This window comes from Lepus europaeus, chromosome 15 (genome assembly GCF_033115175.1).
Source record: "Lepus europaeus isolate LE1 chromosome 15, mLepTim1.pri, whole genome shotgun sequence".
NCBI lineage: Eukaryota > Metazoa > Chordata > Mammalia > Lagomorpha > Leporidae > Lepus > Lepus europaeus.
The window spans coordinates 35,364,415-35,436,503 of NC_084841.1; the positions used below are offsets into that span (position 1 = coordinate 35,364,415).

A 72,089-nucleotide genomic window follows, 5' to 3' on the forward strand; every position below is an offset into this window, starting at 1 on the left:
AAATCTCAAAAAAAAAAAAAAAAAAAAAAAAAGTGGTTCTTCTTTCTTGAATTCATTCATCAAAATAGCTATTTAAAATTGCAGAGTTATTTTTTTTTAAGATTTATTTATTTACTAGAGAGGCAGAGCAACAGAAGAGAGGTCTTCCATCTGCTGGTTTACTCCCCAAATGCTGGTTCACTCCCCAGCTACAATGGCTGGAGCTGGGCCAATCTGAAGCCAGTAGCCAAGAGCTTCTTCCTGGTCTCCCACTTAGGTGCAGGGACCCAAGCACTTGGTCCATCTTCCACCGCTTTCCCAGGCTATCAGCAGGAAGCTGGATTGGAAGTAGAGCAGCCATATGGAATGCTGGTGCCATAGGCAGGTGCTAAACCCACTATACCACGGTGCCGGACCCCAAAATTGGAGTTTCTTACCTTAAAAATTGTTAGTTTAACAAATAGTATGAAGAAAAAAGAGGCCGGCGCCGTGGCTCAACAGGCTAATCCTCCACCTTGCAGCGCCAGCACACCGGGTTCTAGTTCCGGTTGGGGCGCTGGATTCTATCCCAGTTGCCCCTCTTCCAGGCCAGCTCTCTGCTATGGCCTGGGAAGGCTGTGGAGGATGGCCCAAGTGCTTGGGCCCTGCACCCGCATGGGAGACCAGGAGAAGCACCTGGCTCCTGGCTTCAGATCAGTGCGATGCGCCGGCCGCAGCGGCCATTGGAGGGTGAACCAATGGCAAAGGAAGACCTTTCTCTCTGTCTCTCTCTCTCTCTCACTATCCACTCTGCCTGTCAAAAAAAAGAAAGAAAGAAAGAAAGAAACTATCCCTCAATGGAAGAAACAAGGGCTGTAAACAATCATTGAATTTCAAAATGTCTGTATCACTTCAATACATTACATTTCAGGTACTCTATTAGTTATTTCAAATCAGGGAAAATATATGATATTTGTCTTTTTGGGACTGATTTATGTCACTAAGTACAGTGGTTTCCAGTTGCATCCATCTTGTTGCAAAGGACAGGATTTAATTTTTTTTACAGCTAAATAGTACTCCATTGTGTATATATACCACAATTACTTTATCCAATTAACAGTTGATGAACATCTGGGTTGATTCCATATCTTAGCTATTGTGAATTGTGCTCCAATAAACATGGGGGTACACATAACTCTTTCATATGCTGATTTCTTTGGGTTTGGGTAAATTCCCAGGACTAGGGTGGCTGGATCAAATGGTATGTCTGTACTCAGATTTCTGAGGTATCTCCATACTGTCTTCCACTGGCTGCACCAGTTTACATTCCCACCAACACTGGACTAGGGTACCTTTTTCCGTCCACATCCTCGCTAGCATTTGCCGTTTGTTGATTTCTGTATGAAAGCCATTGTCTTTTGTCAAAGATAAGTTGGCTATAGATGCATGGATTGACTTCTGGAGTAGAGTTAACCATATGATCATTAAGTAAATGAGAATAGATCTTTGTAAAAATTAAGAGTGGGAATGTGGAAGGGAGGAGGAAGGGTTGGAGGGAGCATAGGGTGGGAAGTATCACTATGTTCCTAAATCTGTGTATGTACATGAAATACATGAAACTTGTATAACTTAAATAAAATTAAAAAAGAAAAGAAAAGAAACAATACAAAAAAGGAAAATTGGAACAGATGCACAATGGAATATTACTCAGCAATATAAAAAGATGAAATCTTTTCATTTGCAACAATATGGATGAAGCTGGAGGTCATCATGTTAAGTGAAATAAGTCAAATACAGAAAGATGAATATCACATGATCTCACTCATATGTGAACCCTAAAAAAAATAGGTGATCTCATAGGAGTTAAAAATGTAACTGTTGTTACCAGGGGCTGGGGAGGGAAGTGGGGATGGAGGGATTGGGGAAGGTTGATTGACAGGTACTAGGCTACAGCTAGATATGAGTAAAAAGTTCTAGGATTCTATTGCACAGTAAAGTGAAGATAGATGATGTTAATTTGTTGTATATTTCTCTATTTAAAAAAGCAGAAAATAGAATTTTTTGATGTTTTCACTACAAGTGTTAAATTCTTGAAAGGATATTTACCTTAATTGGACATTATGCAATGTATACATGTAACAAAACATCATATAATACCCAATAAATATATACAATTTAAAAAATTGTTAGTTTACTATGGATTTGGGGAGTTCATCCTAAAAACAAGTCCTAAATTGGAAATACTATAACTAAAAAATTATCCATTGTAGTCTTAAGAACCAGTAAGAAGTTAGGATCCAGTGATACAGGAATTAAGTAAATTAAAGCATGTACGTTGAAAGATTATCCCGGCACTGGAAGTCATGTTCATGGTGTGGGCATTTGGTGCAGCAGTTCAGATGCCGCTTGGGATGGCCACATCCTGTTTTGGAGTGCCTGACTTGAGTCCTGGCTGCTCCACTTGTGATCCAGCTTCCTAGTGAAGCACCTGGGAAGCAGCAGAAGATCGTACAAATACTTGGGCCTCTGTCACCAATGTGGGGGACCAGGATGTAGCTCCTGGCTCCTGGCTTCAGCCTGGCCCAGACCTAACCTTTGCTGCCATTTTGAGAGTGAACAACCAGCTGGGAGATCCATGTGTATGTGTCTTTCTCTCTCTGCTGCTCTGCCTTTAAGATAAAAAAATAAAATAAATATTTTTTTAAAATATTTATTTTATTTATTTATAAGCAGAACTACAGAGAAAAGGGAAGAGAGAGAAAGAGAGGGAGAGAGAGAAGGAGATCTTCCAACTGCTGGTTCACTCCCCAAATGGTCACAACAGCGGGGGCAGGGCCAGATCAAAGCCACAAGTGAGGAACTTCCTCCAGGTCTCCCGGGTGGGTGCAGGGGCCCAAGTACTTGGGCCATCCTCTGCTGCTTTCCGTGGCACTTTAGCAGGGAGCTGGATGGGAAGTGGAGCTACCTGTACTTGAACCAGTGCCCATATAGGATGCCAGTGCTTTTTGCTGTAGATGGCAGCTTAACCCGCTGCCAGCCTCAAGCAAATATTAAAAAACAAGAATCCCCACTTTAAAATAAATAAATAAAAATAAAATACAAAGAAACACAAATTCTTTTTGAAAAAGAGAGGAACCATGGTTATGAAAGCTCTGTGGTAACAAGGAAGATCTGTGGGACCAAAGATAAGTGCAAAAGCAAAGTGAAAACTTGATTGCACCCTGTGATAATATTTACCGTGGGTTCTTGAGAGTATTGAGATCATCCATTCAGTAAATATTTGTTGAGCATCTGCTGTGTAGCCAAGAGTATTTTAGAGACTGGAGAGCCAGCAGTGAACAAAATATGCAGCAATCTCTGTCCTCATGGAGCTTGTATTCCAGTGGGGGATACAAACATAAGTTAGTGAAATGTATTTTTTTAAAGATTTATGTATTTATTTGAAAGTCAGAGTTACACAGAGATAAGGAGAGACAGAGAGAGAGAGAAAGAGAGATCTTCCCTCCGCTGGTTTACTCCCCAGTTGGCTGCAATGGCCGGAGCTGCACTGATCCAAAGCCAGGAGCCAGGAGCTTCTTCCGGGTCTCCCACGTGGGTGCAGGGGCCCAAGGACTTAGGCCATCTTCTACTGCTTTCCCAGGCCACAGCACAGAGCTGGATTGGAAGAGGAGCAGGCGGGACTAGAACCTGCGCCCATATGGGATGCCGGCACTGCAGGCCAGGGTGTTAACCCACTGAGCCACAGCGGCGGCCCCAAGTGAAATATTTATGTTAGGTAGCCATGAGTGATAAGAAGGAAAATGGAGCAGCATTGAGGGCTACAGTTTTTAAATGCGTTAGCAGGGACAGCCTGACTGAAGAGATGCTATTAGAACTGAGAGTGGTGAGGGAACTGGCTATACATGTGTGACAATACTTCAGAAAGTTTGTGCAAATGTATATTATGTAAAAATGTATGTGTAAACTTCAAAATTTTTGTACCCAAATGAACTTATCTTTTAATTTCAGTCTTGCCTGAAGTTTTTGAAGAGCCATCTTATATGGGGGGAGCACTGGGGCAGGGGGACAGCAGCAAGGTGTGGGGGTCCCTATAAGAGCCTAAGTCAGCCAAGGCAGGGGTGAGAGCAGAGAGGAGCAGGGGCCAGATGGTGTAAGGCTCTGTGTCTAGTAGTAAGATCTCATTCCTATCACAGCAGTTCTCGCTTCCCAGCACTCCCTGAGTTGCAGTATCTGCTCCCTCTCCTTGTCCTCTAGAAGTATTTTGCTTGGTCTAATCTAGGTTTAAAAATTGGAGTTAGGGAGGGGCTGGCATGTGACTTAGCAGGTTGCTATGGCTTGGTATGCCAGCATCCCATGTCCAAGTGCCAGTCTGATTCTTTGGTTGCTCTGCTTGGGACTTGGGCCATTTTCTACTGCTTTCCCAGGCCACAGCAGAGAGCTGGATTGGAAGAGGAGCAACCAGGACTCGAACTGGCACCCATATGGGATGCCTGATGGGTGGGACCTATATCAGACTTCTGGTCAGATTTGGAGAGAGAGGAGATTGATCTCTCATATCTTTACTTCTCTCTCCTTCCCCTGTCATCACTAAAAGAAACCTCTCCCTGGGATTGCAGGAATCACCTCTAACCCATCGCTTCGCTCTCAGGCTGCTGCTCTTCTATGCATTTCCCATATGGCAGCCAGACGGGCAGCAAATTATATATCCTGGGGCCAGCGCCATGGCTCACTTGGTTAATCCTCCGCCTGCAGTGCCGGCACTCATATGGGTGTCGGGTTCTAGTCCTGGTTGCTCCTCTTCCAGTCCAGCTCTCTGCTCTGGCCTGGGAGTGCAGTGGAGGATGGCCCAAGTGCTTGGGCCCCTGTACCCGCATGGGAGATCAAGAGGAAGCACCTGGCTCCTGGCTTTGGATCAGCGTAGCTCCGGCCATAGCGGCCATTTGGGGGGTGAACCAACGGAAGGAAGACCTCTCCTCTCTCTGTGTAGCTCTTTCAAATAAATAATAAATCTTTAATAAAAAATTATATTTTCCCTTAAATACTCCTTTGAAACCATGTTATAAAGTTTCATTTTCTCAAAGGCAAAGGCTGCATTTGCTTTTTTATTTTTATTTTTTTTAATTTTTTTTTTTTTTTTTTTTGACAGGCAGAGTGGACAGTGAGAGAGAGACAGAGAGAAAGGTCTTCCTTTTGCCGTTGGTTCACCCTCCAATGGCCGCCGCGGTAGCGCGCTGCGGCCGGCGCACCGCGCTGTTCCGATGGCAGGAGCCAGGTGCTTCTCCTGGTCTCCCATGGGGTGCAGAGCCCAAACACTTGGGCTATCCTCCACTGCACTCCCTGGCCACAGCAGAGAGCTGGCCTGGAAGAGGGGCAACCGGGGCAGGATCGGTGCCCCGACCGGGACTAGAACCCGGTGTGCCGGCGCCTCAAGGCGGAGGATTAGCCTGTTGAGCCACGGCGCCGGCCGCTTTTTTATTTTTTTTAAGATTTATTCATTTACTTATTTGAAAGGCAGAGTTACAGAGAGGCAGAGGCAGAAAGAGAGAGAGAGAGCGTTGGCCATCCTCCACAGCCTTCCCAGGCCACAGCAGAGAGCTGGCCTGGAAGAGGGGCAACTGGGACAGGAGCGGCGCCCCGACTGGGACTAGAACCCAGTGTGCCGGCACCACAGGCAGAGGATTAGCCTATTGAGCCACGGTGCCAGCCTGCATTCGCTTTTTAAGTTGTTATTCATTCATTTGTTTGAAAGGCAGAGTGACAGAAAGAGAGGGAGAAGGAGAGGGAAAGAGAGAGAGAGGTTTTTGTTCATTCATTCCCCCATATACCCACCACAGCCAGGGCTGAAATGGGCAAAGGAACTCAATCAACAGTTCTCAAAAGAAAAAATACAAATGGCCAACAAATATATGAAAAAATGCCCAACATCACTAGCCATCAGGGAAATGCAAATCAAAACCACAAGGAGATATCACCTCACCCCTGTCAGAATGGCTAAAATCAAAAACACACAGAATAACAAATGCTGGTGAGGATATAGACAGTTTGTACACTGTTGTGAGAATGCAAATTAGTGTAGCCACTATGGAGAATTCTTACAAAGCTAGAAATAGACTTGCCATATGATCTAGCAATCCCACTACTGGGTATATACCCAAAAGACTTGAACACAATGTATCAAAGAGATAGCTGCGCCATCTTTTTTATAGCAGCACTGTCCATAATAGCCAAATCTGGAAACAAGGTGTCCATTATCGGATGAATGGATCAGGAAAATGTGGTATACATGCACAATGGAATATTATTCAGCTAAAAAAAAAAAAGAATGAAATTCTACCATTTGTAGCAAAATGGATGAAACTGGAGGATATCATGTTGAGTGAAATAAGCTGGCCCCATAAAGACAAATACTGCATGTTCTGCCTTATATGTGGGAGCTAAAATTTAAAAAAAACAAAGAAAGAAAAAAGAAATATCTGTGTGTATCAGTATTGCTGCAAGTACAATTTTGTAAAACTTTGTTTTATACCTTTGTGAAACCAATAGTTAACAATGTTATACTACTATAGTTGTAATGATCTGTGATTATTTTTTAAAGAAATTTATGTATTTATTTGAAAGTCAGAGTTACACAGAGAGAGAAGGAGAAGCAGAGAGAGAGAGAGTGAGAGAGAGAGAGAGAGATCTTCCATCTGCTGGTTCACTCCCCAATTGGCCACAACAGCTGGAGCTGCACCGATCCAAAACCAGGAGCCAGGAGCTTCTTCCAGGTCTCCCACATGGGTGCAGAAGCCCAAGGACTTGGGCCATCTTCCACTGCTTTCCAGGCCATAGCAGAGAGCTGGATGGGAAGTAGAGCAGCCGGGACACAAACCGGCACCCATATGGAATGCCAACACTTCAGGCAGTGGCTTTACCTGCTGCGCCACAGCGCCAGCCCACATAATGTTCTTAGAATTATATTTACAAAGTTCATTGAATCTGTTAAAAACTAATTAACAATTAAAATTTAAAAAGGAAGAAAGGTGTGGTTCTATAAGTAGGTCAAACGAACACTCTGTGATCCTGTTCTCTCTGTTTATTTGCCTGGTAACTTCTACCTAATAAGAGATCTGCTGGCACAGTATGAAGAAAAAAAAAAAAAAGAAAGAAAGAAAGAAAGAAAAATGTTTTACTTTGGAGTCAAGATTCATTTATTTCCTAATGTTAATTAACCATTTTCATTATGCAGTCAATCTATATTATTGTAGAAAATACAAAATTTAAAGGAAAATCATTTATGAATCCCCAATGAGAAAATAATTGTCAGATTTTATTCTATACAAACGTATATTTATACTTTCTCCTTTTGTGGCATATTGAACATCTCTTCATATCAAAAAAGAACATTATTGTTCTTGATGGCTGCTTGATGTGCCATTATAAAGATAGAAGTACTGAATTTATTTTTTAAACTTTATTAGAGTTCATTAGATTTATAGAATAGCATTTATTTATTTCTTTTTCATTTCTGTTTTTTAAAGATTTATTTATTTGAAAGCCAGAGTTACACAGAAAGAGAGATCCTCTATCTGCTGGTTCATTTTTCCTAATGGCTGCAATGGCCAGAGCTAGGCTGATTTGAAGCTAGGAGCTGGAAGCTTCTTCCTGGTCTCCCACATGGGTGCAAGGACCCAAGTACCTGGGCCATCCTCTGCCGTTTTCCCAGGCATATTAGCAGAGAGCTAGATTGGAAACAGCTGAACTGATGACTCGAACTGGCGCCTGTATGGGATGCCAGTGTTGCAGGTGGCAGCCCTGCTACACCACAATGCTGGTCCCTAAACTTATTTTAACCATCTGTTTTATTAGGTAATGAAGCCGATCTCAATATCACTGAAATCTTCTTTTCTTTTTAAATCTTTCTAGCATTATTGCTACCTCATCATCTTTTTAAGTTTTAAAGTTTTTATTTGAGAGAGATAGAAGTTCTCATCCTCTGTTTCATTCTCTGAATGCTTCCAACAGCTGAGTCTGGGCTAGGGCTGATGTAGAGAGCCTGGAACCCAATTCAGGTCCTCCACTGGGTGGCAGGAACCCTTTTACTTGAGCCATCCCTGCTACCTCCCAGGCTTTGCGCTAGCAGAAAGCTGGAGTAAGGAGTTATAGCTGGGAATGGAACCCAGGTACTCCAGTGTAGGCACAGCCATCCCAGGGAACGTCTTTAATGCCAGACCAAATGTCTGCCCCACAGGAGACTTCTTACACACATGCCCTTGCACAAATGTCAGATCATTTCTTTAAGATTAATTGATAAATGGGATAGCTGAATTAGCACCTGTGGCCATTTTCAACAATATCCATATGTAACACCAGTTTACAATCCAGAACTGTTGGACCAGTTAATTCTGCCACCAGCTGCAGAGTGCTATGCAGGTTTCCCCCTGCCCTTACCACCACTCTATAAACACTGAGTGTTTACATAGTGGCATATCCTTTACATTAGATGCCAAAGAACTGACAAAGTCAAATAACACATAGTCCATGCAGGGAAGGGAACGGAAGGAGTAGACAGACAATGTAGCCAACATTTACAGGCCAGTGTGCTCAAATGACACAGATAGAGATCTCCCATCTGCTGGTTCATTCCCCAAATATCTGGCAATAGCAGAGGCTATGTGAGGCCACAGTCAGAAGTCTGGAAGTTCCATGTGGGTAGCAAGGACCCTGGCACCTGAGCCATCATCTGCTGCTTCCCAGGGTGTGTATTATCAGGAAGCTGGAACGGGGTGCAGAGCTGGGACTCAAACCCAGGCCCTCAAATACGGGATGCAGGAGTCACTAGCATCATCTGAACTGCTATGCCAAATGGCAGTCCCTGGAAGAGGTTAATTGAGGCTAGCCTTGAAGGATCATCGGGAGGTAACTCAGTAAAGATCAGGAAAGAGTGACAGAGAGAATGGTCTCGGTAGAGGAAAGATCACAGGCATGGATGTTCGTTGTTTTAGGGAAAACAAACAGTTCTGTAATGGCTGGGTTAGAAGGGGTATGGGGAGTTGAGTTGAGGACAGTGGACAGTGAGGAATTTTGAACGTCGAGGCTCAAAGAAGTGGGCCAGGTCTAATCAAGACAAGCTCTCAGGCTGAACAGAAGGAGTTATAATTGTGTTTGTAAATTCAGATAGAGATCATCAAACTGAAAACTATATTGGGAGGCAAGAGTTGGCATGGACTCGTGTGGATCTAAGGAGGAGCACTGATACTGAACTCAACAACGGCTTGGCCATTGCCACTGATGGGCTCTGTGAACTGTGGAACAGCCACTCAGCCTCTGTGTCTGGTAAAACCAGGGGCCAGTCCCGGTCCCCTCCACTTAAATATCTATTCTCTGATGAACTTCTCTGATACACCTTTTTTTTTTTTTTCCTTTTCTTTCTTTCCTAGAAAAGGTGGCCATTAAGATCCTGGACAAGACCAAGTTAGACCAGAAAACCCAAAGGCTACTCTCCCGGGAAATCTCCAGCATGGAGAAACTGCACCACCCCAACATCATCCGCCTTTACGAAGTCGTGGAGACTCTGTCCAAGCTCCATTTGGTGATGGAGTATGCAGGGGGTGGGGAGCTCTTTGGGAAAATCAGCACGGAAGGGAAGCTCTCTGAACCAGAAAGCAAGCTCATCTTCTCCCAGATCGTGTCGGCTGTGAAGCACATGGTGAGCACGGGCAAGCAGTCTCGCGAGAGCTACCCCTGCACCGGGGGCCTGGGGCCTTGGTTCTGCCTCACTAAAGCATCCCACAGGGCTTCAGTACTGCAAAGGCAGACAGCAGTCCCTCCTGTGAGAATCAGAAGCTGGGTTGGGACTGTGCTCTCTGAAGTAACATCCCGGGATCTCCATAGAAACTGAACACAGAGCAGGCAGGTGTGCCTCACAGCCTCCCTGGCCCTCACCACGTCTCCGACCTCCTCCACCAGCTGTGTGCTCAGCCCCTTTCTGCTTCTTGGCCTTGCCCTCCTTACTCCATCTGGGACTCCCTCTCCCATCTCATCACGCCTCCCATTCCAAGCCCTATCCACACTTCCTAGCCGGCTCAGTTCTCTTTGGAACTTTCTTCAGTTTCATGTCAGCTCACATTGATCTTTCTTGCCTCAAGTGAACTCCCCTAGCTCTTTTTTTTTCCAACCATAATAACAAAAAAGGATTTTATTTTGCGAAAATGACCTCTAATTGATGGCAAGTTTTATTTTCAGAAATAAAACCACAAAGCAACACAATCAAATTCAATCTTAAAGACTGGCATGTGGAGCAAGGAATGTTCTTATTCTTTGTAGGAACTCCTTCTTGACACTGTCAGGTACCAGGGCTCTACCTTTTGGAGTGATTTCAGGCACCAAGTCATCAACAGTCATGTGTTTTAGTCATTTTCCTTTTCTTTTTTTCTTTTTTTTTCTTTATTTGACAGATAGAGTTAGACAATGAGGGAGAGAGACAGAAAGGTCTTCCTTCCATTGGTTCACCCCCAAAATGGCCACTACAGCTGGAGCTATGCCGATCCAAAGCCAGGAGCCAGGTGCTTCCTCCTGGTCTCCCATGTGGGTGCAGGGCCCAAGCACTTGGGCCATCCTCGACTGCCCTCCCGGACCACAGCAGAGAGCTGGACTGGAAGAGGAGCAACTGGGACTGGTAGCCGGTGCCCATATGGGTGCCAGCACTGCAGGCGGAGGATTAACCAAGTGAGCCATGGCGCCAGCCCCAGTCCTTTTTCTTTAATTACCTCTTCCCAGTGTGCCTTCACTTGATCCTTCCAGCCACATTCAATTAATTTAGCTCTCAGCAGCTCTTTGAGGGGCCTTGGAAGTTCACCGTCCAAGACTGAATGACCCCGTTGGTTGGGTGTCTGACAGAGGCTGGCAGTGGCATAACCTGTGTAGAGGAGCAACCTCATGGCAGGCCACAGAGCAGAGCTCCCCTAGCTCTTACTGCCTCTGTACTCAGAAGCTTAGCCTGTTATTGTGTCACTATTTTAGTTCTCTGATTATTTCTCTAGATAAATCTAGACTCCTAAGGCATACTCCCCAGTTCCTCCACAAACTGGTTCTTCTGCACTTTGTCTTTTGTTGACTGCATTGTTAGATACACAGGAGGAATGTCCGTTTGCAGACCAGATCACCACTTTTAATACTCTTATAGTGCAAGAATCTTGGCCACTCACATTACTCGGGTTTCGGTTGAGTTGGTCTGTCCACCTGCTAGAAAAGGATACTTTTCTGGGGGGTCTATAATATTAGAGAGTCGGTTTCTAATTCACTCCTCTGCCTGGAGGATCAGGAACTCCTGGCTAAAGAATTGGCTGGGGAATCAGTGACCCGTGGAGGCCCTAAATAACAGCAGAGAGCTAAAACAGGAAGAAAAAGAAATAAGCCAGAGAGAACTTGACGGTAGTGGTGGTGGGTGTTTCAGACCTGTGGTATCATCAGTTGTCATTTAAGTGGCTGTCTGTTGGGGTGAAGGATCTCAGGGCCACGCCATCAGGCAGACCCCAGGCAAGCAGTAGAATAGACAGGTGAAGGAGTTTCACATTCTGCTTGGAGAAGAATGGCGGCGGGGCAGACGAGTGCAGACATGAGTCTTGGAAAGCTCTGTGCCCTGCCATTTCTCCCAACTCTCTGGTCTCTGAAAAGAGGAAGAATAAATTATAGGCATGGATCCAAACGTTACGGGGTCTGTTTATTTACCGGGCACATCGCTGAACACTGTCAATCCAGCATCGCATCCAGTTCTCACAACCACCTTGTGAGTAGTCATCTACATCCCATTTTGCAAGGAAGGAAACTGACACGCAGATTACACAACCAATAGAGTGGAATCTAGAACTCACCAGCCTGGGTTCTTACCTGAAGAGGCCCACTGGGGAAAGTAACAGTAAGCAATTTCCCAAGAGCACCTGGGGACTGAACAGGTCAAGGATCCTCATGAGATTGTCTGGATCCAGAGTGCAAGATTGGGAGTAGGGCATGTGCTCACAACCCCCCATGGTACCTGTTGTTAGAACCTTGCCAAATGCAGCCTCCTCCTTTGTTGGGCAGTTGTGGGAGGCCTCCAAGCCTCCTGTTTTGGCTCCAGTTAAAAAAATCCCTCAGTCAGAAAAGCCCACGTATGGCCCCCAAAACTAAGGAGTATGGTTTCATTGTATTTCAGAATGAGTGGTTTCATAAGATCTGGATCTTTTTTCTGGCACTAATTCCTGAGTCCATGTGTATGCAACAGACTCCAAGCCTAACGCCACGGAAGACTAGAACCTTTGTTTGAGGAGTGTGGGCATGACATGGCTGAAGGCCATGGCAGGGCTTTGCTAATATGATTTAAGTTGATCTCCACTGAATTTTTATTACTACGTCATTGTTATTACAACACTGTTTGAGAGCAACTGATTTATTTTTGCTTCACTATCTGATTTTGAAACTGACTTTTCTCTATGTCTTCATCCACAGCATGAAAACCAAATTATTCACAGAGATCTGAAAGCAGAGAATGTATTCTATACCAGTAATACGTGTGTGAAGGTGGGTGACTTTGGATTCAGCACAGTAAGTAAAAAAGGTGAAATGCTCAACACTTTCTGTGGATCTCCTCCCTACGCTGCACCTGAACTTTTCCGAGATGAACACTACGTTGGCGTTTATGTGGATATCTGGGCCCTGGGGGTGCTCTTGTACTTCATGGTGACTGGCACAATGCCATTTCGAGCAGAGACTGTGACCAAACTGAAGAAGAGCATCCTTGAGGGCACATACAGTGTGCCTCCACATGTGTCCGAGCCCTGCCATCGACTCATCCGAGGAGTCCTTCAGCCGATACCTACAGAGAGGTTTGGGATCAACTACATCATGAACAATGAGTGGATGCAAGGGGTGCTGTACCCCACCCCTCTGGAACCTTTCCGACTGGATCCCAAGCATTTGTCAGAAACGAGTACCCTCAAAGAAGAAGAAAATGAGGTCAAAAGCACTTTAGAACATTTGGGTATTACGGAAGAACACATTCGAAATAATCAAGGGAAAGATGCTCGAAGCTCAATCACAGGGGTCTATAGAATCATTTTACATAGAGTCCAAAGGAAAAAGGCTTCGGAAAGTGGCCCAGTAATGATGCTACCAGACCCCAAAGAAAGAGACCTAAAGAAAGGGTCCCGTGTCTACAGAGGCATAAGACACACATCCAAATTTTGTTCAATTTTATAAATTGCATCAGATTGCTGGTAATAAACCAAGACCACTGTTACTGCTTTATAATTTTTTCATGGACAACCTGGGTGGGAACATTTTTGTAATTTTTAAATAAATTTAAATTTGAGATATGCATTTTTCCCCTTAAAAGTCTATTAGCTCAAATTCTGGTTTGATTTTGAACCTTTTCTTATTCCCAAAGTTCACCATTCATTCATTTGATCTAGAAATATTTAGTCAATGTCTGTTTTGTGCCAGGAGTGACTCTTGAAACACACCAAGAGCATTCCAGGAGCTAAGGGTTTTAGACTGTACTTCCCCCCAAACGTGGGCCAGGACAGAAGCTTCCACATGAACTAGTTTATTGGGGGAATGATCCCTAGGTACAGAAGTGAGAGACAAAGGAAATAAGGATAATCAATACAGAGATATACCATCAAGTTGGCCAGTGCTGCTGGTGACCAGTGTTTGGTCCTGCAAGATCCTCTGAGGAGCCTTATGAAAGAGACACATCTCAGGTCCTGCCCAGGGTGTGAGCGGGGGAAAACATTTATCCACCTATACCTCTCCACTGCTAGTCAAGGGTACCTCATGGTGTCACCTGCCCTGCATTTCTGGAATATGCTATGTGAATGCCTTGTGCTTCCCATGCCTTCATATCAGAGATATGTTGGAGTGGGAAGGAAAAGATTGCCAGCATTGGCCTGAGACAGGACAGTCAATAGGAAATGCATGAGGCTGTCCAAACTTGCATGGGAATGATCATTGAATCAATGTCTAGAGGGAACAGTGTGGCTGGAAAGATCTGACATGGTGCCCAGGGCCATTCGACACAGCCCACACCACTATGGCTCTACTCAGATCCACCATCTATTCAGCCCATTCATTCTGAGGGTGGGACCTGGAAGGGCTTCATGCAGCTGGCTAGTAGAGGGAGGGAGAGAGGAGAGAGAGAGAGAGAGAGAGAGAGAACGAAGTCTTCCATCCATCTCCTGGTTCACTCCCCGAATGCCTGCAACAGCCAGAGAGCTGGGTCAGGAAGAAACCAGGAATTCTATCTGCTCTCCCATAGGGGTGGCAGGGACTCAAGTACTTGAGCCATCATTTGCTCCTCCCAGGGTGCAGATTAGTAGGAAGCTGGACCAGAAGTGGAGGTGGGGCTCCATCCCTGGAACTCTGATATGGGTTGCCCGTATCAGGCAGCTTAACCTGCTGCACCACAACTCCTGCCTCTATATGAGGCATTGTTAAAGCATTGTACAGCGAACTCTGGAGGACACCATTCTAAATGTGCAGGCTACTCTCTTATCTGGTGCCTAAGCTGAGCCATTCCATTGTTTTATTGATGGTGGCTGCTTCTGCTGTTGATGTATGTGGTAAAATGAGGGTATTTTGCAGTCATTTGCTCTTTATCAAAAAAGTGGTCCTTAAGGCAATGTGGCGTGAGATACCGTGGTAATCATTCAGGTATTCTCTATATCTTAACATCATTGTATTGGAGGACACACTGCAGGCAGCAAAGGCAAAAACATACCCTGAGTAGATACCAATTCCAGTAAGGATGAATCATTGCTGTGCCCATCTGATGACTCCATTGATTAGATAAGGCATAACAGATTAATATATGTAATCTCTTGGTATTACATAATCAGGTGCTCAGTTTCTAGGTTCCAGTTGCTCACCAGGACTCTCAGTAGCTCTTGGTTGCAGAAAGCATGTCCTTACTCCAGGATCCTACAGGGCTGTGCTGCAACTGGAGCTTGCCTGAAACGGCATACCATATTTTTACATGGCACATACACAGCTTGAGTATCAAGTCAGTTTGCATTAAAGCCTGAAACTCCTGTCATATTTATTTTATGGGATCTATTTTAATATGGCATCCCTGATAAGTGGTTTGAAGAATACACTGAGTACAGAGTGAGTATGTGCTTTCAAAGTTCAGAAGGACCTACTGACCCCTATGACCCAGTCTCGGTGCTAAGAAGTAGAAGGTGCAAGAAGTTGTTGTTTCCTGAGGAAGGAATATCTAGGCATGTCCTGGTTAATTGGTTCTCTGAATGCCTCATAAATGAGTCATGCCCTGATTGTTCAAAGGATTTACCGTTCATACTCAGGTACACATGAGTCCTACCAGGGCATCTGGAGTTTCTGATAGCCAAATCCATCTAGTATGCTGTCACAGTATAGTTGACCAGCATGACATTCTGCAGGATATCAAGATGTTCAAGGTCCTTTTAGGCTGTGTGTAACAAGAGAGTGAGAATCTGTTCCAGATGAATGTGAACTGTTTTTGTTTTTAAATTTTTTTTAAGAGGCAGAGGCAGAAGCAGAGGCAGGCAGAGACAGACAAAGGTCCCATCTACTGATTCATTCTCCAAATGTTGGCAACGGCTGGAACTGGGCCAGGCAGAAGCTGGGAGTGGAATTCAATCCTGATCTCCACTTAGAGAGAGTAGGGGCCCAGCTATTTGAGGCATTGTTAAAGCATTGTACAGTGAAGGTATACATTAGCAGGACTCTGGAATCGAGTGGAACCAGGATTCACACCCAGGCAACCCAAATGGGATGCAGGCATCCCAAGCAACTTCTTAATAACTAGGCTCAATTCTCATCCCTGAACTTCTTTTGGTCTTAATTTCTGATGGAAGTTGAGAATGCATTTGTCAAATCAATAGCTACATATCAAATGCCAGGGGTTTCCATAAAAATAGCAATCCAGTATGGCAGCTACACCTGAGACGAACAGCAGTCCATCATCTTTTATTATCTACATTGGCTTTTTTCAGGGAAGTCTGATGGTAAGTTAAATGAGATTATGGTGGGTTCCATCTCTTAAAATTTCGCAGCCCTCAAAATTGTTAATGGAATAGGGGGTGGGTATTTAACCCACAGGTTAAGACACCTGTACTGGTAACTGCATGCCAGCTACTCACATGGGAGACAGACCTGGATTGAGTTTCTGGTTCCCAGATTCAGCCTGGTCTAGTACTAGCATTGTGAGCATTTGGAGAGTGTACCAGCCAATCAAAGTACTCTCTTTTTCTCTCTTATAAATATTTTTTGATGGTGACACTGATAGCTGCATTTCCACACGTGACTGCTATGGTTTATTAACATGGCCAGGGAGACATTTCTATGTGCTCTTGCTTCCATAATTGTTCTCACTCCACAGATCAAGGGTCTAAATATATTTATCCCAAAAATAGACTTGAAAATTGGGGCAATAATTGCAAGGTAGGGCACATTGTTTGATAAGACTTTGGCCAGAACTCCATCACCTGGTTTCTATGAACCCATCTACACATAAAGCCACAATGGTATCCAACAGCTCTGAAAAATTCTGCGTATGCATATCATATATCCGTGGGAAACAAGATCTTTTCTCAAGGCCAGTTCTCCCTTTCCTTGTGCACTAGATCTATAAATTGGCTTAGAACAGGAAGCTGGTTAAGGGACCATGCTTTCCCATTGTGATAGACTGCCTCAGACTTCTGATCAGTAGCTTGCTTCCTTTTGGGGGGGTGGGTAGTACAACTCAAGTAACACTCTAGTCAGCTGTCTCTGAGAACTTCACAAATGTATTAGCCATTGTTACCAAGCCCTACAGAGAAAGTCATCCTGATTTCTGCTCCAGTTTTACTATCCCATTATATCCACTTTGCCTGTGCCAACCTAGAATCCCATCATCTCCACCCATCAGGGCATGCTCAATTCCATGGCAGCATTTCCTACCGTCAGTCCCTGCCTGCAGTGGGCATCCACCACTGAGCTTTTCTTAGATGTTGGTACACTCTCACCAGTGCACTGTTTTTCAAAAATTAATTTAAGAGAGAGAGGAATGAGAAAGAATCTTCCATCTTCTGGTTTACTTCCCAAATGATCACAACAGGCATGGCTGGGCCACATTGAACCCAGGGGCCTAGAACTCCATCTGGACTCCCACATGGGTGGCAGGGCCCAAGTACTTGGGCTATTTCCTGTTTTTCCAGCCACATTAGCAGGAGACGGATAAGAAGTGGCATCTTAATCACGGTGCCACAAACCAGCTCCACCAGTATATTATTTATTGCCTTAGTGAAGTCAATGTCTTCCTGGGGGTGCATAGTTAGGTGGTTGTTCAGTCTCATATCATGGATACACTCACACCTCCTGGAATTTTCCTAAATACTATGCCCAGGCAGGTCCACCATCTCCACTGCTTTTACCTTATGCCATAATTACAACCAAGCCCCAGTAGCCATCCCAGTAGCATAGGATCAGCTTCAGGTGGCCTTCACTCCAAATCAAGGGTGAATGCTTACATGATAATCAAATCTGCCTTATCCTGTCTTCTATTCTTCCCTCAACCTCTATTGTTGGCCCAATACCCTCAAGATCCACTCACACATATCTTCCCACTGCTTCCTGACAGTACTTTATTAGCCAGGTTCTGTAACTTCTTCAGTGCCTACACTATTTCCATTCAGACAGGGAATTGTATTACTCTACTCAGGCTTTGCTGAGACCTCGATCTGATTCTTGGTTTGAGGGATGAGAGAGTATTGGGAGAGAACCTAGAGAAGGTCAAGCATCATCTGGCAGGCCTCTGCATCACTTCAGGGGATGCAGGGGCTGCTTCTGCCAGCCTCACTTAGGGGAATCCCATTATGCAAACCTGTTCAGACTCATCCCTGTAGTACTAACTGAAGTTCAGGGTCTTCCTCTCTTCCAATCAAGCCTTAACTTTGGTAAAGGGAAATTGTCAAGACTTGGTATTCTCCAGACACACAACTCCAGCACGGGCCTATTTTAGGTATTTTTCTTTCCACTGCAAGAGATGATGCTCCTTAAACCTTGTCTTAAAGGGCCCCTGGCTTTCATTGTGCCTTGAATTGATAGTTGGCTAAAAGCTAGCCAAGTCTACAGTGTTATCATTGACCCCATGCTGTTCAAGTGCCTAAGGTCCCCCGATATTTGATTCATCTTTCACTTTGATCCACAGACAGCAGTCTCAGTAATGACCATGAAGCTCCTACATAATACCTTAGTACTCTCTTGATGTCATGACAAATTATCACAAACTTGAAGGCTTAAAACAACACAAATTTATTACTTTACAGATCTATTAGAGATGGGTCTGACATGGGTCTCTATGGCTAAAATCAAGGTGTTTTCAGGGCTCTGTTCCTTTCAGGACGCTCAGAGGAGCTTCCAAATCCTTGTCTTGTCTTAGCTTAGCCAAGCACATTCCTTGACTCATGCTCCAGTTGCATCCACCTTCAAAGCCAATCACTCTTTGACCAACCTTCTGTAGTCATGTCTCCTTCTGATCACAGCCATAAAAGGTTCTGTTTTCCAGGACCCATTATAAGGTTGGGCCTACCCAAACAATCCAGGATGATCTCCAGGTCACAAGTCATGGACCTTAATCACATCTGATTTACTTGTGTTAGGAAATATATTCAAATTCCATGAATGGATGTCTTCAGGGGATATCATTGTGCCTCCTACAGAGAGCAGTAGGTTGTTGCCATTTGGTATATGAACCTGTTCCAATGTCCCCATCCTGAGGGTCGCTTTCTAGGGTCACTCTAGGTACCAATGATCTTAACTTGGATTCACCCAAAAAACAGAACCAGGGATGAAGTACAAGTCTTTTACTTGGGAAATAATTAGAGAAGACAGGAGATATGCACAGGAATGAAACAAAAGAGGCGAGGTCATAACAAATTGGCTATAGGCAAATGGTTGCTGATTCTGTAAGATCTTTTGAGGAATAGGAAATGCTCCTCAGAACTGTCTACCTAGAACTGTCCACTAGCAACTTTCTAGGATCTGTCAAAGTTAGCTCCATGGGCACCTACAGCTTCTGAACTTTTGGGCTGTGAATTGTTGAGTGCCGAGTGGGTTCTACAGGCAGTCTACATCAGTGAACTGAAGTGAAAGGTATGTAGCAAGACTCCAGAGTGAGGTGCTAATATTATTTCTGAGAACCTGACCAAAGGCTTCTTTGAATTAACTGTCACAGCAGTAGTTGGGGCAAAACTCACAGAAGTGATCTGACATATGGCCTAAGGTTTCTGATGCATAGATCAAACACAACAGTGGCCTTTAACTGACCCAGAGGGATAGGAGTAAAATAAATTATTACTAAGCATCAAATCCAGACATGTCATGACAAAATATTAACTGATCAATATCAGATAGTAAATAATTTGGCTTAATGCTTCATTCATAGTACTGGGTTGATAGGGCTTTTAGAGACTATCTAATCCAAGGTCACGGGCAACAAAGAGTTCTCACTATAAAACCCATGGCATAATGGGCAACATAGGTCCTTTAGACTGGAGGCTCTAGTTAGCAGTATGCAGTTCTATATTGGTTATAAAATTTGCTTTTCCTTAATTGCCAATCCTTAGTCTTGGGTTTTTTTTTTCAGGAAAACACAGTAACTCACCAAATATGTACAGCAAATTTTATACATGCTTATCACATAATTTTGGAATGAATTTCTTTGTTATAAGTTTAATACTAAAGTACCGGTATAAATTCCTACATACTAGATGAATAGCTCTGTAAAGTAAGAATATATATATCCAACACACCTTTTATTTCTGGTGTAAACAGAGTATCTGGCATATATTAGACTTTTCAAATGTTTGTGGAATGATTATTGAATAAAAATGAGTATGAACAAACAAATGTTTAAAAATAGTATATTAGCTAGCTTCATGCCTACCGCTAGTTCAGGAGGGAAAAAGAACACTCAAATCTTCAAAATGTTTTTCTAAAACTTTATTTCAAAGTTATTCACCTTGCCATTAAGGTGTATGGTTAATGCAGTGCCAGTATCACCAGGCCTGCCCATTGCCGGCAATGGACATTGAGAAAACCCATTTCCTGGCACCCAAAAGTTAAATTACTCCTTTCAAAACCCACTGAACTCCCAATGCCTGCAAAACTATCACATGCATCATTTTCCCACCATTCTTTAAATCTGAACTTACATTATTACTCTACATCAGTGTATGTTAAAATGAAGTCATTTTAACAAATTATGACTGTACAAATCAAAATACCACTAGTTAATATTAGACAAGAGTATCTTACAAACACTACATTACATGTTACCTTGCAATCTGAAATATTACATATTTGTGTATGCTTATTTTAGATAACTGAAACTTCACAGAATTTAACAGCAAATAGTTTTAAAAATTTAGTTCTGTACATTAGTTCCAACTATCTCTATTTTACAATCTATAAGGCTCATGTCATAGTTCAGCACCAAAAAGATCTACAAAACTGAGTGACCCATCTTATGCATCCCATGTGATAGTTTTTGTCTGTTTTTAAGGTGAAAGTCTGAGAAAATGCATTATAAATCCTACTTCCAGAACTTGAAGTGGAATACTTTTTGTCTAGTCAGACTATGTAAAAACTTGAGTTGTACCTTCTTTTTGAGCAGATACAAAAAAAAAAAAAAAAAAAAAAAAGCTTATACTATTCATGCTTTCAGGTTGTCTGTTCTTAAATTGAATTTTTAACACCAAAGCATCAAAAGTAACCTAATAATGCCCTTCCTTTCTATTTTAAGTTTTAGAAAAAGCAGCCAGAAAAATGTTTCATTTATAAGGTGTAAAGAAGGGCTGCAGTAACAAACTTCTTCATGCCCACCTCCAGTACCATCTCAGTGTGGCTCAGCAAAGCCACCACCAACTCGCCAAGAGCATTCTCCTGGCTGTAGCCACAGTTCCCAAATGTACCATGTTTTGAACACCAGAAGCCTGCTCAATGCCAGTGTCTCTCTGTTCAGAGTCATTACAATAACTTTTGCTGCTGCTGGTCTAGATTCCAAAAACAGTGTTATTATCCAAACCTTTCTTCCTCTTTTGGATTTATAAATTTTACCCCAAAAAAGTATGTTTTGCTATTTTTAAACAGAGTTTGTGCATATCACTTTTTAAGATCACATTCCCCAAGTTAGAAAAGTTTTTTCAAAAACCACAGGTCCTTTCAGTAATCTGGTTTGTTCAAAGTATAAAATTCTTACACTTTAAAAAAAAAAATGTTTTAATTGGAGACTAGTGCCTCTTTCTTCTTACAGAAGCACACAATTCATTACACCATGTTTAAAAACGAAACTTCATGCATACAAATGGCCAAAGAGGTATGAAGTTTTTACAGAGCCCTTAACATCATTTGAGTACACATAGCATCGGCCAAACCACAACAGGAAGCATGTAGCAAGTTGGGCAGAGACTCCCCCAAGAATACATAGTTTTCCAGGCTCCATGTCAGTCACATAAAATTTAAGCATCATGTAATCCTTTAAAACTGTCCATTCCTCGAGCCATTCCCATGCCCCACCCCCACCCCAAAGCCCGCACAGAAGTCTTGCACATCACTGAGCATCTTAATGTTCCCCGTTACTAATCACAGCTGCTTCAGGCTCTGCTGATGTAGCAGGGAGTCTTGGCACTTTCTTAGCAGGGCTTGGAATATGCTAAAATGGAAGGAAAAAAATTGTTGGCTTTTATGATTTTCATCTCTTACTCCCTCCTCCCCTGAATCAATAGCACCAATTAAGTTTCTATAGAGAGAAACTAACAAAAGGCAAGGTAGGAGAGGTTTATGTTAAATACATATTCTACATATATAACTTTCCATGGAGGGAACCAAATATTTTTCACCTTATGGTGAATGGAACTTAGAAAGAAGGCCCAAAAATCTCCCCCACAGTTTTTACTTAAATCTCTTATATCTGCAACTCAAACACTGGCAACTTGACTTGCTTTCTTAATTTGTATAAGAAGCAAGTCTATGCATCTACCAAAGTTGTAATAAGCAGAAAAAATAAGTAATTCGAGGTTACAAAGTTCTCAGTTTGGCCTGGCTTCACTACTTACTAGCTATGATCCTGGGCAAGAAATGTAACTTTTTGGAGCTTCATCTCTAAACTGGGGAAAGTATCATTTATAAACCTCAGAGACTGTTGTAAGGGTTAAAAAAAATCAGCCGGCGCCGCGGCTCACTAGGCTAATCCTCCGCCTTGCAGCGCCGGCACACCGGGTTCTAGTCCCGGTCGGGGCACTGGATTCTGTCCCGGTTGCCCCTCTTCCAGGCCAGCTCTCTGCTGTGGCCAGGGAGTGCAGTGGAGGATGGCCCAAGTGCTTGGGTCCTGCACCCCATGGGAGACCAGGAGAAGCACCTGGCTCCTGCCATCGGATCAGCGCGGTGCGCTGGCCGCAGCGCGCCAACCGCGGCGGCCATTGGAGGGTGAACCAACGGCAAAAAGGAAGACCTTTCTCTGTCTCTCTCTCTCACTGTCCACTCTGCCTGTCAAAAAAAATAAATAAATAAAATAAATAAATAAATAAATCTTAAAAAAAAAAAAAACCTTTGAAAAAAAAAAGTAAAGGGCTTAGCATATAATAGAAATTCAAATCACAGTGAAATGGAGGTGGAGGAAATATTACCCCAGTTCTTTATCTCCCATGGAAGAAGCATTTCCAAGCAGACAAGGCAAAGAGAAAAGCAGGATGTATTGAAAAGCAAGATTTATTTAAGTCAGAGACCTCCAGCCAGTATGGCATGGAGGGGAGCTCCAAGAGAGGCAGAACAGGAAGGGGCTGGTGGTAGTGGGGTTTTTAAGCACAATTTTGGAGGAAAAAAAATTTGACAATCAGGTTGACATTCAGTTATAAGGCAAGGACAAAACCCATCAAAAGACCAGATTTGCAATCTTTTACCCTGTCTGGCTTGCTCAATGATATAAAGAGCCATCATGGGGCCAGTGCTGTGGCACAGTAGGTTAATCCTCTGCCTGTGGCACTGGCATCCCATATGGGTACCAGTTCTAGTTCCAGTTGCTCCTCTTCCAATCTAGCTCTCTGCTATGGCTCGGGGAGGCAGTGGAAGACAGCCCAGGTGCCTGGGCTCCTGCACTTACATGGGAGACCTGGAAGAAGCTCCTGGCTCCTGATCGGCGCAGCTCCAACCACTGCCCCAACCTGGGGAGTGAACCAGAGAAAGGAAGACCTTTCTGTCTCTCCCTCTCACTGTTAACTCTACCTCTCAGATAAATAAATAAAATCTTCAGAAAAAAAAAGCCATCAGAAGGGTAGATTACCAAATTTGTTAGAGTAAACTGGGAGCTCAGAAGGGTGGAGCGACCACTCCCTTGCTATTCTCATGATTAAGATTGGAGATTCCTAAGGAAGTAGGGTAGGCACCTTTGATCTTGCTAAAGGTAACTTTTGGGGAAGAAAGCATTTTGCACTGGGGCCAACCTGACTGCCTATTAACCCCTCTGACTCTTCACAATAGTTATTATTGTCACTTCTTGACATTTTGTAGATAGATGTTTACCAGGTGGAGAGATGAGATGTGAGGGGCTTAACACCCTGCTACCTATTCCATCTCTCACTAAGACACTATCACAAAAAGCCTTCTTTCTAGATCAGGCGTCCTTTAAATTCTGGTGTTATTAGCAGAATCTAGTATTTGCCATGTACTTTATACAGTTGGAAACCTAATCCCAGAGCTCTTGTTCCAAATTCTGATTTATTAACACTGCTTTAGGTAACCAAATTTCAGTTAGATTTCTTAAACTCTGAGATTTGTGGATGGAAACTTCTTACCCTGCTAAAGAGTAAGACCAACACAATGAGCTTTATTTACCTCAGTAGCTGTGTTTGAATGGACAAGTCCTACTCCTTCATCCAAAGTGTCATCATTTGGAGAGGGGCGCCGAGCATAAGTTCTTCTGTGCTTTTCATCCACTCTAACTAGGTACCATGTTCCTTCAGAGAGTGAATCTATTGAGGACTGGGGAATATAGTTGGCTAAAATAAAGGCAAGAATATATAAAAGATTAGTTATGATATATAACTCATTTGATAATAAAACTCAAGAAGTTTGTATTTTCTTACAATTCCCACTAATATCAGTGCTAGATAGATACAGCCTTCATATTATATGTAAGCATGTTTAATGCTTTCACAGCTTTCAGGTTGACTTAAACACAATTTAATATTTTTACCCAGATGATGAGTGTCCTCTCTTAGCTTCATGTTTTCAGCAAAAACATCTGGTGCCACACAAGTTCTTGAGTCCAGTCTTGATTTAAGATCACATAAACTTGCCGTTATTTTATCAAGAGCAGACCCTAAAACAGTAAATAAATTCAACATTGAGAGTAAAAATAGCATGTCCCAAATAAGCCTGAATGAAATGTTGCCAAATGAAAAAAAACTTGTCCTTTGTTTTAGAACTACTGAGAACCTACTTCTGTTGTTCAGTTAAAACATAAGATGGCATTTATTTGACATAGCTTCCTATGCCCTCTGACTAGACATTTGTTCATTACCAGCCAATAGTCAAGTTAGGAAATAGCTGGGATTTGAAACTATAAATGTCTAGTCAATCTATGGTATAATTTTAAGGTAATGCCTAGTTTTCATCAGTCTATGTTTTTGCTCCTTCCTGCTCAGGGAAGGAATAAAAGTCTCCTTAAATATAGTCGGTACCATAAACCTATAAGAACTAGATAACTTAGTCTTACTCTTATCCAATTAAAGTAGATTTTCAGGATAGAAAATCAAAATGTGGCTATGTTGAAGTAATGAGGATTAAAATACTGTACTGATTTATCCATGGAACATGTTCAACTGCTCACCTGAGAAACCTATTGAATTAATCTCAGCATGGTAGGTTCTCAATACATTCTAGCTCACTTGGCACTTACCTGGTGTGGCATCCTGTGTAACTCTCAGAGAGTAGAGGGTGGCAGCCAAACCAGAACCATATGAGAACACTCCAATCCTCTTCCCTGCCAATTGCTGAGGTGAGTACCTGTGTGGGGTGACGATACAATGTTTGGGAAGTCATACAAGAAGGAATAAAAATTCACACTATAGGTTAAAGTGGGACTCTAACTTGTAATTCTTAAGGATCTAACTAAGGTTTTAATATAGTAAGCAGACTGTGGGAATGGTGGGGCTTATGAAAGTTATAATACCATAAAACTACAAGAAATTACTTCATCAACCAGATTTATGATTCGACTATAGTTCAAGAACAAAAAAAGATGGAGACAGGAAAGCCAATATGAAATTAAGAAATACTTCTGGAGAATCAAAACTTCAGTCCTCACATCTTTCAAGTCAATGGACAAAGAAATCCAGGGAACCTGAAGATAAATCATTGTGTGATCTATCACAAACAGGCCTGACATTGGATTTGGTCTTGAAAATGTAATATATCCAAATGAGGGGAGTTAAGTAACTGAAATTCATACTTACTGTGCTAGAACAGAAGCAAGGGAACCATATACTGAAGATGTATACATATTTCCATTTTGATTTGATACAAGCAAAGATGCCTTTGTTTTCTGATTAAAGAGTTCAGAACTAGCCTTCATAAATGCCTTTTCCACATCTCTGTCAAAATATGTGTCTTCTAATTTAACATCCCTGAAAGTTATTAAAGTTATTAAAAAACATGTTAGATAGGAAGCCTAATTAACATTCAACCCAAAAGAGTATTATGGTTTTGTTTTTCTATTAATCAAAATCAAGCAGCATAATCTTAACTGATGTGGAAGACACAAAGGACATATACATGGTTCCCCTCACTAAATTTCATCCTGTTTTGGTCTCTCCCAATCTCTGTCTGTAACTTTACCTCCCAAATAAATAAATCTTTAAAAACAAAATGGAATACAATTTTATGAGCTGGAGGAGGGACACAGGTGGAGAGAAAAAGAATGAACTTAACATGTAAAGCATACTAAAAAGAAAAAGATGGATAGAGGAGGAAAGACTTCAATATTGGCAATGGTATGGGTATGGGCACAGTGGCTTCAGAGAGGCTGGGAGAAGAGTTAAGAGGCAGGTGGGTGAACAAGCATTTGTGCATGGTGACAATAGGAATGGAGCTAAAATAAAGAAATCACAAAATTTTGGGTATAAATGACTGAAGAATTCTGAGAGATAGGTATTTCTTCACTGAGGAGACAAATAGATCAGATTAGATGACTTCTAACATTCTCACGACTTTAAAATGTTCAAATCTGTATAAATGCATAGTTAAGCAAGTGAAAAAGGCTCTAATACAGAATCAAAAAAATCATAAGAGCTACTCTTACCCAAAGGCTTCCAGGCCACTATAGATACTATTTTTGTCTCTGTTCTGGTCATTAAGGAAGTCATTCAGCAACATCCGAGCTAGAGACTTCTGTACTAGTTTACAGTATGGTGAGTGAAAGATCATGAAGCCAAAATCATTCAAGGTGAAATCTCTATCAATTCCCTCTGAAAAAGAAATCAAAGAGAATTATGAAATTCATATAAGATAGGAGAATTTAAAGTTTGACCTCATAACAAGGTTAGGATTTTTTAATATCTTTAAAAGGCAACTAAAAATCTTCCTGTATGATGGATGAAATTTCCCTGTAGCTTAAAACATATTTTAAAAAGACATTTAGAAATGGAGCATATACTATTTCACCACTGATTTCCAAATTTAAATCATAACACATTACCAGGTTATGCAATCAATTTAGTCGGTCAGGATCAGCATTTTAAAAATAAAATAGAGTAGAAAAACAGCAAACTGAAAAACTCACAGCATGGGTAATTTCCTAGCATTCTTTTCTAGTTAGCACACATAACCAATGTAAAGCATACTTCTTATTGTGCATCCTAACAAAAAAGTTAGAAAATCATGGTCCTAAAGTGTCTGCTAATAACAACTGATAGAATTAAAAAGGGGCGAATTGTGTATCCTAACAAAAAAAAAGGGGGGGGGGGAGGGAATAATCCAACATGGGAAGCAGGCCACAGAGCAGACTCATATAAGACAAACACCCTAAATAGGACTCTGGCCTCAGAATCAGCCCTTAAGGCATTCAGATATGGCTAAAAAGTCCATGATAGCATTTCAGGCATGGAAAGGCAAGACACTGTGGCAAAAAATGGCCGACATGAAAGATCTCTGTGAGTGAGATCCCAGTGGAAAGAAGGGACCATCAAAGAAGGAAGTATCTTTCTCTGAAGGGAGGAGAGAAATTCCACTTTGATTACGGACCTGTCTAAATAGTAACAGAGTTTGGGGACTCAAAAGGCTTTCATAGCCTTGGCAGCTCATGACAAGAGTCTCGGGTGATCACTGACATCATAAATAAGAGCGTCAATTGTTAAATCAACAACAGAAATCACTGTGTACTTGCTCCCCATATAGGACCTCTGTCCTTAATCTGTTGTACTATGAGAATTAATGGTAAAACTAGTCTTCAAACTATACTTTGTGTGTCAGTATGGGTGCAAACTGTTGAAATCTTTACTTAGTATAGAGTTGATCTGTATATAAAGATAATTAAAGATGAATCTGTATGAAGAATGGGATGGGAGAGGGAGTAGGAGATGGGATGGCGGTTATGGGGGAAAAAACTGCTATACTCCAAAAGTTGTACTTTCAAAATTTATATTTATTAAATAAAAGCTTTCTAAAAAAAAATAAAATCATGGTCCTGATGAGTACATACTGTTAAGTAACACTGCATTTTAAGTATGCTAGAATGCATCTTGTTCAGGCCAAGATATTCCTTAATATTTGTTATAAATATTATCTTAATCTTCCAACAACTCCTAAAAAGTTGGACTAAGGAAAAAGTATACTTTCGAAAACACTGTTAACTCAAACACTGTCCATTTCAGTGCCTCAAGAACTTCTGCAGAGTTACAAACTGAGATTAATGATCACACTAAAAAAGCAAATATAAATTCAAATTCAAAGGTCAAGTACAAACGTTACTGGAGGCGGGAGATCTCTTCAGTAATTTATTCTTTTCTTTTCCTTTTTTTTTTTTTGACAGGCAGAGTGGATAGTGAGAGAGAGAGACAGAGAAAAAGGTCTTCCTTTTTGCCGTTGGTTCACCCCCCAATGGCCGCTGTGGCCGGCGCACCGCAGATCCGAAGGCAGGAGCCAGGTGCTTCTCCTGGTCTCCCATGGGGTGCAGGGCCCAAGCACTTGGGCCATCCTCCACTGCCTTCCCGGGCCACAGCAGAGAGCTGGCCTAGAAGAGGGGCAACTGGGACAGAATCCGGCGCCCCGACCGGGACTAGAACCCGGGGTGCCGGCGCCGCAGGTGGAGGATTAGCCTATTGAGCCGCGACGCTGGCCCAGTAATTTATTTTCATTACAGTTTTCTCTATATCATGCTTATAATATACTAAAACTGTTAGAAAAACACTCAAGATACTTCCTTCACACTACATTTTCTTACAAGGGATAAATCAAACTAAGTATTTTTGCAGAGATATACATCACTTCCAACTTATCTCTTTTTCTAAATTATACATTCCCAGAAACTATGAGAAAATGTCATATGGCAAATGAGGAATAAATGGTAGAAGGTAGCAATGAGGGATGCCCATAAAGCAATTTCTCACCAAAGATAACCAGCACATTGCATTGCCTTCAACAGATACCAAAGCCTTGGGAAATGGGTAAAACCCACCTTTCTGCCACTGGGCACAGATCTTTTTACGGTAGACAGAATAGCAGCGGTCTAATGCACTGAGGTAGCACTGTATGGAGAGCTTTCCATCTACTATGGGATACTCAGAGAGCATATCAGGTTTGTAAAAGTCATAGGCATGTTGCATGTGTGTCCCGCGAAGACCTATTAAAACCAAAAAGGAAGATGTCCATTTATTTCTGCTTCTTGGATGTTTGAATTTTAGTAAGAATACTGTATTATCAAAGGATCTTAATTGTCTAATCAACTCTCACCAATTGTAGCATCGAAATTGCAAGGTAAAGACAAAATTATTAAAATGAAACAATAAAATCCATGGACAATCCTAAGACTCCTCTGGAATACAAATTTTTCATTGAGTTTCAAAAATCGAACTGAGAGAGCACAGTTGCTGTACTGAACTGAAGACAAACTTGTCAGTGACTATGGGCAAGCTATTACTACTTAAAACTTAAACTTTACTTGAGCCTATTTTACTTCTCTGTAATGGGGGAGAATAACACCACCTGCCTCATAAAATTGCTATGAAGATTAAATAAGGTAACACACATAAGGCACTCAGCAGGTATTATCTACATTTAATGAATATTCAGTAAGTGGTGCCTTCTATTTCTATTTTCAAATTTCTCCATATATTGTACTAATTTTAAAAATGCTTTCTTAACACTTACCTCGGTCAAAAATTAAAGGAGCATTTGGCCCAATTAGCAGAGCTACGGCTCCAACTCCACCCGTAGGTCTAGCATTTCCTGTGGCATATATGGCAATATCTCCTGCAACCACCAAGGCATATCGCCCTGAAAAACATTTTTATTTCATAAGAAGTTGTCAAAGTATAAATATCATATATATATAAACTGAAGTCTGTTGTATTTTTCCAAAAACATGCTTTCCCCACCTTTGATAAAGAAAAGAAAATATTCTAACTAAATTTTGCACAGACCATTTGTCTTTTAAATTACAATAACCAACTCTCAATTCAGGTAAACTAAAAGTCATAATTATCTTTCTGAACATGTCCAAACAAGAATAACTAGTTCAAATACATAAGGCATTAATTAAAAGGCTATTTGGGTCCACCTAACCTCAAGGAGAGATTTTTTTTTTGTGGAGAGAAATCAAAGCATGTAACATACCATCCCAAGAGCTGGACTCAATCCAGTTAATAGCATTGAAGACAGCAGCTGTGCCTCCATAGCATGCATTAGTTGTGTCTATTCCTTCTATATCTGTATTCCCAGACTCCTCAAACAGCTGCATCAGGTTAGTCTTCACTGATTTTGATTTGTCGATGATTGTCTCTGTTCCAACTTCTAGCCGCCCAATGCAATCATAGGAAAGGCTATTTCTCTCCATAAGATTCTGAACCACAGTCAAGCAAAGAGAGTTGATATCTTCTCTATCTGTGCAGAAGCCCATCTTGGCCTGGCCCAAGCCAATGGTATACTTCCCAGCATCTACACCATCATATTTTTCCAATTCTGCTTGATCAACATATTGAGAAGGAAAATAGATCTCAAGGGCAACAATCCCCACATCTTTTGGCCAACAGGCTTCTGCATTCAATGGAAGTGATCCAGGCATGGTGAAAGAGCTTAAAAATAAAAAAAACAGAAAAAAAAATGTTTTAGCTTACAAGTTGCTGATTTTCAAGTTCAAGATTGAGAAACAGATATTAAGAGTTCAATAATCAGCTAAAATATTAGTTTCTCTAAATTTAGTATATTTGTATATATATTTATATGTGGGTATATACAAATAGAATATAATCCCTAACTGTAAACTAAAGATCTTAAGGGAAACTAGTTGAATCTTCTATCTAAATACAAGAATCCTACTATTTATTTTCATTCATCCAAACACTGATAAAATGTTAAATGCGAAACATGTGGGACAAGTATAATGGAAGATATCCTTGTATTCTCAACTATTCACTGTTTTGTGAGATAAGATAAAAACACAAAATAAACAAATAATAACTTAGATGGTTACATTATGGAGATTTGCATAACCCAGCCTAATGGCAGTGCAAGAAGTGTGAAGAAAAGCTTCCTGACTTAACAGATACCTGACCTGAGTCTTAGGAATGTGTAGGAGTGGGGCCGGTGCTGTGGCGCAGCAGGTTAACGCCTTGGCCTGAAGCACTGGCATCCCATATGGCTGCCGGTTCAAGACCCAGCTGCTCCACTTCTGATCCAATTCTCTGCTATGGCCTGGGAAAACAGCAGAAGATGGCCCAAGTACTTGGGCCCCAGCACCTGTGGGGGAGACCCGGAAGAAGCTCCTGGCTCTTGGCTTCAGATCAGCCCAGCTCCAGCCATTGCAACCAACTGGAGAGTGAACCAGTGGATAGATCTCTCTCTCTCTCTCTCTCTGCCTCTCCTCTCTCTGTGTAACTCTTTCAAATAAATAAATAAATCTTTAAAATTAAAACAAATACCAGATTGCATGGCTATCATAAATGTAATGATCGTTTCAATTATTCTTATACATATTGCATCAAAATATAAAGTTTTTTTTTTTTTTTAAATATTTTTATTTGAAAGGCAGAGTTAAAGAGAGAGGGAGAGACAGAGAGATCTTCCATCCACTGGTTCACTCCCCAAACAGCTTTAACAGCCAGAGCTGGACTGGTCCGAAGCCAGGAGCTTCTTCTGGGTCTCCCACGTGTGTGCGGGGGCTCAAACTCTTGGGCCATTCTCCGCTGCTTTCCAGGCACATTAGCAGGGAGCTGGATCAAAATGGAGCAGCCAGGACTCAGACCAGCACCCATATAGGATACCAGCACTGCAAGTGGCACCTGCTATGCCACAGTGCCAGCCTCTAAAGTGTATTTCTTACTGGGGTGTCATAGTCAAAGTCTGAGTCATTTTTTTATTAGTCACTGGTGCTGTGTAGAGAATAGATTCGAGGTAGGAAGTTGATCAGCAGGCCAGATAAAGACCTGGGCAGTGAACTAGAGTAATTACTACATGTGAGATGAAGAAGGAACAATTTTTAAAAATACAGAAATGAAAAACTGGCAAAGATTGTGTTGACAACATGTTAGGAAAAGGTGAAATACTTAGGATGATTCCCAGATTTCTAGCCTCAACTGTTTTACAACTTGACAAGCTCAGAAGTGAACATAAATATTCTCCACTTTGTTCTACCCTTTTTTCTTCCATGCAAACCCATTTCCTCTTGTCCTTTCTCCTAAGTGGGATTCAACTAAATCAGAACTTGGAACTACCACGGAGGGAGTGAAGAAAACTGGCTCAGACAAAGCTGCATTTGTTTCTATCATTTCACCAACATCTACAAACACCTTTCCAGTTAGGCCTTCCCATCCACCTCCAGCCTCCAGAAGAGTCTCATTTTGTCCTATACAACCTACTTAAGAAAACAGAGAATCATACTACAGTCAATAATCAAGGATAAATGCTAAGTATTACCCAATCTTTATCCTACAACTACTTAGCTACAAAATCTTCCTCTCTACCCTCTATTCTCAAATTATTTTATTCATTAGTCCCCCCAAATCAGTACTTTTCTTCAACAACCCACTGCTTAATTCTGCTTTTTTCAAACCTTTTACAGCCCTAGATCGCATTTCACCTATGAAACCTTTCTAAAACCACTCCATCTTTTTACCTTCACTGGACAATTACTAACCACCTTTGGCATTTCTTACCTATCATAATACACTATCATATTTCTGGGACTTGGGCACTCCCTTGACTTGCATCCTCTGGTCTGCTTTAACACAAACCAGGAGGAAAAGAAAGCTAGGCATCAGAAGCAATGGGTGGCAGGCCTATTAATGGCTGATCTGTACAGTGATCTGCCCTCAAGCAGACCCAACAGCCCAGTCCACTGCAGTGGCTTTCAATGTGGTAAGCCTGGGCTTCAGCAGAAGTCAGCTTGTGAAGAGCCCTGCCAGCTCTGCCAAGAGTTGGATCACTGGAAATGGACCTGCCCTGGAGTCGAAGGATGCCCAGGTCAGAGCCACAGATCTTATTGGCTCTAAGCTGAAAAGCCCTTCACTCAGCCCAACTTCCAAAGTGACCACTGCAGCTGAGGGGATGGCCAAGTAGGGTCAGCAACATTGCAGGCAGAACTGTAAATTTCTTGTTAGAGATGCCCCCTGCCTTTACCTGGCCAGCTCTCCTCCCAGCCCAGCCAAGTAATGAAAGTCAACAGAGTGCCTTCCCCTAGGAGGTTCACACCTCCCTTAGGATATACCCCATGTGAAGAGATAGATAGGTCTGGGCCTCTTAACTTACAAGGCCTAAAGCCCAACAGATTATTATCAAGCCCCTTCTGTCAGGTTCTATTTGCCTCTCAATCAGAAAACTTAATCATAGCTTAGACAGCACCTTTCTTAGCTCCTCTAATAATGACTCTGTCCTTTGTTCTAGACCCTGTCTAGCGCACTTGGACCTCATTCCTTTGTAATCATAACCTCTACTCTACCTCCAATGGCTCTATTCCCAACCTGTGTGTACTGATGGTCCTCTTCCCCACTTAATGCTGTATAATTGTTCAGACCTGGTTAATGCCACTCTTAGGATCATTGGTTACTATCCTCACCCTGTCTTTTTTTTTTTTTTTTTTTTTTGACAGGCAGAGTGGACAGTAGAGGGAGACAGAGAGAAAGGTCTTCCTTTTTGCCGTTGGTTCACCCTCCAATGGCTGCCGCGGTAGGCGTGCTGCGGCCGGCACACCGCGCTGTTCCGATGGCAGGAGCCAGGTGCTTCTCCTGGTCTCCCATGGGGTGCAGGGCCCAAGCACTTGGCCATCCTCCACTGCACTCCCTGGCCACATCAGAGAGCTGGCCTGGAAGAGGGGCAACACTGGGACAGAATCCAGTGCCCCGACCGGGACTAGAACCCGGTGTGCCAGCGCCGCAAGGCGGAGGATTAGCCTACTGAGCCACGGCACCGGCCCTCACCCTGTCTTTTATGACCTTGTCTAAATATAATCAGAGTCGGTGAACTTGGTAGGCTTCCATAGCCTTGGCAACTCATGACGAGAGCCTAGGGTGGTTACTAGCACCATAAACTAGAGTGTCAATTTGTTGGGTCAACAACAGGAGTCACTGTGCACTTGCTCCTCATGTGGGATCTCTCTCCTTAATGTGCTGTACATTTTGATTTAATACTATAACTAGTACTCAAACAGTATGTTTCACTTTGTGTTTCTATGTGGGTGCAAACTGTTGAAATCTTTACTTAATAAATCCCATAGAAACAAGACTGGAGCGCTCTTTTCACCCCTAGAAATCATATTCAGGGCTCAATTCCAGAATTAATCCATATTTGCCATAGTCTGAAGAGCTTTGATCTGTTCTTGCAACACAGTACATAAGAAACGAGATATAACTCTAATACTGATAAGCTTCTTAGAGGTTAAATAAGTTACTTATTTCATAACACTGTTTAACAAAGTAGGTATTACTCTTTCCTGAGGGTTTCTGACGGCCAAGGTATTACTCATATGTTCTTGGAAACGCTATCCAATTTGAAATATTTTTTAGTTGAAATTGAAGGAGAGTGTAATTAAGCAGAGATGGAAATTAATACAAGGTAGTAATTCTCATTTAGAAGAACAGAAAGTTTCTAGTCTAAAACATTACTTTTAACTGTCCTATTAAACATGTATACTACATTGTCCTCTCAAATACTCTCTGAAGTAGGCCAGATATAAACCCGGGGGAAAAAATACCTAGCTGAAGGTCTGAGGTGTTCACATTATGATATTGTTTATCCTATCAGAGATTGGGATATTCTGGTTAAATTCATTATTCTAAAATAATAATAATAATATTAAAAATAATTATCACTGTCACAAAATTTTCTAAACAGAATACAATTTTAAAATCTAACAGGTAAAAAATTAAATACACATTAAAAATTTTTTTTGCTAAGAAGGTATTCCATTATTTTTCAAAATATTATATTTGCAATAAGATGCTATATTAGTAATAAAATGCATATGTAAACAAACATTAAAAAAGGAATTAACTGAAGAAAAAACAGGTACACTTTTACCACAGAACTCTGACCCTCCCTTATCTTTCAATAAGAAAGTACCCAGAGAAGAGCCTTTTCTCCCTAAAGGTAGGGCTCGCCCCCTGGTGGACAAAAGGAGCTCCAAGTTCTATTTCCAAAGTCAGCAAAGCAAGGTAAGACAATCTTGCTAATGCTTTCTGAGTGGCAGGACAGGAAAGGGCCCAGATAATCCCCTGAGAATAAATCTGTAATTGAAGGAACTGAGGGGAAAGGGAGTGGCGGGGCAGGGAAACCAGCTGAGGATGCTGGTGCTAGGGAAGCCCTGATCTATTTCCTAGACTTCAGCATCAGTCCCCAGGGCTGTTATGCCAGTCTCCTAATTGAGTTGTGTTTCCATTCACTCCCCTCCTATGCCAACACTTAGTTACCATTTCAAAGTCTTCGAAGTTCCCCCTCTATTGTTTAGCTTCTTTACACAGGCCGAGGGGCTTCAGGACAGCAGGAACTGCACGTCATTCATCTTTGGATCCTGGGTACCCACCCATTGCTTGACATACAGTAGATGCTGAAGGTTGAATAAAGGAAACCCTACTAGCCTTCTAATCTAAAATCATTAATACCTTAGAAAACCATAATACAAGATTAAAAAAAAAGAAAAAAAGGTGCCCCATGGTAATATGAGAAAGCAATGGCTGTAAAGAAAAGGCTGCAAAGAGATTATTGGTTCAAACACATTTACTTTTACTATTCATTCCCACATAATTTTAAACATTCATCTGTAGCCTAGATATGTATTTAAGGCTGTAATTTTAAAAGTAATATTAGTCAAACATGCTTCCTTTTGTTTCTGATTGAGTAGTTTGTGTTACATTATCTATATTTTTTCATTTTATAGCCAAATACCAACTATTTAAATTAGCTTCTCTTTTTAAGATTTATTTATTTTTTATTTGAAAGCCAGAGTTACAAAGGGCAAAGGAGATACACAGAGAGAAAGATCTTCCACCCTCTGGGTTACTCCTCAAATGGCCGCAATGGCCAGAGCTGGGCTGATCCAAAGCCAGGAGCCAGGAGCTTCTTCCATGTGTCTCACGTGGGTAGCAGGGGCCCAAGAACTTGGGTCATTTTCTGCTGCTTTCCCAGGTGCATTAGCAGGGAGCTGGATTAGAAGTGGAGCAGCTAGGAATTGAATAGGCATCCGCATCGAATGCCGGTGCTGTAGGCAGTGGCTTACCCTGCTATACCACAGTGCCAGCCCCTTAAATTAGTTTCTAAATTCTAAACACAAACAAATATGAAATTAGATAGCCTCCTAAAGTACTACAGCATTAACAAAGTTTTTCAAAGAATAGTCCTGAAAGGGTTTTAAGAATGTATGCAGGCGGCGTAGTGGGTAAAGCTGCTGTCTGCAGTGCTGGCATCCCATATAGGTGCTGGTTCAAGTTCCAGCTGCTCCACTTCCAATCCAGCTCTCTGCTATGGCCTGGGAAGCACTGGAAGATGGCCAAATCCTTGGGCCCCTGCATCTGCGTGGGAGACCTGGAGGAAGATCCTGGCTTCAGGTTGGCGCAGCTCCGGCCGTTATGGCTAATTGGTAAATAAATCAGCGGATGGAGGACCTCTCGCTCTCACTCTCTGCCTCTGCCTCTCCTTCTCTGTGTAACTCCAACTTTCAAATAAATAAATAAATCTTTAAAAAAAAAAAAAAAAAGAATGTGTGGCACATACAGAACTAGATGTCCCCGTTCCATTAGAAGGGCACTTCCCTCAGTAGCATGACAAGATGCCATACCTGTGTGAAGGACAGAGAACCGCAGTCTCCAGGTCTGTCACCGTGTCCTCCTTCGGGCACTAGGAATTTCAAATAAGAACTTTTAAAGTCATAAATCATGACATAAATTCAAATATGACTCCTAAGTGAGTTAACAGAAGCATTTCCTTAACTGATCACATTATTTAGAACAGAATTTGACATTTGCTTAGGAAAACAAATGGTGCTTAAAGCTTACAAAACATTCCCCCCTTATTTTATTAGCCCTTATAGAATTAGGTTCACTCTTGGTAATGAATTGAAGTAAAAATAAAAAGCTCACATGGCTGACTCAGGTTTTAAACCAAGTGTGATGCTGGGGGAGTTGCAGTCTTCATTACTAAATTTGGGATTTCAAGAATCGGGGGGAAGGAATTTCATTCAATGTGTGTGGTACTGGACTGACAAATTTCTGGAGTAAAGAGACGTACACAGTCAAGAGCTTGTCCTGCAACACAGCAGCTTGTGGCTTTAGCAGCAATTTGTGCCTCTTTAGGCCACAATTTCCTCATCGGCAAAAATGAAGCTAATATACCTGCCCTCCCCAGCACATTGTGAAAGACTGAGAAGCAAAATATGTGAAAAATGCTTTCTACTATAAAGCACCAATATAGTGACTATTGTCCTGGTTCTTATTTTTCAACCAAAGCATTACTCTTCAAATAAAATAAAGGTATCTTTCTACCAAGACCTAATCATTTTCATTTCTTTACTCTTGTATTTTTCAACACTGTCCTTACCCTTTACAACCTTTTGAATTCGATTTTCCTCCACAGTACTTAAGCTGAGAAGATAAGCCTTCAAACTAAACAGAAACAACCAGGGAAATGACTCTAGAACATTTTCTCTGGTCTGTTTTGTAGGACTGTTCCTTGAGGCAATAGCTTCTACATTTATTTAACACATAGGTTATTTCCTTTGTTATTAGCAAACTTAGCATCTGCCCTTACCCAATTGACAACTACATTCAGGTGCTATTTAGTAAAGTTCTACTTCTTTTTCATCAGATCACTTAAGAGTTCTTCACAGCTTTAGCTCCTTTTTCTTTATTAACTAAGGTTATCCTGCCCCCCACCAAAAAAATCTTGAGTTTTGTAGGGACTACATTCCAAAAAAGTCTCTTTGAATACAGGATCATCTGTACACTTTAGGAAAATAACTTTTCTTTGTTTTTTTTTTATTATCTTAAATTATGCTTTTTTTTTCCCCTTTGCAAATTAAGCAGACCACAGGGACCCGTTCTCACCTCTCAGGGAAATACACAATTCGCTCTCCATGTCGTGACTATTTACATAACTTACTAATAATACATCATTTTGAAGTCACGCATGTATATGCACTTGACACTACTTGTAACAAGATTTTTCTGAAAATGCAAATATTCCCTCTAGTTTCACTCTGATATTTAAATTGAAGAGGAAGATTAGACAGCACTAGAGCAAAGAAGAAAGAAATACAGTTTTCAGAGATGATTACTCTGCTACTGAAAGATCTGCTATGAAAGACATGATCAAAATCCGTATGCTCTCTTGTGAAAGAAGCTCTCAGGACAAGGAGAGGCCTTAAGAGCAAGGAAAGGAAACAGAGGCAAAAAACAGCACTGAGGCGAGAGCCAATCAGAGAGGAAGTTGGTTTTCTCTATGCAATTGCAGTGAGGTTCTCTCTACTAACTAAAACCAATAACCCAAAACCTGAAGCAGGTCATCAACTTACCTTATCAGGCCTTTCAGAGCACATAATAAATACAGGAGAGTAACATTTTTAGTCAGGAACCAATTAATGAATTTCTAGCAACCGTTCGGGTTATCACAAAACATGTTTGAACTCCTAACCAAATGGGTATCAGTTCAAATCCTGGCTGCGGATCCAGCTCCCCACTGATGCACCTGGGAAAGCAGTGGAAAATGGCCCAAGTAGTTGGGCTCCTACACTCACTTAATAGACCTGGACAGAGTTCCAGCCTCCTGACTTCAGCCTGGCCCAGCCCTGACTGTTGCTGCCATTTGGGGAATGAACAAGCAGAAGGGAGATCTTTATCTTTGTCTCTCCTTCTCGCTATGACTCTGCCTTTTCAGATAAATAAATCTTTTAAAAAAGAATGAGGAATCTACCTTGAGACTACCTAGAGACAACCAAACCAGTCAATGGTGCTTTCTTTTGGGTTTGCTCAGAGTTCTCTATTCCTCCTTCTGGTTCCCTCCTTAGCCTTGACATTTATCCAGTACACATTTTTGTGCAAAAATGATAAACTATATGCAGATCTTTTTCACTGTTATGGGAGAGAAATTCAGGACTGAGAATGAGCTGGCTATGTTTACTCCTTAGGATCATGCAAGCAAAAACTCTTAAGACTTGCCTCAGCCGGTGCCGCGGCTCACTCCGCCTTGCGTCGCCGGCACACCGGGTTCTAGTCCCGGTTGCCCCTCTTCCAGGCCAGCTCTCTGTTGTGGCCAGGGAGTACAGTGGAGGATGGCCCAAGTGCTTGGGCCCTGCACCCCATGGGAGACCAGGAGAAGCACCTGGCTCCTGCCATCGGATCAGCGCGGTGCGCCAGCCGAGGCGGCCATTGGAGGGTGAACCAATGGCAAAGGAAGACCTTTCTCTCTGTCTCTACCTCTCTCACTGTCCACTCTGCCTGTCAAAAAAAAAAAAAAAAAGACTTGCCTCCACCTGTACACACTAATGTAGTTCTTCATGTAAAAAAAAAAAAAAAAAGATGGATACCTCCAACCCCACCCCTAGTTACTGGTCTGTCCATCAGAGATTTTATTCATATTTCAAGGCTCTGTTCCTAACTATTTCTTACAGGAAAGTTTTCTAGATGCGTTCTAAAAAAAAAAAAAAAGAAGGGTTTTCTAACGAAGGACTTGAACTTATACACAGGTATGCCATTCACATCCAAATTTTCACAGCCTAGCCTAGCAGTCTTCTAATTCACAGTGAACTCCTAGACTCCAGCTGGGAAACGGGATGGATTTTGAGTCTTTAGAAAAAACCCTTTCAGACCTGGAGTAGGGGTTTGAAATGGCCATTATTTTTTGAGAAGCGGAATTTGGTGTCATACTCTGAAACGTAAAGACAAATCTTTTGGATTCAAGTACTTGTAGCAGCTCACACCAGTAGGTTCTTTCAGTCGTCACTTTTGAGATGAGCTGCAGCACCAAATAATATCCAGGAGCTTAAGGAAACTGTCTCTCTATTGCTGCTGTTTAAAGCAAATGGTAGATAGGTTTCAATCATTCCAAGTTCCTAATCTGAAGTATGTAAGGAGTCTAAAAGGAGTCAGAAGAGAACATTTATTGGTCGCATAATCATTGCCATATGTGCCTGCGCGCGCACGCACACACACACACACACAATCAAAAACCCTGAAAAGGTGAAGACTGTGAGCTTTGAAAAAATACTTTTCTTCTATTGCCCTAACTATACGCAGTTGACAAACATCAAGTGAGCAACAGCATATGCCAAGCATTTAGAATCTAGACCAAACTTTCATTAGACAAGCTAACATGGTTTTCAACCTTTTTAATCTATACCACCTCTTTGAGAAACACAATATAGCATACATTTCTATTATACTTGGCTTTATAGTAACTCAACATAAAATTAAAAGATGATATTCTTTCCAAATGAAACTAATTAGAGATTCTGATATACAGCCCATCTCTCCCCACATACAGTCCCACTGTATTATGGAAGTTTTAAATCATTCTACAGGGTCTAAGAAGCCCACATTACATCAATATCTGGGGTTTTACATTTCTTCTGAAAAAAAAAAAAGTCTAAAATTAAATCAAAATTACAATCAATTCTACAGTTAAAAAAAAAAAAATTCCCCATCCCTACCTCACAAGGGGTGGAATATACCTTCTGAGAGCTGGAGTTACTGCCTGCACTAGAATCTAATTGAACTAAGGGGCAAACTTACAAACATAGGAACATCTGACACACACAAAAGACTGCCTTTCTCACTTATGGGGGAATAAGATATGTTATCCCTGCCCATTGTCTCCAGACAAAAACAGGTAAAATTTAAACATAAAGTTTTAGCAAAGAACACAAACTCCTTAGACATCTTAACCTAAAGAACCACTGGCACGGATACATGTTAAGGACTTTCAATCTGCCTCTCACTTAATAGAATCCATGCAATAAAGTCTAAAACCCATCTCAGAGAGAAACGTATGCAAAACATATGTACAAGCACTTGCATTTGTCTTTTTTCATGTTTATATTGCCTGTGTTTGTCATAATTCATCCCTGAAACTGAATAAATGTTTAGTTAGCAGCAATCAGAACACATCACCCTACTGCAGCCGGTTGGCAAGACAGAGCATCAGCAGGAGGGAGGGGCTGAGGCAGGAATGGACAATGAAAGAAGTTAGTGGTGACCTAACGCCTTGGCCATAGGGAAAAGTAGAAGCAGGGACAACCTCACATTACCTGTTCCCCAAATCCCTCCTCCAAAGTGGGTCAAAGTAATCTTTTCTCAACCACTGCTCAAGCAAGACACACTTCAGAGACTTTGAAATGTCCTTGGTCTCACCTAAAGCCTATTTGTGTGTGGGCTCTGAGGATGCCTGCTCATTACATCAGCCAAGGCTGGTCCTCGAGCCACTGGCAAGGAGGAAGGCGCTGGAATTCAGAATACCGAGAAAACCTATTTTTAAAAGCTGGACATTAAAGAGAGAGAAAGAGAGAGAGAAAGAGAGAGAGAGAGAGAGAGAGAGAGAGAGAGAGAGAAGGCAGGAGGGAGGGAAGCGGCAAGCTGGGAGACAGGGGTTTGCGAGGTTTGAAGCTAGCAGGCCTCCGCTGTCCAGAGCCCCGGGTCTACATCGCGGCTATGATGCTTGCTTGGCTGGGGAAGACAGGCACCGCCGTCAACTCTGCGTGGCTGTGGCGGGACACACCCCTTGCCAACCTGCAAGGTCGCATCTAAATCAGCTCTCCCCATCCCTCAGCGGCCGCCCTTCACCCAGAGCTCCCTCCAGTCCCCTCCTGGAGGTCGCGGCCACCACCCTGCCACCTCCGACTCCGGACTAAGTCATCAGAACACTCGGCCCTCAACGCCCTCTCACCTTCTCGTAACCCCGCCACTCGCCGGCCCCAGCGGTGTCCTCGACCCCTCCTCAGACTCGCGTGTGCCCGCCCCACGTCCCCCGCGCGGCCCCCATCCACGGCGCCCCATCCTCGTGGGCCAGGTCCACGCCTTCGCCCTCACCCGCAGCCCAAGCTCCTTCGGGCCTAGTCAAGGACACCGCCTCCGCCCGGCCCACAGCCCGCCCGCGGCGCTCAGCAGCCAGCTCTCCTCCCCTGCTCAGGACACTCACCCAAACGTGACTGGGCAGTGGCCGAGGAGAGGAAACGAGCTGCGAAAGAACAGAACGCGGCGCCTCCCCTTTGCCACCAGCTTTATAGCCGCCGATCCACCCGGCCCCGGCACCGCCGGGAGTCAGTGGGAGGCGGGACAAAAACTGTAGCGACCAATCGGGGCCGGCAGAGTAGCCCAACAGCTCCCGCCCCCTAATCCGGTATCTACCAATAGGAAGGACACTAGAGGCGGTGACTCGCTAGGGTTTTCCCTCGTGGCTGGAAGGGCGGGGGAGAGGGCGGGGACAAAGTCGGAAGGCCGAGGCAGTGGGGTGAGAGAGTGACGTGCGGTGGCCCGAGAGCCCGCCTGCCAATGACAGAGCGGCGAGAGACGGCGAGAGCCAACCGGCGCGGAGTGAGAGGTTCTCCGACCAATTGCAGCTCAGTGAGAGGAGACGCGGGCCAATGGGGACTCCGCGTCCCACCGCTGGGGAGAGATGGTCAAGTGTGGGAGGTGAGTTGGTCCCTGCTGGAGAGTCTGTCGGGTTGCCTAGCAACCAGAGCTAGGCTTCACCTGTGAGGGTTCTCAAATACTAGATTTGAATTAAATCTTAACATGTTCCAGTTTCCGAAGCAGCAAAGTGTGCCTAGATTACAAATTGGAGCAGAGTACTTTACCTGGAATTTTAAAATATTCCACGTACCAGATTTGTAAATACCCAGTTATTGCCTTCTCTGTGTAAAACTACCTTGACTTTTAAAGAAATTGTTATGGAGAAAATTCTCCCTGGATAAACCTAAAACAAGATATTTTAGGGGGTAGGCATCAGTTAGGAGGGTGCTTTGTCTGAGAAGAAGGAGGGAAACTGATCTCGTGTCCAAGCACTTTTGCTAGGCCATCCACTCTGAGAGAAGGGACTCCATCTCATTTCCCTCACTCTCTTCTGACATGTGGTAGATGCGAAGTGAAAGGCTATTGAGAGTAGGAATGGGCCTCATAATTCTCAGCAAATCCATAGTATAAGGAAAACCTTGCTCCCTCAGACAAGAGAGGAGTGATTCAAGCCAGAGAAAATCAGCGAGAGACTACTGGGGTGGTAGCTTTGGGATCCGCAAGGAGAGAAGGCCTACACTTCCGGGGATGGAGAGTCCCTACCCGCACTTCCGGAGATGAAAAGTCCTTGTCAAGGTTCCCACGGGCGCCTAAAGGTCAACCAATGAGGATCAGACCTGCCTCAACCTTTAACCCCCACGCCCTGTATCTATAAAAGGAGCCCTCTCAACCTCTGACGCGACTTCCCCAGCCCCGGCTCTGTTGCCCAATAAAAGCTTGTGAATGAATTGATTCATCTGCCTGGGAAGATTTGTTACGCGCGCCAGACGGACACCTTCCATGGGGGAAGTCCCAAGGAGGACAATTTCTGCCTTCCAATTGGTCTCCTTGTCAGATAAAGAAAGTACAATATTTAGCTATGATGGGGGACCATGAGCATAAGGCCGCCACAAAACACACCGGACACCAGAGTAAGGGAAAGGGTTTATTGGAGAAAACCCAGCAGACCGGAGGGAAGGGGCGAGGAAGGAGAAAGAGGGAGAAGGAGAGCGTAAGAGAGATCCAGAGAGAGAGAGAGAGAGAGAGAGAGAGAGAGAGAGAGGAGCCGAGAGAGAGGAAAGTGAGAGAGTGAGAGAACAGGTCCTTTTAAAACTTTGCTGGAAGGCAGGCAGGGAAGCAGGAGCAGCGAATCCCATTAGGATGGGGTGGAGCTGACACCGGTGGTTAGGCCATGTGGCCACCTGGCTTGCAGCAATGGCGGCAGGGGCTAGAGCCTAGGATGGTGTCAGGGTGTAGATCGCGCCATAGATAAAACTGCGCCATTTTCCTAACAGTGAAGAAGGTTCAGAGTTGATTCTCTCTCTCCCCATCTCAGTTTCATTACTACCTAGGATTGTGATTGATAGGGGGTCACTGAGCATACTCTGCTTCATTTAACTGCTGTTATGTGAAATGTATTATCCACTGAAGATGCTAACCTGTTAGGAGACATTCTCAGCTTCTAAGTGGCAAAATATGTTAGAAGTGGAATTACAGTGAAGTGGTGCTGTGTGGACAAGGGGACCACTCAGTCATCCTGATCATGCCACAGTATTGCCAGTGATTTTCATCCTGCTCCAGAATCAGTGTCATTTCATACCTGCATGAAGTAACTAGTTTATAATGGCTGTCATTATCATTGTGAACGGTGCCCATTTGGGATGCCGGCACTGCAGGCTGCCACTGCCTGTAATGATGGCATCCCATATGAGCACAAGTTTAAGTCACAGCTGAACAATTTCTCATCCAGCTCCCTACCAATGTGCCTGGGAAAGCAGTGGAAGATGGCCCAAGTGCTTGGGCCCCTTGCCACCAACCTGGGAGAGACCTTGATGAAGTTCCAGGCTCCTAGTTTCAGCCTGGCCCAGCCCTGGCCACTGTGGCCATTTGGGGAATGAACCAGTGGATGTAAGATCTGTCTCTTTCTTTCCATCACCCTGCCTTTCAAATAAATAAAATAAATGTGCTTTTTTTTTCTTCTTCAGTAACTAGATGATAAATAGAAACACTGCCAGCTGTGGTCAACAGCAATTTGGGGGAAGGGATTAAAATTCTTGAGATATTATATTCTGTTGAAAGGCAGTTGGCCAGCGCCGTGGCTTAACAGGTTAATCCTCCACCTTGCGGCACCGGCACACCGGGTTCTAGTCCTGGTTGGGGCGCCGGATTCTATCCCGGTTGCCCCTCTTCCAGGCCAGCTCTCTGCTATGGCCTGGGAAGGCAGTGGAGGATGGCCCAAGTCCTTGGGCCCTGCACACGCATGGGAGACCAGGAGAAGCACCTGGCTCCTGGCTTCGGATCAGCGCGATGCGCCGGCCTCAGTGGCCATTGGAGGGTGAACCAACGGCAAAAAGGAAGACCTTCCTCTCTGTCTCTCTCTCTCACTATCCACTCTGCCTGTCAAAAAAAAAAAAAAAAGGCAGTAAGGATAAACAGAAAGAAGATAACATTTTGTCCTTGGAAAGGATAGCAAATAATTTCAACTCCATAAGTACACAATAGGAAATGATTAGCCACATAGTCATGAGGATGATCATCTGTGCAATTAGAAATTCCTACAAAGCACAGACTGTCCTTCTGATCAAATTTATCTTCAGTTAAGCAAAGTAAGCATGGCTGTTAATTATTGGGATGCTGAGCAATGGACAAGAAAATGGGTTAGTAATTAAATAAAGAATATCTTAATTGAATTTCTAAAAACCAGACTCTGAGAGTCTATGAAATATAATAGTAGGTTGTACCAGGCTACACAAATATCATCATTGGCCAATGAAGTTGAGGGCTATGTCTATCTGTCTGTCGATCTATCCATCCATCCATCCATCCATCCATCTCAAGGGGTTGCAAGGTTTTTTTTTTAAGCTATGATTTTTTTAAAAGATTTATTTATTGATTTGAAAGTCAGAGTTACACATAGAGAGAAGGAGAGAGAGAGAGAGAGGGAGAGAGAGAGAGAGAGGTCTTCCATTCGCTGGTTCACTCACCAATTGGCCGCAATGGTTGGAGCTGTGCCAATCAAAAGCCAGGAGCCAGGAGCTTCTTCTGGGTCTCCCATATGGGTGCAGGGGCCCAAGGACTTAGCCATCTTCTACTGCTTTCCTAGGCCATAGCAGAGAGCTGGATCAGAAAGTGGAGCAGCTGAGACTTGAACTGGCGCTGATATGGGATGCCGGCACTGCAGGCGGCGACTTTACACACTATGCCACAACACCATTCCCTTTGCTTTGTTTTTTAAAGATTTACTTATTTGAAAGGCAGAGTTACAGACAGAGAGAGGGAGAGACAGAGAGTGAGCTTCCATCCGCTGGTTCACTCCCCAAATGACTTCCTCCCCAACGCCAGGCAGAAGTCAAGGGCATGGAATTCCATCCAGGTCTCCCAAGGAATGGCAGAGGTCCAAGCATTTGGGGCATCTGTTAGTAAAATGGCATTGTCTTCTATGGCACGATCTACATCCCAAACACCATCCTAGGCTCTAGCCTCCACTACCATTGCTGGAAGCCAGGTGACTACATAGGCCAACCACCGGTGTCAGCTCCACCCCCACCCCAATGGGATTCGCTGCTCCTTCTTCTCTGCTGGCCCCTGACAAAGTTTTAAGAGGACCTGTTCCTGAACATGTGGCTCTCTTTCTCTCCATCTCTCTGTCTCTCTCTGTCTCTCTCTCTCGATCTCTCTCTTCCTCTCTGTCTCTTGATCTCTTATACTCTTGATCTCTTACACTCTCCTCTCTCTTTTTCCTTCTTCTCCCCTTGCCTCCAGTCTGTTAGGTTTCCCCCAATAAACTCTTTCCCTTACTCCGGTGTTTGATGTGTTTTGTGGCGGCCTTACACCATCTTCTGCTGCTTTCCCAGGCACATTATCAGGAAGCTGGATCAGAAGTGGAGCAGCCAGCACCAGAACTATTGTTCATAGGTAATGCTAGCATTACAGGCAGCGATGTACCCACTGGACCACAATGTGGGCCCTGAATATGCATTTTTAAGACATGTTACAGGGCCAGAGCTCTGGTGTAACAGGTAAAGCTGCCGCCTGCATGTGCCAGGAGTCCGTATAGGTGCCAGTTTGAGTCCCTGCTGCTCCATTTCTGATCCAACTCTCTGCTATGGCCTAGCAAAGCAGTAGAAGATGGCCCAGGTCCTTGAGCCCCTGCACCCATGTGAGAGACCTGGAAGAAACTCCTGGCTCCTGGCTTCAGATTGATGCAGCTCCAGCCATTGCAGCCAATTGGGGAGTGAACCAACGGATGGAAGACCTCTCTCTCTCTCTCTCTCTGCCTCTCCTTCTCTCTGTGTGTAACTCTGCCTTTCAAATCAAGAAATAAATCTTTAAAAAAAAGACATGTTACAATGTTTGTTTTGTTCCTAAATTGCATGTTAAGTATTATTGGTCAAGTACTACAGTTGCCAAATACCAAAGGCAAAGTATAATTTCTTGTACTACCCTACCTTGAGAGGAAAAAAAAAGCTTCTCAAAAGACAGGAGGATATCATACATTTATAATACCTTTAGTATTATACCTTCATCTATTGAATAAACATTTTACTTTTGTTTGCTTTGTGTTAGGAATTGTGTTAGACTCACGCTGTCCACAAAGCAAGCACTAGCTAGACACAGCTATGGAGCATGTGAAAGGTACCTAGTCCAAAGTGAGATGTGCAATAAATGTAAAATGCACACCAGATCTTAAAGACCTAGTACCAAATAAATAACTAGAATTTAAATATCTCATCAGTAATTTTTATATTGATTACTTATTGAAATGACAATATTTTAATTAATTATATTGGATTAAATATATTTTTGTATGTTTGTTTTTGTTTTTAACATGCCTACCAGAAGACATAAAATGACTTATGTAACTCATACTTGTGGTTCCTATCTGTGCTAGACAATAGGAATCCTTAGCTGGAAGATACAGATTCTCTCCTCAAAGAGTGCACGGTTTAAAGTGTGCAGGTGGGGCAGGCACTTGGCACAGTGGTTAAGACACTGCTTGAGATTTCCACACTCCATATCCCAATTCCACATTCCAAGTCCCAATTCCAGTCTCAGTCCTAGCTTCCTGCTAATCTGCAACTTGGGGGACAATGGATGATGGCTCGGCCACCCACACAGGAGACCTAGATGGAGTTTCAGGCCCATAACTTTAGCCTAGCCCAACTTTGGTTGTTGCAGACATTTGGGGAGTGAACTAGCAGATGGGAGAGAGAACCCACCCACCCCCTTCCTCTCTCCCTCACTTTCAAAGATAATAAAAATAAATAAAATAAAAGAGTGGAGAGGAGAATAAATATAACAAGGAATTAGATTTCATGCCACAACTCAAAAAGTGGAAAGTGAATAGGCGCCAATCTTTTTTGCTGTTGGTAAGAAATCTAAACTTTACAAGCCTTTCTCTCACTAAAGAATGGGTAGGAGGGTGGGATGTGAAGACTCAACTCTTCTGATTTGCCAGCTAATACTACCTCTGCCTCTTCTGAGTTTAAATAGTTTAGTTTACCTCAATATTCAGTAAAGTTGAACTTTAATTCCCTGTCAGGGCTATTTCTTTCCAAGTTCACTTTTATTTGGCAAAAATGTATCCGTTTTTATGGAGTTCACTGGGTTGCTATGGTAGCAGAAGTGAAACTTTTGGTTCCAGCTCTTTGCTAACCAGCACCCCGCTTGACTCTGTGGTGCTGTGGAATCCCAGGCCCGACTGCTGCTTCATTTGCTGCCCTACTCAGTGGTTTGCTCCAGCAACCTGACACCAATCCTTAGTGACAGGGTCCCTCAGCTCCTTTTGCAGCAAAACCCCTCCACCTGCCAACCTGAATTCCAGCTGCCTTCTTTCCTCTGCATGGCATGAGGAGCTTCTGTAGTGTTTCTTTTTCTTTTCTTTTCTTCTTCTTTTTTTTTTTTTTAATTTATCTGAAAGACAGAGTTACAGAGAGACATAGAGACAGAGAGAGAGGTCTTCCATCTGCTTGTTCACTCCCCAGATGGCCACAACGGCCGGAGTTGAGCCCATCCGAAGCCAGGAGCCAGGAGTTTCTTCCGGGTCTCCCACATGGGTGCAGGGGTCCAAAGATTTGGGCCATTTTCCACTGCTTTCCCAGACCATAGCAAAGAGCTGGATCGGAAGAGGAGCAGCTAGGGCTAGAACCGGTGCTCATATGGGATGCCGGTGCTTCAGATCAGGGCTTTAACCCGCTGTGCCACAGCGCCGGTCCCTATAGTGTTTCTACGTCACTCAGGAGCTGTGGGAGGCTCAGGGTCACGCTGACACCTGACTACACAATGACACTAGTTCTCCTCTGCTAAACTCCAAAGTAAGCTTGTAATCCGCAGAGAGATAATCTCCGCTCTCCAGGTCCCTGGAGAGTTCTTGATGGGCAGTGGATTGAAAGCCACACTGATTTAACAACCTAGTATTGTTTTCAACGCTTCTTCTCTTGGGTGTGTCTCTTGCCCTTTCTCTTTCCCACTGTACCCCAGAAAGGCTTCCTACCATGAGAATATGCAACAAAGGACTATTTAAAATGACACAATAAACAATTACAATATTGAGTATTGCGCAAAGAACCATGCCCAAAGGACAGTGGGATTCAAAGGCAGGGGGTGCCTAATCTAGCCTGGTAGTTAACAAGAGTTTCTCAGGGCAGGTGATCATTATTTATCATATTCATTAATCTTTATTGGGCACTACTGCCTGCCAGACAGTGTTCTAGGTTCAGGGGTTATACTCATATGTGGAGAACAGGAAAGACGATTTCTGATCCAGCCAAGCTTCGTGGGGGAAAACATTGTGTAAGAAACATAAGCTGAGGTCTTTTCACGTAGTGATGACACTATGAAGAAAATAAGGCAGAGGGATGAGCTAGGAGATGATTGGGGGGTGGCTCAGTACAAGAGGTGGTGAGGAAAGAGCTCTGGGGGACACTTACACTGAGATGTGAAGCTCTGGGAGCAGAGGGATGCCAGGGGAAGGATCTGCAGGCAGGAACAGGCTCGACATATTGAAGAATGCGAAATAAAGGCCCATGTGGCTGAGTGGAGGGTTGAGTGACTAACAGGAGTTATCTATGTTGTAGACCGGGGAGCGGCAGAAAAGGAGGGAGACAGGCAGTGACGTTAGGAAAAGGGATCTATTAACTGCACAATGTGAGAACTGAAACTTCAGTTCATTTATTTTTAAAAATTTATTTGAAATCTAGACACACACACACACACACACATACACAGAGATCTATCCTGTGGTTCACTCTTTGAATGCCCGCAACAGCCAGAGCTGAGCCAAGGTGAAGAGAGGAGCCAAGAACTGTATCTGAGTCTCCTACATGGGTGGCAGGGGCACAAGAATTAACACCATCACTGCTGCCTCCCAGGGTGCACATTAGCTGAAACCTAGAATTGGAAGTGGATTCAAACCCAAGCATGTGGGATGCTAGCATCCCAAGTTTAACTGCTGCACCAAATGCTTGCCTCCAGAACTGAAACTTAACCAAGAGTAATAAAGTAAGTCAGTGTTGTTGTACGTAACAGTGAAGGGTCTTTGTGCTGGACTTCTCAGGTCAAAGGAACATTAATGGAGAAGGAAACAATATTTTCTCCATGCTGCTGAGAAGAAAGGGGTAAGTTCAATGGCGTGTCCCTTCTCTGTGATCCTGAGTAATTTACTTTTCACTTGTCAACATTTGTAATGAGTGTTTATTGATCATTACTGTTTTCCAGTAATGTAATAACTGTCTTACCTATGTTATCCCTCCTATCAACCCTCTGGGCAAATCTCAATTTGCAAATGAAGAAACTGAGGCAAAGAGAACTTCTGTAACTTGTTCCAAGTTACTCAATCACTAAGTAGCAAAGCTGAGGTTGAGATGCAGGCTTTCTGGGATGGATAGGTGTTTGGCTCAGCCATTAAGTGGCAGTTTGAGATACCTGCATCCCATACTGCAGTGCCTGGTTCAAATCCTGGCCACTTCTCTTCCAATTCAGCTTTCTGCTAACGCATATCCTGGGAGGCAGCAGATGATGGCTCAAATACTTGGGTCCCTGGCACCCATGTGGGTGGCCCAGATTGAGGTCTAGGCCTCTGGGTTCAGCGCGGCCCAGCCCTGGCTGTTGTGGGCATTTGGAGAGTGAGCAAGCAGAAAGAAGATGTCTCTCTGTCTCCATTTCTGCTTTTCAAATAAAATGAAAATTTAAAGAAAAGCCAAATTTTTTTATTCCAAAACATATCTTTCTTTTACTGTTTTACACATAGCTCAAAGATAGGTGGACTGGGGAGTAGATGTTGAACAAGGAAAGCTAAGTAACATCTCCCAAGAGGCCTCAGAAAATATCTATTATCCTGATGAAGCCAAACATGGAAATGGCTTTTAACTTACTAAGAACCAGTCCACCTCTGAGGGATCTACTACATTAACCAAGTGTATGTTGCATAAAGTCTATTTGCCAGTGTGCTATTTAGAGTACAAAAGGGACCATAGCCCTCAAAGCTTGCATGACTCAGGTTAATTTACACAGGAAGCCAAGTCATCCTCAAAACATTGTTAAACACAGAATTGGGAAGAGAGTGAGAAATACAGCTCTTTCAAGCTGTCAGGTTGAGATAACAAGGTATATCCATTTCTCAGTAGGCTGATCTTCCCACCAGAGTGGGGAAATGTCAAGGCCGTAAAGCTACTAATTGCCTTTACCTACACCACTTTGAGAATGGCTTTGCTAATGAGAACGGAGTATTTGAAATCCACCCCTAAGCTCTGTTCTGTGGACCAGACTTACTTAGTCACTGCTAATATTTATATCTGTAATTCCCATTTTTCATGAACTCATGGCTGAACATCTCCACTTCTTTCACTTTCAGCCTTCCATTCTCTCAACGTTAGTACAATCAATTAGGTGAAAGTCTACTCTTAACTTCCTGAGTGACATTTGGCTTCTTCAAAGCGACTTTCTCTAACTCTGGGCCAGTATATGTCGATTTTTCAAGTTTAGTCCTCAATAGATGATCCAGTTTCCAAGTCCTTTGGGAGCACATTTGTAGACTCCTCTGCTAAAAGCCTAAACCATTCTCTCTTTCTCTCACTTGCTATGCAAGGAACACATTAGGGTAGCAGCCAGCTCACAAACAGCATGAATTATGCAATGTGGTTTAAAAATGATTCATTCTGGGGCCAACACTGTGGCATAGCTTGTTAAGCTGCCACCTGCAATGCTGGTATCAGATATGGATGGGTGCCAGTTTGATTCCCAGCTGTTTCACTTATCCCATTAATGTGCCTGTGAAAGTAGTGGAAGATGGTCCAAGTGCTTGGGCACCTGCCATCCACATGGGAGACATGGAAGAAGCACCTGGCTCCTGGCTTCAGTCTGGCCCTTTCCTGACTGTTGCAGCCATTTGAGAAGTGAACCAGTGGATGGAAGAACTCTCTCTCTTTTTCTCTCTCTCCCTCTCCCTGTAACTCTGCCTTTCAGACAAATAAAATAGATCTTTAAAAAATAATAATAAAAATGAGTCATTCTAGATTATTTGGAGGACATGGTTGGCATGAATATTGAGCCCAAAGCTGATGCTGGGGCTAGATACCTTCTTTTAAAAATCTTTTGAATTGGTGAAAAGAATTTTTTTTTTGGACAGGCAGAGTGGACAGTGAGAGAGAGAGAGACAGAGAGAAAGGTCTTCCTTTGCCATTGGTTCACCCTCCAATGGCCGCCGCAGCCGGCGCCCTGTGGCCGGCACACCACGCTGATCCGAAGGCAGGAGCCAGGTGCTTCTCCTGGTCTCCCATGGGGTGCAGGGCCCAAGCACTTGGGCCATCCTCCACTGCACTCCCGGGCCACAGCAGAGAGCTGGCCTGGAAGGGGGGCAACTGGGACAGAATCTGGAGCCCCGACCGGGACTAGAACCCAGTGTGCTGGTGCTGCAAGGTGGAGGATTAGCCTATTGAGCCGCGGCGCCGGCGAAAAGAAATTTTTTTTATAATCAACCATCACCTGCTCTACCTCCACAATCTGAAAGAAGAAGAGAATGTGGGGGTAGAAAAGGAGCGAGGGTCACAGGTCATTGGCTCTGGGGATAGTGCAGTATTCTGGGGAAAGGGCAACCTCTCCTGCTCTGTGAAGGAGGGTAGTACTTGCCCTATTCCCCTAGGTAAATGCAAGGTTTGGGATCATTGCCAAGAAGGGGAGTCTGACGTCTCTTTCCTCTACTGGCTGATTGCTAAGCTACAGGATCTATAGGCCTATCCCACTACAGCCATAGGAACACCATGCAACAAGGCCAATTTTTAGAAGAGGTTTTTTTTTTTTTTTTTTAAAGATTTATTTTATTTATTTGAAAGCCAGAGTTACAGAGAGAGGGGAAGAGACAAAGAGAGGAAGGTCTTTCATCTGCTAGTTCACTCCCCAAAGAGCCTCAAATGCCAGGGCTGGACCACACCAAAATCAAGAGTCAGGAGCTTCTTCCAGGTCTCCCATGTGGGTGCAGGAGCCTAGGCAGTTGGGCTCTCCTCTCTTTCCCAGGCACATTAGCAGGGAGCTGGATTGGAAGTGGAGCAGCTAAGACACGAATTGGTGCCTATATGGGATGCTGGTGTCACAGGCGGTGGCTTTACCTGCTATGCCACAACACTGGCCCCTGGAAGAATTTTACATGCATCCCCTAGGGAAGGGGAGAACAACATAGAGAGTGATGCCCGCTTTGGGTGTGTAGATTTCCAAGAGAAGATTATGTAAATGGTTGCATGAGAAGAGGAGGAATGGCCTGTAATTCCTTCTTCCAGGGCTTTGGAAGAAGTACATAGTAGAAGATAGAATAGTAGAAGATAGTGGAAGTCAATAGTAGAAGAAATAGAAGTAGATAATAGATATCTGTACACTAGGACATCATACTATGAAGAAAGTATGAAAGAGCACCTCAGTGGTTCCCATGGCTTCATGTCAAGTCACTCATAGTACAGAAGGAACAAGAGCTGAGAAGCTATGAAATATGGATTTTGCTAGGGCTTGGCTTCACCACCCCCATGATTTTTGTCTTTAGGCTATTCCTTCACATCAAAGCTTATTGCAACAGATCTGTCATGTCACCGCACAGCAATACCCAAAGACTGCAAGAGGAGGAAAGGGCAACCTTCTCTAAATCCCTTGGAAGAGCAAAGAAAAGTTTTAGAAGCTCTGTGGGCTTCTTTCCATATCTCATTGGGCAAAATTTCATCACTTGCCCTTTCCTAAGTCAATCTTACAAGGAGAACATTAAATGTCACATTTAGGTTCCATTATCCCTAAAAATTAGTCAGAATTCTGTTTACAAGGAAGATGAGACCAATGGCTGTGGGGTGAACAATGACTGTCTATCAGCTAGAGGATTCCCTAGCTGAGAGCTCTTCCACTGGAGCAGCCCACCTCCTCTGTGTGACCAGGGATGTCCAGGGGCTTCATGGAGGTTGAACCATTATAAAACTCTCCCGCCTTGACAACACACTCCCCTGAGCACTAGTTGCTTGCTAGTTGACTTAATTTGGAGATTCCATTTATTGGTGTATTAGTCAATACTCTTTTGGTTGCAAAGAATAGAAACCAACACAAACTGCTTAATCAGTTGGTTCACATCAGGAAAAACCCAGGAGCTTAGTTTTGTGTCTATCAGAATGGGCTCCAAGAGATCAGTTGATGTATTCGGTGCACTATATTGTACTCTCTGTCTTTCAAGAATGTTGTCATCCATGTTAACATTTTTCTCAGGAAGGGGCCTTCCTTGCTCAAAACTCCCATCACATACAGTGACCAGTCAGGAAGCAAAATCTTGTTCCTATACAGAGCTTACTGTCTAATGGGGTGAGGAAGAACCAGAGAAATGTATAAGTAACTATATAAATAATTTCATAAATAAGTTGAAATACCTAATAACATATTAGGATGTTAAGAAAATAGAGCTGGATAATAGGATAGAATCTGATAGACTAGGAGGATAGTGACACATGAGATGATTAAGAAAACATCCATTTCTTATGACAGTTGCAAATACATATGAATGACAAGAAAGAGGTGAAGCCCTGGGTGTTGTAAGAAAAGAAAAAAACAAGTGCAAAGACCCTGGGACACAGGTAAACTCAGCCTGTTTGAAGAACAGACAAAAGGCAAATATGACTGTCTTGAGTTTTAAAGAGGAATTAGCCATATGTCGAGATGAAGGAGTAGGAAAATTGAAATTTACTTCAGACAAGGAGAATAGTAGCATGCAGAGTGCAAGAACCAACAGAGACAATCATCTCAATAGACCATTACAACAGGAGACAGTGTGAAAGGTATGGTCAGTCCTATATTTGAACAGAATTTGGCTCCCAAACTCATGCAAACATTTAAAACCCAAAGTTGGGGGCCTGTGCTGTGTCAGAGCGTGTAAAGCCGCCGCCTGCAGTGCCAGCATTCTGTATGGTTGCCGGTTCAAGTCCCAGCTGCTCCACTTCCAATCCAGCTCTCTGCTAAAGCCTGGGAAAGCAGTAAAAGATGGCCCAAGTCCTTGGACCCCTGCACCCACATGGGAGACCTGGAAGAAGCTTCTGGCTCCTGGCTTTGGATCGGCACAGCTCTGGCCAAAATGAGGAGTGAACCAGTGAGCAGAAGTCCTCTCTCTCTCTCTCTCTCTCTCTCTCTCTCTCTCTCTCTCTCTCCATAACTCTGTCTTTCAAATAAATAAATAACTCTTTAAAAAATAAAAATTAAAAAAAAAAAGTTGGGGCAGGCATTTGGCCTCATGGTTGAGACACCTGCATTAGAGTTACCTGGGTTCAATTCTTGGCTCCTGTTCCTGATTCCAGCTTCCTGCTAATGTGCACCCTAGGAGGCAGCAGGTGAAGACTCAAGTAGTTGAGTCCCTTCTATCCATGTGGATTCAGTTCCTGGCTCTTGGCTTCAGCCCCCAGGGTTGTTATGGACATTTGAGGAGTTGACCAGCATGTGGAAAATCCCTTTCTTTCTCTCTCTCCCTCTGTCTGGTGCTCTGCCTTTCAAATAAATAAATAAATATTTGAAACAAAAGAAACTTTTGTATCTCATCTCTCTAGTGGTCATGAAGGTAATACAGAACACAAAGGTATGGGCTCAGGCCTGAGCTATTTTAATCCATGCAAATATAAGGGTTTTCCACTAACGCCAAAAATAGTTGTAGTGCACACTGTCATTTTTCTCTCTTGTCTTCTTAGCGTGTGGACCTCTTGTTACATTTAGAAAGCTTCTTCATGTCTTTCTCACACAGTCAGAAATGGGAACAGCAGGTAATCTCTTCCCCAGATCACCTAACAGGTCAAGTACTTGTCAGATGCCCTCACCTGGGGCTCTGACACTGAGCTTAGTGTTGGAAAAAGCAAGACAAGTGGCTTCCATCACAGTGGATGCCACAGCTACACTATTCTTTTACCAGGAGCAAAGGCTGAGAATGTGCCCAGAACCAGTGACTTGGGCCACAGCACCAGCACCCTTCAGAGGCAGCAGGTCAGTCTTGACTGACAGGAAGATAGCTGACTGGCCACCTTTCCCATCAGCCCACTTTCCAATCCCAGTTCCTCAGTCTTCCCTGAAGTTCCCTGAGATGCCCAATATCATTTCAACTCCATATAAGTCTCCAACTGGGATAGCAGTAACTCAAGTACTTGGGCTATCATCCACTACTTTCCCAAGCACATTAGCAGGGAGCTAGATCAGAAGTGGAGCAGCTGGGATTTGAATTATGCCCATATGGAATGCCAGTGTTGCAGTAGGTGGCTTAACCTGCTGTGCAACATCGACCCCAAGGAGTTAAACTTCTATATTCTCTGTTGTTCTTTCTTTTCAGGTAGCTGGTTATGTTCAGATGATATTGATAGGTTCTTCTATTGTTTTTTAAAATTCTTCTTTTACTTCCTTCCCAACAACATTTTATTCCTGTTCTTTCCTTGTTTAGGCTTTCTATCTTTATGGAGTTATGACATTTTGGAAAACCTAATGACCATTATTTTAGATAGTCTTCACAAGGGAACATTCAATCTGAATCTCTACTTGGGAGCCTGGTTTTCATTAGCTGCCCTGCTGAAGGAGGTAGCCCCACAGTTCTCATCTTCTGGAGCTAACATTCCCTAGTGCCCACACTTCCTGGGACACATGTCAGAATCTTAGCAGTCCTTTCAAAGCCCCATCTCATCCAAGGGGAGAAAATCAAAGCAAATCTCTCTCCAAAAATAGTCCTCTTCACCAAATTGTATTTTAAGCACTCAGTCAGGATTCAACCAGAGAAACAGAATCAATAGAAAATGTGTTGAGACATTTCTTGCAAGGAATTGACTTGTGTGACTGGGGGGCTGGCTGAGCAATTCCTGAGGACAAGCCATCAGGAGGGCCCAGCTGGAGCTCTTGGGCAGGAGCTGAAGCTGCTCTGCATGTGTGCAACTTCTGTTTCTTTTGTAAAGATTTATTGCTTTATTTGAAAGGCAGAGTTATGGAGGGAGAGAGGGAGAAATAGAGAGAGGGAGGGGTCTTCCACCCATTGGTTCACTCAAATCAGCCAGAGATCTACCGATCCAAAGCCAGGAGCCAGGAGCTTCTTCTGGTCTCCCACAAAGATTCAGGGGCCCAAGCACTTGGGCCATCTTCCACTGCTTTCCCAGGCCATGAGCAGAGAGCTGGACGGGAAGTGGAGCAGCCAGGACTCCAACTGGAGCCCTATGGGATGCGGGATGCCGGCGCTTCAGGCCAGGGGGTTAACCCACTGCACCACAGCGCTGGCCTGTGCAATTTCTGCTTCTAAAGGGAAGCCTTAGCTCTGCTCTTCAAGCTTTTCAACTGAGTAAATTCGACCCACCCAGATTATCTACATAATCTTTAATGTCAACAGGCCATGGACTTTAGTTCTGTCTACAAAATAACTTCTCAGGAACACCTAGATTAGTGTTTGAATAACTGGGGATGGTAGCATAGCTAAGCTGGCACTTAAAACTGACCATTACATCCTTATTATGAGTTGGGTGATTTTAAAATTGTGAAACCAGAGCCTCTGTATTTCCTTTGTAACTCTGCCTCCCATTCTAGCATCCACTTTAAAATTTTATATCTATCAGAACAACTTCTATCTATACCATCTCGATGCTCAGCATAAGAACTGTCCAGACTAATGAGCCTCTTGCTTATAGAGTTGACTGAAATTCCTAGCTCACCTTCTTCTTGCTCCATAAATCATTGCTCAGGGCATTTCTTGGCCTCCCTGGTTCTTAAAATGACTGCAAGCTCTGCAATTTTAAAAAAGATTATTTATTTATTTATTTAAAAGATAGCATTACAGAGAGAGAGAGAGAGAGAGAGAGACAGAAACCTTCCATCTGCTGGCTCACTCCAGAAATGGTCACAATGGCCAAGGTTGGCCTAGGCCAAAGCCAGAAACCAAGAACTCCATCTGCATCTTCTACATGGGTAGAAGGGTCCCAAGGACTTGAGCTATCCTCTGTTGCTTTCCCAGGCACATTAGCAGGGAGCCGGATCAGAAGTGGAGCTACTGGGACTTGAACCAGCATCCATATGGGAGGCTGGCATCACAGACAGCAGCTTCATATGCTGTGCCAAAATGCTGGCCCCAAGTTCTGCAATTGTGGCTTCCCCCTGATATCAGTACCATTTTCTTGGTTCACACACTAACAACTCTCCTGGCTATGCTTGAGTTGTTCTACTTAGGCCTCACATTCTCACAGACCACTCTGGAATTCTTAGTTTGTGCCCACCTCCTCTAATTCATGTCAAGCTCTGCCTCCACCTGGGGAGTAAAGGATGACTCCGACCTTATCATGCTACACCGGAAAACATGCAGCCAGGCAGTGTGCCACCTTTCCACTGCCGGTGTCACAAACCAGGTGTTGGTCATTACTCACAGAATTAAATCCCAAGGCCACAGTCACCTGAAGCTCTCTGCAGTTTTATTCTGCCATATTCTTGAAGAATTTTCTTGCCAAATCAAATGATGTGCTTTTCCTCAAATACAGCCTATAATTTCCCACATTTCTGACTTGATGTGTGCTTTTGTCAAGAATGTCTGATCCCCATCTCTACCCACTAAAATCTGACCTATCCCTCAGGATCTATTACAAATGACATTTCTTCCACGAATCCTTCGATGCCCTTGAGTGGGTGTTCTGTCCCCCGCCTCACCGCCTAATACCTACTATTACATATTACTAATATGTAATAGTATTACATATTACTAATACATACTATTCTTGCTTATGTTTGAGTTAGTTCACATATTGGTGCTTCTTCCCTACTCATCCCTAGATTGGGAGCACCCCGAGGACAAGGGTTGTTCTTGCTCATGTGTTTATCATCTCTAGCATCTATCACAGTGCTTTGCCCAAAGCAGATGCTAAACTGTTTTCTGAAACACTCTAAAGTTCTCTGCAGTGAAATGCACATTTGATATCGCAGTCAGGAAACATGACTCTAAGCCTACCCGTATCAATCTTATCTTTTCTGGCTTTCATTCTCTTCATCCTGTTTTTTTTATTTTTAAAGATTTATTTTATTTATTTGAAAGGCAGAGTTACACAGAGAGAGAAATGGAGAGACAGAGAGATTTTCCATCTGCTGGTTCACTCTTCAGATGGCTGTAATGGACTGAGCTGGGCCAGGCTGAAACTAGGAGCCAGGAACTTCATCCAGGTCTCTCGTATGAGTGCAGGGGCTCAAGGACTTGGGCCATCTTCTGCTGTTTTTCCTGGTGAATTAACAGTCAGCTGGATTGGAGGTAGAGGAGCCACCCGTTATGCCACAACCCTGGCCCCCTCTTCATTGTTCAAATGAGAAGTTTGGGCCAGATGATTTTCAGAGTACTTGCTACATTCTGAAGTTCTATGATTTTTCAATGCCCAAAACAAAAAATGCTGGCTTTCACAGTTCCTTCAGGAAATGAGGTTTCTTTGAGGAAAAAGACATGCTATTTTTTAAAATTTCATCTACTTTTTCTTTTTTTCTTTAGATTTATTTATTTATTTGAAAGGCAGAGTTACAGAGAGAGGTAGAGACAGAGAGAGAGAGGTCTTCCATCTGCTGGCTCACTCTCCAAATGGCCGCAATGTCCAGAGGTGCACCAATCTGAAGCTAGGAGCCTGGAGCTTCTTTGGGGTCTCCCACACAGGTGCAAGGGCCCAGGCACTTGGGCCATTTTCTACTGCTTTCCCAGACCATATCAGAGACCTGGATTAGAAGTGGAGCAGCCAGGTCTTGAACCAGCACCTATATGGGATGCTGGCACTGCAGGTGGCAGCTTTACCCACTATGCCACAGCACCAGCTGCAAAGATATGCTATTTCATACAATAGTTTGATGGCAGCGATGACAGTAAATAGGCAGGTCTACCCTACTCTACCCTATCTGGGCCCTGCCAGAACCCACCAGAGAGCAGAAAATCTGGTGGGCTGTACTACGATGACAGCAGGTAACATACAAGGAAATGCAGGGAAAGGAGGGAACTGAAGATGTACCTCAATTAGAAGTGGGTGAACAAGGGATTTTAGACCTTGAGGAAAGAGAAGGAGATATCAATGAGTGAAATCAAATCCAAAGAAGTCTTTGGAGAATCTGTGAAGTTGGTAAGAAAAACTACTTTTCTGATTCTTTGAAACGAACTTCTAATTTTAGATTAGTTCTAGATCCATAGATTTATTGAAAATATTGTGAAATATTCCTATATATCCCATAATCATTTCCCCTTATTGAGAATGCCTTACATAGGGTATATTTTTCACAACCAATGAATCAATATTGACACATATCATTAACTAAAATGTGTACTTTGTTCAGATTTTCTCAATGTTTTTCTTATGTTCTGTTGTCCAGAGTCCTACCCAGGATGCCACTTTACCTAAGTTGTTATGTCAGTTGTTATGTAACCATAGGCTACAACTGCTTTTTCACACTTTTCTTATTTTTGATGACCTAGACAGTTTTGAGAAGAACTGGTCAACTATTTTTTAGAATGCTCCTCAACTAGGGTTTGTCTGATATTTTTCTCATGGTTCAAGTGGGGCTATGGGTTGTTTGGAGGAAGACATAGAGGTTAAAGTACCACCTTATTCAAACATATCAAGGGTACAAATGACCCATGTGACTTATTCCTCTTGATGCTGGCCTTATTCATTGGGCTGAGGTAGTGTAGATCAGCTTTCTCCACCATCAAGTTGTTCTTTTCTCTCTTTTCCATACTGTACTCTTTGAAAGTAAGCCACTACGTACAGCCTACATTTGAGGGGTGCTACTTCTCTGACTTTGCTTCTTAATGTCCTCCAGTTTTCTCTTATTTTTCTATAATCTCATTGTTACTCTGGCCTTCTCACCTCTCCTTCATCACCCAATGTAGCAGCATTTCCCCTGTGACTGAGTAAAAACCCATGGAAAAAAAGCTTTTCTTTCTCTCTACCTCCCTTCCACAGAAATATGGTGTATCAGCCAGTTCATACCATGTAACAAACCACCCCAACACACAATGATTTAAAACAGCAGATATTTATTTACTCGTGTGTCTTCAGGTTACCTGGAGGTCATTTGATACAGGTAGGGTTCAGCAAATTGATTCTGTTTAAGCTATGGATCTGGCCAGCTCCGACATCTCTCTGCTCATTTTGTTTCCATTCTGGGACCCACAATGGAGGATTCTCATGGCAGTGACAGAGAGCAAAAGGGCAAGTTCCACTGCACAAACACTCTTTAACTCTCCACTGGCATCGCATCTGCTAACATGCCAAAGTCAGTCATATGGTCAAGCCAAAAGTCAAGAAGAGGGGACACCCATAGAAGGGGAAAGAGAGACAGATAGAAAAATATCTTCCATCTGCTGGTCCACTTCCCAAATGCCCACAGCAGCTGGGAACTCAATCCTGGTCTCCCACATGGGTGGCAGGAACCCAGCTATTTGCTGTCTCCTAGGGTATGCATTGGCAGGAAACTGGAATTGGAAGTGGAGCCAGGACTCAAACCTATATACTCCATTATAGGATGTAGGTGTCTTAAGTGACATCTTAACTGCTGCTTCAAATGCCCATTCCTCCACCCTGCACTTTTAGGAGAGACTGCAAAGTAACTTGGCAAAGTGTGTGGATACAGGGAAGGGCAAAGAATCAATACCTGGGGCCAGCACTGTGTTGTAGTGGGTAAAGCCGCCATCTGCAGTGCCCGCATCCCACATGGGTTCCGGTTCAAGTTCCAGCTGCTCCACTTCCAGTCCAGATCTCTGCTATGGCCTGGGAAAGCAGTAGAAGATGGCCCAAGTCCTCGTGCCCCTGCACCCTGGTGGGGAGGGGTGGGAGATCTGGAAGAGGCTCCTGGCTCCTGGCTTTGGATCAGTAGAGCTCCGGTCATTTTGGCCATCTGGGGAGAGAACCAGCAGGTGGAAGACCCCTCTCTCTCTCTACCTCTGCCTCTCTGTAGCTCTGTTTTTCAAATAAATAAATAAATAAATAAATAAATCTTAAAAAAAAAAAAAGAATCAATACCCTACAGATGATCATAATAGATTCCAATTTCAGAGCAGGGAAGAACCCCTTCTTTGACACCAGCCCTGCCATGGACATGAGCAAGCAGAGCAGTAAGAACTATTCTCAAGGATCTTCAGCCACAATGTTTGTGAAGTAGGCTTGGTGGAAAAGTGGAACAGAGGGCAAACAGATAAAACAAAAGTATTATGAAACTCCCAAATTCTCCTATCTCAGAGAGTTGTAGCTGTGCTTTATCTTTTGCTCTTACATGCTCTCTTTTTCTTACTCAGATGTTACTGAAAAAGAAAGGACAAGGAGAGGGTAGGATATCACATTTTCTCAAACTCACCCAAATCCACTCCAAATTCATGAAGCAGAGGTTATTTTATGTTGTGAAACAAATAAGTCATGGGACTACAATATATAGACCCATTATTTTGATGTTCTAGTAAGACATCTTATGAGATACACATTTAGCCTAGGATTTCCACACCCACCTCTTGCTCTTGCTAATATCTACCCTGGAAAGCAGCAGTAATGGCTCAAGTGGTAGGGTTTCTGCCACCCAAGTGGGAGATCTGGATTGAATTCTGGCTCGTGGCTTTGGTCTGGCCTAGTCCTGGCTGCTGTAGGCATTTGGAGGGTGAACCAGTGGGTGGCAGCTCTTTGTGTGTCTCTCTCTGTCACTGAAATAAATAAAAATAATAATATAATGATATATTGTAACTCCATCAACCTAACTGTCAGAAATCATACCTCTCTTCAATGTGGCCTCTCCCCAGGACCCAAGAGTCTTGCCTCATCTATGCTCAGGAACAGGCCTTATTCCTGCTGCCTCATTCTAACCTCAGCTACCAGGGACCCATGTGAAGCGGCTGCTGTTAGGGGCACAGGTGCTCTCTGTTCCTTTGAGTGACAGCCTCCAATGTCACTGCTTGGGTCCTGTGAGTTCACTGCTCTCTCTCCTTAGATATTTATTCAGAAGCACGAGACAAGCCCTTCCCCAATATTATAGCCAGGCTATAATATTTAACAGGTGTGCAGGAGCGAGACTAGTCTTCCCCAAAAGAGAACTGTTACTGAGCACATCTTGGGCATCAAGCACTGTGCTTCATGCTACATCTTCACAGTCACCTCTTTTTTTTTTTTTTTTTGACAGGCAGAGTGGATAGTGAGAGAGAGAGAGAGACAGAGAGAAAGGTCTTCCTTTTTGCCGTTGGTTCACCCTCCAATGGCCACTGTGGCCGCGCATCTTGCTGATCTGAAGCCAGGAGCCAGGCGCTTCTCCCGGTCTCCCATGCGGGTGCAGGGCCCAAGGACTTGGGCCATCCTCCACTGCCTTCCCGGGCCATAGCAGAGAGCTTGCCTGGAAGAGGGGCAACCGGGATAGAATCCGGCGCCCCAACCGGGACTAGAACGTGGTGTGCCGGCGCCGCAAGGCGGAGGATTAGCCTGTTAAGCCACAGCGCCGGCCCACAGTCACCTCTTAAACCAGATGGTTTTTAATCTGTTTACAGATAACAAACCAATGATCAGTATAGGAACTCCAATCAAGATTTATCTGACCAAGACTCTTTCTATCACATAATGCTGAACAAATGAAAAATCAAATGTCAAAATTGGGGCCGGCGCCGTGGCTCACTTGGTTAATCCTCTGCCTGCGGTGCCAGCCCCCCATATGGGCACCAGATTCTAGTTCCAGTTGCTCTTCTTCCAGGCCAGCTCTCTGCTGTGGCCCGGGAGTGCAGTGGAGGATGGCCCAAGCGCTTGGGCCCTGCACCCGCATGGGAGACCAGGAGGAAGCACCTGGCTCCTGGCTACAGATTGGCGCGGCCCCGGCTGTAGTGGCCATTTGGGGGGTGAACCAACGGAAAAAGGAAGATCTTTCTCTCTTTCTCTTTCTCTCACTGTCTATAACTCTACCTTTCAAATAAAAATAAATAAATAAAATTAGCTTTAAAAAACCATTTTTTCATATGATTTTTAAGAGAAATTTCTTTAAATAAGAAATGTTCCTATTTATACTATAATTCAATTTGTAAATATTATTTATGCCATAATTTTCACTCTTACTTTCTAACTTATGTGTATTTTTTAAAGATTGATTTATTCTAAAGGCTGAGTGACAGAGAGAAAGAGGGATAGTTTCCATGCCCTGATTCACTCCCCAGATGGTTGCAATAGCCGGGGTTAAGCCAGGCTAAAACCAGGAACTGGGAGCTCCACTCAGGTCTCTCACATGGGTGGTAGGAACTTAAATACTTGGACCATCATATACTGTTTCCCAGGCACATTAGCAAGGAACCAAATCAGAAGCAGAAAAACCAGGACTTGAACCAGGCCCTCTGATATGAGATTCAAGAATCCTAAAGAGGCAACTTAACCCCCTGTGCCACAGTGTCTGCCTTGTGTGTATGTATTTTATATATTTTTAAAAGATTTTTATTTATTTATTTGACAGGTAGAGTTACAGACAGTGAGAGAGAGAGACAAAGAGAAAGGTCTTCCTTCCATTGGTTCACTCCCCAAATGGCTGCTACGGCCAGAGCTACACCAATCCAAAGCCAGGAGCCAGGAGTCAGGAGCCAGGTGCCTCTTCCTGGTCTCCCTTGTGGGTGCAGATGCCCAAGCACCTGGGCTATCCTCCGCTGCCTTCCCAGGCCACAGCAGAGAGCTGAACTGGAAGAGGAGCAACCGGGACTAGAACCTGGAACCCATGTGAGATGCCGGCACCACAGGTGGAGGATTAACCAAGTGAGCCACGATGCTGGCCCCTGTTTGTATGTATTTTAAATAGGAACTGAGAACCTCAGAAAAAATAATGTAACACTCTTAAAATTACTATTTGACTTAGATTATTTACACAGTGGTCATTGGGAGTATATTAGCTCCATTTTATAGATACACACACATACACATACACATACACATACACTGTCTGTTTTGTCTTCCCTACTTCTGATTTCTCAGCCAGAAATATGAAGAAATTGGTCTGATTTTGAGATTTGATTTGGGGAATTAGATATGCTGAATTTCTCCCTTGACAACTGAAAAGTAGCTTGAGGCTCTTTGTAATGAGGAGATATTTCTAATGTTAAATATTGATGTACATGTATTCACTGGATTACCCAGTTAAAATAAGACTTGTTCAGGCACATCCTTCTGGGAAATAAGAACATTGCAATTTTCACCTGTGATCCACATGATTCAGATATCTAAAGTAACATCTTATATAACCAGTAAGATTTGCTCTACTTACTTGGGATGTAAATGTATACTTATATTTCTTTTCTTTTTCCAGTCAATTGATTGCAAATTAATTTACTTTTATACACAGAACTAGAATAACTTCCTCTTTAAGGCTGCTCTAAGTCCTCCACCTGAATAGTCCAAGAATTTGCTCCAAAACAGGGCACTTCTGTCTTCCAAGCACAAGTAGAAGGAAAGATTGGAGTTCACCAGCATGGTTGTACCACAGTGTTTATTACTGAATTCTAGATCTTGACCCTTTAATTAGTGTATTTTTATCACAACATCTTCAATGTACCAGACACTGGACTAAGAAAGCACCAGGGATATAACCAGGAACACACTAGACATATCTCTGTATTCATAAGGCTTTCCCAATACCATGGTCCAGTACAGGGCACTCAGTCACTGTATCTTAAGAGGCAGGGTCTGGAGAACTTTGGCTCTCAACCACCACTGAAAAAGAAAAAATGCACCTCTGTGCCCAGACACTGACCCCTAGTATCAAGTCTGAATACTCAGGCCCTTCTGGTGAGTTTTCTTTTGTAAATGAAATGGAGTCCCTAACCAGTGCGTTTGATGCAGATGCTAGACACCATCAGGCCCCAGTCTCCCCACTTCCCTCCCATAGCTTAAGGTGTCTTTGTCTTTCCTTTGGATAGCAAATCAAACACTCATGAAAATTAATTCACTGAAGTGACAGAGTGGTGCAGCTGGTCCTACAAAGTTCTAGTCACTGGACTTACGAGATCATTTGCTTTTCCAATAAATAACACTTTGATGGCTAGTATTGTCTCAAGGAGTTTCATTTCAGAGAATTCCAGGTCTGGGCTGGGGAATTCCAGTATCAGAGCATAAAGGAGCCTGCATGTAGCCCCAGACCCACTGAAGCCCACTTAGCCATCATAAAAATTCCTTAAAGAACCCGGTATCGCTGACCAATCATAGGAAGGCCATGTGCACAGCCAGCCAACCAGGAACCTGGACACAAGCTGAATAGACACCCAACTTCATTTTATAAGAACTTTCACTCCTTGCAAACTTAGGCTTATACAATACACAGAAGCCACACCCCTCGGGGAGCTCAGAAATTAAGCCATGGCTACCTGGCTCCTTGCTCTGCACTCTGCAGTAAATGCCTCTTTTCTTTCACCACTCAGATGTCAGTGATTGGCTTTCTGTGCATCAGGTGAGTGAACCCAGTTTTGGGGGTTCTATATGAACTCCTCCAACCGGTTTTAGAAGTTGTTCTATATAATTAATAATTGATATTGCCTGCCTGCAGATCTTGGAGGATTACCTAGCAGGTTTCCCTAACTCCAATTTCAGCAGCTCAATTAGGGTATTGGTTTTTCCTCCTCAGATAGTTCTGGGCCTTATGCAAGTGATATGAGTCTACTACTCCATAGATCTATGAAAGGAACTTTTACTAAGCCATACAGAGGAATAGGGATATCTTTTTTTTTCCCTTCAGAAACCTTTTATTTAAGATATACAAACTTTATGCATTTCATAAATACAACTTTAAAAACATGATTCTTTCCACTGTACCTGCCCTCCCACCCACATTCCCACCCTTCCTCTTTGTCCAATGGGGACACCTTTGCAAACTTAGGCTTATACAATATACAGAAGCCACACAAAAAGCCTTAAGAGAAAAATCAATAGGAGTGAATCACCATTTCCAGGTCTCTCTCTCTCTCTCTCTCCTCTCTCTGGAGGGAAAATGAGAGCCTATAGAATTGAAACAATAAGCTGCCATCATTTTGGGGCAGAGGGGCAGCAACATCATATTTATAGCCCTTATTTTATAATAAATATTGTGATTTTTAAAAACTAGAACAACAGAGCAAAGTGATGTTCTAATGGGGTGGTGGGGGTAGTGGGGAAGGACAGTGCTTTCCCTCAAAAGCAAGTGTGTGTGTATGTGTGTGTGTGTTGTAGAAGGTATTGCTTTTGTTCATTTCCTGCTGCTATGATAGAACACCAGAGACTGGGATATTTATAAAGAACCAAAACTTGTTTCTTACTGTTCAAGGCTGGGAAGCCCAACATTACAATTCCGTCATCAGAGAGAGCCTTCTGGCTGCATAACCATATGGTGCAGAAGCACAGGTGCGAGACAGAAAAATGATGCTGAGCTCATCCTTTTATTCAGAGTCCAATCCCAACATAACTAACTTTGTCCAGAAGTAGCAGCTTTAATCCATCCATGAGAGCACTACCATCATGACCGAATGATCCCTTAAAAGTTCCGCCTTTTGTGGGTACAAACTGATGAGATCTTTACTAATTATATACTGAATCGATCTTCTGTATATAAAGATAATTGGAAATGAAAAAAAAAAACCTGGTGTTAAATTGGAAATGGCATAGAAAATTAATTAATTTAAAAAATATTATGTAGGATCTCTGTCTTTAATGTGCTGTACACTCTTATTTAATGTTATAACTAGTACTCCAACAGTATTTTTTTTCACTTTGTGTTGCTATATGGGGGCAAACTGTTGAAATCGTTACCTAATATATACTAAACTGATCTTCTGTATATAAAGAGAATTGAAAATGAATCATGATGTGATTGGAAGGGGAGAGGGAGCGGGAAAGGGGAGGGTTGTGGGTGGGAGGGAAGTTTTGGGAGGGGGAAGCCATTGTAACCCATAAGCTGTACTTTGGAAATTTATATTCATTAAATAAAAGTTTAATTTAAAAAAAAAAGTTCCACCTTTTAATGCTATTACAATGGGAAATTTCAACATGAGTTTTGAAGGGGACATTCAAACCACAGTAGGTGTTATATATAAATAGGAAATATTTTATATATTTATGCCACTCTGTGTTTCATGTAGGACATTTTGGTTACCACTTTGTTTGCCTATAAAGTCTAGAAATGGTCATTTCTGATGACTCCCATATAAATCTTCAAGTGTGTCATCATAACTGATGATGGAGTTAAGCAAGTAGGAGCCCTGCCGGAAAGCTGCTTGCTAGTGCTTGTGATATGGTTCAGAGAAGTGGGTCAGGCAAAATCCTGTCACATTCCAGGCTCCACCACTTAATAGGTTTGGCTCTGGGCAAATTGCTTAATCTCTCCCAGCTTTAGTTTTCCCTTTTGCAATCAATATGTATGTGTGTGTTTGCATTGGGGAGTGACTTTTCAGAGTTACTGCAAGGATTAAATAAAACATTGCTAGTATGGTTGGTGGCCTTCCAAACAAAAAACTGAATAAATAAATTTTGAGATAATTTGTTATGCAACAATAGATAAAATAATACAAAGAATGTAATCAAGTACTTTGTCTTATGGAAAGCCAAAATAGCAACAAATTGGCCTTGCAGTTTGGAGGAAGAAGTTAGTTCTCTGCTTTGTAAGATTTTTGCAAACTGTAATGTGTTTAAAGATGCTGGTTGTCCATATCCATTTCACCCACTTCTTCTGATAACAATGAAACAACAGTAGTTCTAGCTGGACATGTGGCTACAAACTAAGAAGTACATTTCCTTTTTTTTCCCCTTGAAGTTGGGTGGCCATGTGGCTAACTACTGGCCAATGGCATGTGAGGGGGAGTATTATATGCAACCTGTGGGTCATGCACTTAAAAGAACATTTCTTCCCACATTGTTGCCTCACTCATCTTAACTGTGATGGATAGAATTGTGTCCCTATCCCACCTTCAGATTCTTGTGTATCCAAGTTCTAATCCCTAGTACCTGAGTTCAACCCTGAGTTGGAAATAGGTCTTCGCCTATATAATTAGTTAGCATGAGGTCATTAGGATAGGGCCTAATCCAGTGTCATTATAAAACAAGAAAATTTGGAGGAAAGTGTTTGGCACAGTGGTTATGATGCCACCTGGGACATCATATTATATATCAGAGTCCTGGGATTGAGTACCAGTTCTGCTACTCCCAATTCCAGCTTCCTGTTAATGCTTACTCTAGGCAGTGAGTGGCAGAGGGCAGCAGGTCATTTCTCAATTATTTGAATCCTTGCCACCTAAGTGGGAGATTGTTCCTGGCTCTGGCTTCAGCTGGGTCCAGCCCTGGCTGTTTTGGGTGTTTGGGGATTGAACTAGCAGATGGAAGATCTCTGTATTTCTGCATTTCAAATGATTAAAAAAAAAAACCTAATCTAAACTAAAAAAGGAGGTGAGAAATTTGGACATAGGAAGACACATGTAGAGAGAAAATGATGTGAAGAGACACTGGGAAAAGGCGGCCATTAACCATCTCTAAGCCAAGGAGAGAGGTATGGAATAGATCTTTATTCTATATCCCTGAGGAGAAAGCAAGCCCACTGACAACTTGTTTTCAGACTTCTAGACTCCAGGACAGCGAGAAATAAGTTCCTATTGTTTAAACCACGCTGTTTGTGGTGCTTTGTTAATGACAGCCCTAAGAAACTAATATGCTCTCTGTCTCTTTTTCCCACTAATTGCAGACTAAGATGTGGCCCCACAGCATGCGGCATTGAACTGTATTTGACCTTGTGGACAAGAAGCCAGCAATGGCAGATAGCACCATGAAACCACTGTTTCAGCCCTGAGCTGCTTGCCCCTGAAGCACTATGCAAGGGAGAAATAAACTTTCATCTGATTTGAACTATTTTTTGTTTTCAAATCTGGACCAATATCCTAACTAAAACAGAGATTAGTAAGTAGCCCTCTTTACCACAGGAAGCTGGGGCAGCATCCAGTGTACTCCTGGCCAGGTAGAATGTTTTAGTTTAGAAGGGAGATATTTATAATTTGGGGTTGGAGATGGGAGGCACAATCCTGTGAAGGAAATGCAGCCATTCATAGGCACAAACTCGGAATTCAGTGAACTGTTCTCAGGGCATTACATGCTTTAATAAAATGATCTTGCCTAGAAGATTTCTTCTAATAACTGGTTCTCTTGCTGGTGAAATTAGCTTCTATGGTGATCATTATTATTATTTCACCTGCTAATTAGCATCTTCCTCCTCATTAGAGCATTTTCTTTCAGGTTCATGTACTTTCAGCATCTTGCTGTCTCGTTCTTCAAATGGCCTGGAGACTTGGAACAGCTAAGGCTTCTTTGCTAGTTAGCAGTTAGGCTGAATCTACCTGATTCAAAAACCATCACATAGGAGTTTGGATTTTGGTTATACAGATGGCATGATGTCAATGACAAGTGAAAGATACAAGACTCAAGTTTGTAGTTTTCATAAATGTAGCCAGAAATGGGAGCTTCTCAAAGTTGTTAAATAAAAAACAATTCCTTTTGTTTCTCTGTTTTTTCTGGTATCTCCAGAAAATCCCAGTCTTTTAAACCCAAACATTACTCTGATTCTCACTGACTTGGCTTCAAACAATTCCTGTCACTCAGGCTTCTGCCAGCCTTTGAATGTCTATGCTTTCAATTGAGCTCTTTTTACTACCCGAGCCTTACCCTTTATGTCTAGCTCTCTCTGCTATTGGTTTTCTATTAACATATTTAAAAGAAGCTGTCTGATGTAATTCTCAATCTTCAGCACATGTGTGCTCTTTAATTACAGAATTTGTTGCTATTTTGGCTTTCCATAAGACAAAGTACTTGATTACATTCTTTGTATTATTTTATCTATTGTTGCATAACAAATTATCTCAAAATTTATTTATTCAGTTTTTAAAAAGGTTTATTTATTTGAAAGGCAGAGTTACAAATCAAGGGAGAGACACAGAGAGAGATCTTCCATAGCTGGTTCCCTTCCCAAATGGGCACAATAGCTGGGCTGGGCCAATATGAAGCCAGGAGCCGGGACCGCCATTTGGTTTTCCCACATGGGTGGCAGGAGCACAATACTTGGGCCATCTTCTGCTGCTTTCCCATGCTCAAAAGCAGGGAGCTGCATCAGAAGTGGAGCAGCCGGGATTTGAATGGGTGTTCATATGGGATACCAGCAAAGGAGGTGGCTTAACCCACTGAGCCACAACACTGGCCCCAATCTCAAAATTTAGAGGCTTAAAACAGTACACATTTATTGTAATACAATTTCTTATGGGTCAGTAATCCAGGTACGGCTTAGGGGCCCCTTTGGGATCTCTCATTAGGCTCAGGGGTTGGCCATTTGGTCTAGCAGTTTAGATGCCAGTTAAGATACCCGTATCACACATCAGAGTACCTGGGTTCAATTCCCAACTCCATCTTCTGACTCCATCTTCCTGACAATGCAGGCCCTGGAAGGCAACAGTTGGGTTCTTACCACTACGTGGGAGACAAGGATTGAGTTCCTGGCTCATGGTTCCAGTGCAGGCATTTAAGAAGTGAACAGTAGTTGGGAGCACTATGAAAGGTGTCAGCTCACTGTCTTCCACCAGTGACCATCAAGATGTTGGATGGGGCTGTGGTCATCTCAAGACTCAAATGGAGGAGGAAGGATCCACTTTCAGACTCATCAACATGGTTGCTGTCCAAATTCAGTTTTTCATGAACCATTGGACTTAGGACTTCAGCTCCTCAGAGGCTATTGGCCAGAGGCCACCCTCAGTCCCTTGCCTCATGTGCTTCTCCCTTTTGCTTAATCAAGGCAGGTATTATGGGTTAGATTGTACCTTCTCCATTTATGTAGCTCTATCCTAACCTTCAGTGCATGAGAGTGTGACCTCATTTGGAAACAGGGTCACTGCAGATGTACTTAGTTAAATGAAGTCTTTAGGGTGGGTCTAATTCAATAAGACTAGTATCTTTATAAAAGGAGAAATTTGGCCACAGAGCAAAAACCATGTAAGGATGAAGGCAGAGACGTGGTACTGTTTCTATAAGTCAAAGAATGACAATGGTTATCTGCAAACCACCAGCAGCTGGAGGAAAGACAGGGAACAAATTCTTCCTCTCAGGCAGCCTGCTGACACCCAAACTGTCAGACAACAGATTATTATTATTTAAGTCACCGAGTTTGTGGTACTTTGCTATGGCGACCTTAGGAAACTAATAAAGCAAGAAAAGGCAAGAAGCAAGAGAATGCCATCACAGTCTTTAT

General features: G+C 43.0%; 2 protein-coding genes across 2 annotated transcripts in view; one reads left to right on the plus strand and one right to left on the minus strand.

Annotated features, from left to right (window-relative positions):
• Positions 1–13,296, plus strand: part of NIM1K (NIM1 serine/threonine protein kinase) — a 22,348-nt gene extending 9,052 nt beyond the window's left edge. Inside the window, exons 2-3 of the mRNA XM_062212174.1 lie at positions 9,378–9,646; positions 12,424–13,296. Of these exons, the coding sequence (XP_062068158.1) occupies positions 9,378–9,646; positions 12,424–13,173 (1,019 nt within the window). The 3' untranslated portion in view covers positions 13,174–13,296. The remainder of the gene's footprint in view (positions 1–9,377; positions 9,647–12,423) is intronic.
• A 6,626-nt stretch (positions 13,297–19,922) lies between these two features.
• On the minus strand, positions 19,923–41,926 carry HMGCS1 (3-hydroxy-3-methylglutaryl-CoA synthase 1). The gene is made up of 11 exons (XM_062211761.1): positions 41,818–41,926; positions 36,470–36,528; positions 29,821–30,278; positions 29,356–29,481; positions 28,664–28,828; positions 26,291–26,456; positions 25,446–25,616; positions 24,890–24,996; positions 24,185–24,310; positions 23,824–23,987; positions 19,923–21,646 (listed from the first exon to the last, which is right to left on the minus strand). Exons 3-11 carry the CDS (start codon positions 30,266–30,268, stop codon positions 21,557–21,559), a joined length of 1,563 nt encoding a protein of 520 aa, XP_062067745.1. The 5' UTR covers positions 30,269–30,278; positions 36,470–36,528; positions 41,818–41,926; the 3' UTR covers positions 19,923–21,556.
• Between the last annotated feature and the right edge of the window lie 30,163 nt (positions 41,927–72,089).

Coding starts and splice junctions, on each gene's coding strand:
- HMGCS1 (XM_062211761.1), bottom strand. CDS start 30,268: ATGCCTGGATCACTTCCATTGAATGCAGAAGCCTGTTGGCCAAAAGAT. Junction 25,617..26,290: donor AGTGGCCTGGAAGCCTTTGG/GTAAGAGTAGCT, acceptor AATAACTTTCAG/GGATGTTAAATTAGAAGACA. Junction 23,988..24,184: donor AGAGGACACTCATCATCTGG/GTAAAAATATTA, acceptor CCTTTATTTTAG/CCAACTATATTCCCCAGTCC.